This window comes from Quercus lobata, chromosome 2 (assembly GCF_001633185.2).
Source record: "Quercus lobata isolate SW786 chromosome 2, ValleyOak3.0 Primary Assembly, whole genome shotgun sequence".
Classification (NCBI taxonomy): domain Eukaryota; kingdom Viridiplantae; phylum Streptophyta; class Magnoliopsida; order Fagales; family Fagaceae; genus Quercus; species Quercus lobata.
Genome location: NC_044905.1, coordinates 49,106,309 through 49,167,256, shown reverse-complemented (window position 1 = coordinate 49,167,256; position 60,948 = coordinate 49,106,309). Strand labels below are relative to the sequence as shown.

The 60,948-nt window shown below is 37.9% G+C and overlaps 3 protein-coding genes across 5 annotated transcripts; 1 reads left to right on the top strand and 2 right to left on the bottom strand.

Moving 5' to 3' along the window:
• Positions 1-9,215: 9,215 nt before the first annotated feature.
• LOC115965596 lies at positions 9,216-9,785 on the bottom strand. Its single transcript, XM_031084859.1, has one exon. It carries the CDS (start codon positions 9,783-9,785, stop codon positions 9,216-9,218), a length of 570 nt encoding a protein of 189 aa, XP_030940719.1.
• A 23,217-nt stretch (positions 9,786-33,002) lies between these two features.
• Positions 33,003-41,093, bottom strand: LOC115975743. 2 transcript variants are annotated; one of them, XM_031096654.1, is made up of 7 exons: positions 40,863-41,093; positions 38,908-39,015; positions 38,698-38,760; positions 38,545-38,592; positions 38,391-38,444; positions 33,450-33,507; positions 33,003-33,336 (listed from the first exon to the last, which is right to left on the bottom strand). In XM_031096654.1, the coding sequence occupies exons 2-7, from the start codon at positions 38,998-39,000 to the stop codon at positions 33,293-33,295; spliced, it is 360 nt and encodes a 119-aa protein (XP_030952514.1). In that variant the 5' UTR covers positions 39,001-39,015; positions 40,863-41,093; the 3' UTR covers positions 33,003-33,292. The 2 variants fall into 2 exon arrangements, with proteins under 2 accessions (XP_030952514.1, XP_030952515.1); XM_031096655.1 differs by having other exon boundaries at positions 33,009-33,336; positions 38,908-39,006; positions 40,863-41,085.
• Positions 41,094-50,025: 8,932 nt separating this feature from the next.
• LOC115975742 (eukaryotic translation initiation factor 5-like) lies at positions 50,026-54,302 on the top strand. Of its 2 annotated transcripts, XM_031096653.1 has the most exons (3): positions 50,026-50,173; positions 51,221-51,340; positions 52,318-54,302. In XM_031096653.1, the coding sequence occupies exon 3, from the start codon at positions 52,693-52,695 to the stop codon at positions 54,016-54,018; it is 1,326 nt and encodes a 441-aa protein (XP_030952513.1). In that variant the 5' UTR covers positions 50,026-50,173; positions 51,221-51,340; positions 52,318-52,692; the 3' UTR covers positions 54,019-54,302. The 2 variants fall into 2 exon arrangements, with proteins under 2 accessions (XP_030952513.1, XP_030952512.1); XM_031096652.1 differs by lacking the exon at positions 51,221-51,340.
• Positions 54,303-60,948: the final 6,646 nt, after the last annotated feature.

Genomic DNA, 60,948 nt, shown 5'->3' with positions numbered 1-60,948 from the left:
TTAGAAAATACATTCAAGTGTTCCAAAGCACTTCAACATTTTCTCTTGCGAAATACTCTAAGTCCCTGAGTTCCATAGCCGTTCTTGTAAGGATTCCCAGCGGATCCTTTAAAAGCTTGAGAGACTTAGAACTCGTATTTCCCGTAAGTTTTATCTCTCCATATTCCCTTACTCCCCTTCTTTGTTGTTCTCCTTGGCCTTCTTTCATTTATAAACCTTTCTCCGTGCCCTTTAGGGTTAATAGGATGGGTAAGTTTAAGAGCTTAGTAGATTCTCCAGCCGGTATGGAAGGCTTTAGGGCCAAGTACCATATCCCGCAAGGAGTGGGCCTAGAGTATTTCTCCTCAGACCAAATCTTAACCTAGAGAGAGACGAGGCAGGTCGTCATTCATATGATCGCTTTCATAGAAGGGGGGATGAAGATTCCCATGGGTAGGATAACTAGGGATTACTTGTTCGGCCATAGGTTGGCCCCCCACCAGTGTGCTGTTAACATGTTCCGGATTCTAGGGTGCATAGTCGCTTTGAATGAACATATGAACCTCGGCCTCTCTTGGCATGATGTTGTTCACTTGTACGAGTGCCACTGCCTTTCCGAGTCATATTACCTAAAATCCAGGTCCGACGAGGTGAGACTGATATCTTGCCTTCCTAAGTCCAACAAAGGCTTGAAGGACGATTATTTGATTGTCTCCGGAGCATGGCATGACGGTCTTCGCTGCCCAGTTAGGGCGGGAGCACCAGGTGGGACACTTTAGGATCAGGCCCCTCGGCGGGGATCTTAGTCTTTTGAGCTTTCCCTTTACTTGTTTTGGTCTTGGTTTTGGTTGCTTGTTTTCTCGGATTGATGTAACCCTACCTTTGGATGTTTTGTAGGCAAAGTACACACTACCCCGAGGATCAGTCTAGTCAATGTCCAAGCTCTCAACTACCTCTTGAGGTCCGAGAGCTTTGTGAGCGAGGACAGGCAGTTGCGGGCTGCTCACCTCATTTTGGACTACGAGCTTCTTTCTCGTGCCTTCATGTACGTGGGCCAGGCGATAAGGGTTGGGAGTCCCCGATTAGCCTGTATTGATGTTTCTAAACTGGGCTTCTTAGCTTGGAGAGACTTCCCACCAGCCCAACTGCCCACTCATCGCGTTCCCCAGGAGGTAGCCATTCCAGGGGAGGGAATTGATTCCACGCACTTGTCCCTTGAAGCCGAAATCGATCATTTCCACTTTCACGAAAAGGGCGAGGTATCAACAAGGCCCGTAGAGCTTTCAGATTCCGGCTCGGATCTTGATCACTTCTCGGCGGCTCATTCTCCAAAACTAGTAGTTGCTCGGATCGACACGAGCCAAAAATTGAAGAGGAAGGCATGTACCTAAAGCCAAGATTTGGTCTGAGGGGCCTCATGTCCAACAGGAACAAAGAGCAATCCTCCAAAGATGCCCCTAAGGAGTAAGTTCCTGCTAGCCTTCCTCCTCCTCCTCCTCCTCTTCCTCCTTCCACCGACCCCGCACTACAACCCATTCCAAACTTGAGGCGGAAAAGGCCAGTCGAAGAACTGGAGGAAGGGGAGGTCGGCCCTCAAAAGGCCAACCAGCAGAAAAAGGCAAAGAGCCTAAAGACAAGAGGACGAAGCATTGACAGCCGAGATGAGGCTGCACATAGAAGGGGGCAGTGCACCTGGTCTCCCCAGTTAGAATTGGATGGCACTTCCATCCCTTGGGACGTGACCCTTTGGGAGTCCCAGCGGGGGCAGATGTCGTATCTCATAGAGGCCCTGCAGCAGCCTCTTGCCTCACAACATGGACGGGCTCCGAACTACGAGGCAATCGAACCTCTTCATGTCATTGAAGAGGGATCTCGCTATGGTAAAACGAAGATTCTCCCTTGTTCAGGTTCCTTATTCTATGCTCATCTATTTGTCATTTACGTTTTAATGATTCTTCCATTACTTCTATGCAGGTCACCCAGTAAATCTTCGTGGCCGAGGAGTGGGTGAAGAATTCCCGAGAGGAGGTGAACGTTGAGGTTCAGTCCTGTCTCGCCACTGAGAAAGCTGTTGGTGTCCTCAGGCTGGAAAAAGAGAGCCTAAGTGAGAAGATTAAAGAGGCTATTAAGGCCCGGGACAGTACTGAGGCCGGCCTTAAGACCACAACGAGGCAGGCCGAGGACATGTGCCAGCAGCTTCACCAAACAGAAATAAACCTAGCCACTGAGAAGTAAGCGGTCCTGGATCTTAAGGCGCAACTGTAACAGGAGAAGGAGGCGGCTCGGGTGGCTAGGGAGGCGGTTGAGGTTGCGGTGGCAGCCTCTTACGAGCGTGGGGTGAAGGATACCGAGACCAGGCTGACCGAGGAGGTGGCCGTGGTTTGCAGGGACTACTGCACCGAGTCCTGGGGAGTAGCAATGGACTGGGCGGGGGTTCCTGCAGACTCCGAGCTTAGGAGGATCGAGAATATCTTCTTCCCCGAGGATATTCGAGAGATTCCTGATTCAGATCCTCCTGAGAAGCTCCTTTTCGCCCCGACCGCCATTCCTGATCCTGTCGTCCCAAAGGGGAAAGGGGCGGATGAGGAGGCACAGCCACCAGCCAAGGACAAGTCATCTGAGGACGCCCTCACAATCAAAGATGTTGTCTCGTGGGCCAAGGATGCTGAATCTAAATCCAAAGCCGGAGTTGATCATCCCGAGACTGATGGTATCGCGAAAAGCCCAACCAAGGATAAAGCCTAGAATTTTAGCGTAGGGTTTTCTTTTGTAATTGTTTTGTTCTGCCTTTCATTTCCTGGGCTTTTGCCAATGCTTGTAAGATAACTTCTTTTGGGGTTTAATGAATGATATAATTTCTTCTTCTTTGGACTTTATTTTACTGCTTTAACTTTATTGTCATCATGAATGAATTTGGACTGTGTTGCTAGATTTCTAATGGTAATTCATTATAGCTAAGTATGAGCAAGGGAAAAAGATTCTTCCCCAGTGCTTTGTGCTTTTCTGAGTGATTAATTTCCGCCAAACCTGTAAAAGCCACGCGGGACTTGGGTTCTGTTTAATACTTGGATAAAAATGTGAAGTGATTAATTTCCCCTAAGCCTGTGGTTCGAGGAGCCACGTGGGACTTGGGTTCTGTTTAATACTTGGGTAAAAATGCAAAGTGATTAATTTCCCCCAAGCCTATGGTCCGAGGAGTCACGCGGGACTTGGGTTCTGTTTAATACTTGGGTAAAAATGTGAAGTGAGTAATTTCCCCTAAGCCTGAGGTCCGAGGAGCCACGTGGGACTTGGGTTCTGTTTAATACTTGGGTAAAAATGTGAAGTGATTAATTTCCCCCAAACTTGTGATCCGAGGAGTTACGTGGGACTTGGGTTCTGTTTAATACTTGGGTAAAAATGCAAAGTGATTAATTTCCCCCAAGCCTGTGGTCCGAGGAGCCATGCGGGACTTAGGTTCTGTTTAATACTTGGATAAAAATGCGAAGTGATTAATTTCCGCCAAGCCCCTAAGCCTGTGGTCCAAGGAGCCACGCGGGATTTGGGTTCTGTTTAATACTTGGGTAAAAATGCGAAGTGATTAATTTTCCCCAAACTTGTGATCCGAGGAGTTACGTGGGACTTGGGTTCTGTTTAATACTTGGGTAAAAATGCGAAGTGATTAATTTGTTAGGATTAGTGCTCTTAAATCCTATTGTATGATGCTATGTATGATATTATGTGTGACATTATGTATGACATGATGTATGACTTAATATTGTAATTAATAAATTTGTTTTATTATTATCTGAAATAATGGTAACATGAATATTTGGACATTATCATATAGTCCATGAGATGCATAGTATGCGATTTATGTGAAAAGTCACAGAAGATATAAATTATAAGTTCTTTGTAAATTCAGAATTTAGTTCGTAGTCGGTGATGAAATTGGGCGTTTCATCTGCGAAGACTATAACGTATCAACTAAGATGATTTGTCTTGATCATGGAAGTGGTGACTTCTAGTTGATATGTTGATATGTTTAAGAGTTAAAACATATTGAACTGGACCGCTGTGAGATTTATTATTCTTGTAAAGACTGTCAATTGAATAATAAATCTCACGACTTATATTTGCATGAACTCTTAATCCTGAGAGAATAATGGACTTAATCATGAAGTGTAGGTTGTTTTGATATATCAGGAGTGAGATCTAAAGTAACGGTCAAAACCTCATTATATTGGGCAGCCACATTTAGTGTTGATGAAACATATATTCTCAAGATGGAATTCATAGTCTCTTAACGGAGATATAAAATATTCCCTTGAGATAAGTTTAATGGGTTTAGTTATTCAGCGAGTTAGGCCTAACCACTTTAGTAAGAAATTACTAAAGTATATATTTATGAAATTGGATTTCATAAATATATGGTGAATAACTTAAAAGGATTAAACCGGGTACTCAAGGATTAAGATGTAGTAATTTACAAAGTGACAGTCTACATTAATGACTTTGTATTACTACGAATATTTTATGAAGGGATTGCATGTACAATAAAGTCTTGGGATATAATTTATAGATAAGGCCTAGAGTGCAACTATATTTATATAGTGGTATTAACTATAGTTAATGGTAACTTTGGACTTGTCAAGAGTTGACAAAAAAGCCCAAAACCCATTGGAGCTAGTGTCTTATTGGCCCCTTTTGGTCCCACTCCAAGCCACACACTTAAGCCCAATTGGAAAGGCCTAAAAGGTCAGCCCAATTAGATAATTGGTTAGATACAAAGGGAAAAACGTACAGAATTTTGAGAATGAGAAACATCATTGTAAAATGGTGTAGGTGAGTGTATGTCACTCTCAAATTCATCCTTTGTAACCAATTGAGAGTCCACACTTCTTAGGCGTTAGTGGAATTGGAGTGAAGATTAAAAGTATTCCCAAGTGCTTTGATCTTAGTTTTTGAAATTCACCGCTTCAAGGTACGCTCTCTTATACTTGAATTCTTAAATTTACATAGTGCATGTTATAGATTGTGAATGAAGTAGATCCGTTTAACTTTCCGCTGCATATATGCATATTTCCAACATAATTTCCCCCAAGCCTGTGGTCCGAGGAGCCACACTAGACTTGGGTTCTGTTTAATACTTAGGTAAAAATGCAAAGTGATTAATTTCCTCCAAGCCTGTGGTCCGAGGAGTCACGTGGGACTTGGGTTCTTTTTAATACTTGGATAAAAATGTGAAGTGATTAATTTCCCCCAAGCCTGTGGTCTGAGGAGCCACGCGGGACTTGGGTTCTGTTTAATACTTGGGTAAAAATGCAAAGTGATTAATTTCCCCCAAACCTGTGGTCCGAAGAGCCACGCGGGACTTTGGTTCTATTTAATACTTGGGTAAAAATGCGAAGTGATTAATTTCCCCTAAGCTCGTGGTCCGAGGAGCCACGCGGGACTTGGGTTCTGTTTAATACTTGTATAAAAATGCAAGATAAGTAACACAGAGGCTTTTCACAATAGAAGGGTATATCAAGACTAGGAACTTTCATTAATAATAGTACCTTTACATGTTGTTTACATTCCAGGGGTGTGGTACTACACACTCATCCAAATCTTCTAAAAAGTATGCCCTTATGCCGGCCACTGAAGTGATACGATATGGCTCTTCCCAATTTGGTCAGAGTTTTCTCCATGCGGGATTTTTTGCAGTGCCCAGAACTTTTCTTAATACCAAGTCCCCAGATGCTAATAGCCTTAGCTTTACCTTGGCGTCATAACCTTACTTAAGCTTGTGTTGGTAGTAGGCGAGCTAGACCGTTGCCCTTTCCCTTCTTTCCTCGATAAGGTCTAAACTCTTTTCCAGCAATTCATTGTTGCCATTAGGACAGAATGAGCTGGTTTTCAGTGTCGGAAAGTTTGTTTCTAGCGGAATGACAGCCTCGGCCCCATAGGTCATCAAAAAGGGGGTCTCCCTCGTTGATCTGGGGGGTGTGGTTTGATACGTCCACCAGACATGTGGTAGCTCTTCCACCCATCTTCTCTTCCCATCGTCTAACCACTTCTTCAGCCCGTTTACTATGACCTTGTTAATGGCTTCGGCCTGCCCATTCCCTTGGGGGTAAGCCAGTGTGGAGTATCTATTCGCAATTCCCAACTCGTTGTAGTACCTTCTGAAGGCCTTACTATTGAACTGAAGACCGTTGTCCGAGATTAGGGTATGAGGGACTCCGAACCTGGTGACAATGTTTCTCCAGTTTCTTGGCATCCACATCTCTGATATTTGCTACTAGTTCAGCCTCAACCCATTTGGTGAAGTAATCAGTGCCGACGAGCAGATATCTCTTGTTCCCTACAGCTTTAGGAAATGGCCCGACGATATCCAAGCCCCACTGAGCAAACGGCTAAGGGCTGGACAGTGGATTGAGAATCCCCTCCGATTGATGTATATTTGGGGCAAACCTCTAGCATTGGTCGCACTTCTTCACAAATTCGTGTGTCTCTTTCTGCATGTTTGGCCACCAGTATCCTTAGGTTATGACTCTATGGGATAAGGACCTGCCCCCTGTATGGCTTCCGCAAATTCCTTCATGCAACTCTTCCAAGATAAGTTCTGTGGCGTCAGGGTGCACATAGAGCAAGTATGGTCCTGAAAATGAGCGTTTATACAGTTTCAGGTCCTCGGATAGCCAGAATTGAGAAGCCTTTCTTCTAATCTTGTTGGCTTCGCTCTTCTCTTTGGGTAAGGCATCCTCTTTTAGAAATAGTATTAAAGGGTCCATCCAGCTAGGCCCCACTCTGACGCCGTGGACATGGATCACCTCTGTCTTCACCACCGAAGGCCTGTGTAGATCTTCCACAAGTATAACCCGAGGTAAACATTGAGCCAAGGAGGTGGCCAATGTGACCAGAGAATCGGCATGGGTGTTTCTACTTTTGGATATGTGCAGTAGGCTAAAAGGATCAAAACATGACCGTAGGTGTTTAGCTTGGTCTAGTTACTCTTGCATTCTTTCATCCCTTGCCTCTAATTCACCATTTACTTGACCCACAATAAGTCTTGAGTCCAAGAACATGTTTATGGATTTCCCGCCCAATTTCTCGACCATGGCCATTCCTTCCAGCAGGGCTTCATATTCTGCCTCGTTATTCGTGGCCGAGAAGCCTAGTCTCAGCGATTTTTCGATGGTAATCCCCTCGGGGGAAATCAGGACTAGTCCCACCCAGAGCCCTTTTGATTTGCTGCGCCATCGTCGTACGCTTTCCAACAGGTGGGCCCTTGCAGAGAGATTGCTCCAACCAATTTTTCATCCATGCTTCGCATTCCTCCCTCTTCTTCTGGTGAGGGTTTAGCAAATTCAGTTACCAGATTCGCAAGGATTTGGCCTTTTACGGCGGTGCGAGGCATGTACTTGATGTCGAAGGTGCCCAAAATGGTCCCCCATTTAGCAATTCTCCCCGTGTAATCAGCGCTCCGGAGTATAGACCTGAGCGGAAGTTGGGTTAAAACAACGACTGTGTGTGCCTGGAAATAATGGGGGAGCTTTCGTATGGCTTGAATAACCACCAGGATGGCCTTTTCTAGGGGAAGGTAGTGAATCTCAGCCTCGTGCAATGACTTGCTCACGTAATAGACAGACCCGTTGTATGCTATTGTCCATTCGTATCAGCACCAAGCTTACTGCATGAGGGGCCACGGTGATGTAGGCAAACAAAACTTCATCGGCTTCGGGGCTAGACATGATTGGTGGCCGAGACAGATACTCTTTGAGCTGTTGGAAGGCCAAGGTGCATTTTTCAGTCCATTCGAACCCTTTCCACTTGTTTAACAAGAGAAAGAAAGGTCTACACCTATCCACTGAACGAGAAATAAAACGGTTCAAAACGGTAATCATGCCGGTTAGCTTTTGGACCTCCTTGGGATTTTGAGGAGGTTGCATGCTGTGGATAGCTCTAATTTGGTCGGGGCTAACTTCAATACCTCTGTGGGTCACCATATAGTCCAGGAACTTTCCTGATCCCACCCCGAATGAACACTTAGACGCGTTGAGGCGCAGCCTGTGTCTTCTCTGGATTTCAAAGATGCCGCCGAGGTCTCTCACATGTTCGGACACCAATTTACTCTTTACTACCATGTCATCTATGTAGAATTCAATGTTCTTACCCATTTGCAACTCAAACATCCTGGTCATCATCCTCTGGTAGGTGGAATCGGCGTTCTTCAAACCGAAAGGCATCACTTTGTAGTGGTAGTTTCCGATGGGGTTGACAAAAGCTGTCTTTTCTTGGTCGTCTATAGCCAGGGGTATCTGATGGTATCCCTGAAAGGCATCTAAGAAGCTCATTTGAGGATGTCCCACGATTGCGTCCACCAACCGGTCTATCCGAGGCATAGGGAAGGGGTCTTTTGGGCAGGCCTTATTCAGGTCCGTGAAGTCTACACAGACTCGCCATTTTCCGCTCTTCTTCTTCACCACGACAGTATTGGCTAGCCACTTAGGGTAGAAAACTTCTTTGATAGCCCCTGCTTTCTTAAGTTTCATCACCTCTTCCTTGACCGCATCAGCATGCTCTTTCGACGGGCGCCGAGGGGGTTACTTCTTGGGCGCAATGGACGGATTAACGTTAAGGTGGTGGCATATGAAGTCTGGATCGACCCTTAGGGCCTCGTAAGCGTCCCATGCAAACATGTCCACATTTTCACTGAGAAAATCAATTAGCATTTCTTTCTCTTGGGGAGGTAGTTCCAAGCCGACTTGAAAGAATCTTTCTGGATCAATGCCCACAAGAACTTTTTCCAAATCCTCACAATTTTCCTCTTCGGCTGATCCCCCACCAATCATGGCCGAGGTTGTTAATTGCTATAAGCCGTTCTCAGTAGAGGTTGAGGGCTCGGCACTCGGCAGTCGTGAGATGGTGGACACCATGCATTGTCGAGCCATGGCTTAATCTCTTACAACTTTCTTGACCCGACCCTCTGACGGGTACTTCACCTTTTGGTGCAAGGTAGAGGAAACAGCCCCTAGGGCATGAAGCCAAGGTCTAGCTACAATCGTTGTGTAGGGCAAATATGCGTCCACCACTATGAAGTCCACCTCCACTATGTCCAAGTCTGTTTGTATGGGCAGTCTAATATGACCTTTCAGAGTAACGGTTTTCCCTTCGAAGCTTACCAAAGGGGAGTTGTACGCCATCAAGTTTACGGGTTTTAGATTCAGCCCCTTGCATAGGCCGGGGTACATCACTTCTACAGCGCTGCCCTAATCGACTAACACTCTCTTCACATCATATCCCCCAATCCTGAGCGTGACGACTAAAGCATCATCGTGGGGTTGGATAGTTCCGACCTTATCCTCATCCAAGAATCCCAGCATGGGTGAGGCCATCCACTTAGCCTTCTTACAGTTTCGGTTGTCAACCTCAGCGGGAAGTCGGGCTACCGACATTACTCTGGAAGGATGAGAACCGGTCCTTCCTGGAGCGGCGAGAATGACATTTATCGTGCCTATAGGCGGTCTCAAGGTGTCCCACCATGTCTCAACATTCATCTGTTCTTGTTGGCCACTGGAATGATGCAAGAGGTGATTTAATTTTCCCTCTCGGACCAGCTGGTTCAAGTGGTTTTTCAGGTTTCTGCAGTCTTCGGTGGTGTGCCTCGGTTCTTGGTGGTATTGACAGTATAGGTTCTGGTTGCATTTTGTAGGGTCGCCTGCCATCTTATTTGGCCATTTGAAGAATGGTTCGTTCCTGATTTTCTCCAAAATCTGATGTAATGGATCCCGGAACACAGCGTGGACTGTCTGCACACCGATGGATCCAGGTTGCTCCATGTAGTCTCTTCTTAGTCCGTTGTTGTTGCTAAATCGGTCCGACCTGAAGTCCCTCCTCTCCTAAGGGACAATCTTTGCTTTACCCTTACCCACCTATTGGTCCTCTTCGACCCTCTTGTACTTGTCGATTCGGTCCATGAGCTAGCGCAGGCTAGTGACTGGTTTCCCTGTCAGGGATTTCCTTAAACCGTGCTCGGTCGGCATGCCTCTCTTGAAGGTACTGATGGCAACATCATCATAATTTCCCTTTATCTCATTATACATCTCCCAATACCTATCCGAGTAGGCCTTTAGGATCTCCCCGTCTCGCATGAATAAGGACAGAAGGGAATCCAAGGGTCGAGGAACCCTGCTGCTCGTGATGAAGCGAGAGCCAAAGGCCTGGGTTAGCTGCTTAAAGGAATTTATGGAGGCTGGTGTCCGGGCTGGAGGAGGGATGCCTTTGTTGCGCTCGATGCAACTTCCTCTTCAGATCATCAATTTCTTACTGTAGAGCTCTGTTATCGTCCCGCTTTTAGGATGCATGACCTTTCCCCTTTGAACGGCTTCTACTCGTATGGGAGGTATGTACACTACCCTCTCGTCGCTTGTCTTGATCTCTTTCCCGTTCGAGGTTAAGAAAGTTGTCCTGCCATTAGGAATCTGTGAGCTCCGTTCGGCGCGGACCTGATCCTTCCATATTTAACCATTGCACTTGCTGAGACACAAGTTCTTCCCACAGATGGCGCTAATTGTAGGGTCACAATTGGTGGCCCAAGCCCAAAAGATATGTGGTCTTGGTCCAAGGAGCCCAGAAATAATGAATTTGTAAAGAATCGGTTGTGGAACTAGGTCTTAGCGAATTGGACAGTGGTTAATATTGGGCTATATAATAGTTGAACACAAGTAAAACACATTAGTATCCATAGATCCTTAGTCCGAGGAAATAAGATGAATATATGTCAGTCCCTATTCGAAGGTTACGGTTGTTTGTACTGCTCCTCTCTTCTTTCCCTCTTTTTCCGTCCCCTTTCCTCATAGGGACTCCATTTCTTATATAGCCTTCTTGAAGCCATCGTGACCTTACACTTGTTGATCATCTGGATCCTTACTTGAGTGCTTGTCCCATCGGACACCCCCTTTCAGCCTTCTGTGAGTTGTGGTGGCCAATGCAGCACTATTCATAGGTCCTCTCCACATTAATGCGGCCAGAAAAGTAGCTGCAATGCATTTAATGCGGCAGCAACAGCCTCTCCTTGGATATCTTCCGTTTCCTTCTTTCATACAAGTCTGTGGGACGCATCTCTATTGCTAATGTTTGTTGGGGTGGGTCCTTTTGGTAGACAGAGTGCATATTTGAGCCATACTCATCACGTCCGAGGAGGCATTCCTCCTTGGACCGTCCTTCAAACGCCCCCCTATCCATGAGAGCTGGGTTGGAAATCCTTTTGGCATCCACTTCCTCTCCTCGGACATTGCTAATCGTCTTGGATGGGGCCCAAGGCCTATTACATGATTTTGGGCCTTTGTCCTTACACACACACACACACACACACACACACACACACACATATATATGTAATTAACCTTAACAACTTGATTTTTATGGTATTTGATTTTAAATAAATTCCTTCTTCTTTTTGTTTATATCAACTTCTTCAAAACTTTTTTTTTTTTTTTTAAATAGAAGCAGCTTCTTATCAACTTCTTTGTTTTTTGTTTGTTGAATTTTACGGTGGTTGAAATTTTGTTTGTTTGATAGATATAGGAATGATTATGGGTAACAGTTTTATTATACTACGACTCTCATCTTTAGATTTTTTTGGTCACTATAAATAATAAGGTGAGATTCATGACTTCTTTTTGTTTATTTATTTATTTATTATTATTAATATTTTGAATGTCCAAGTATCTATCATTTCTTAGGGTTATTTCTTTTTTTTTTTTTTCTCTCAAATTTAGTCCCTCGTCACTTTAAAAAATAAATTCCCTCCTTTTTTATTTTTATTATTCATTTTGTTTTTTTATTATTTTTCCAAGGAGTTCATGGGCATACACAACCCTTGGGATTTCGAATCACTCGATCAAACAATAATTACGAATTTTTTATTTATTTATTTAAGAATTATTAAATTTGTATACTCATATTTTCTTTCCAATTATTAGATTTAATTAATTTTCTTTTGTAGTAAAATTTTTGTGTTACTATTTGTTATTTCTATTTTTGTTGTTAGAAATATGATTATATGTGTGTGGAAGAGATCTAACCAATTCATACCAGATCGTTCATCAAGACAATTAGTTAGTTTATTATAACCCATACTATGAGCAGGTCATTTTTTTTAATAAAGCAAATGCTTCCTTCTTATTGGTAAGAATTTGGTGCTATTTACTAACTGTAATTAATTTTTGTATTGGTTTTTACAAATATCAATATTCATACAACCTATATAGTAGCATCTACAAGACATTTGAATAATATTCATACAAAAAAAAAACTAAAAGATAGCATATTACGAATATTAATAACATTTTCCTTCACAAGATCACTATAACCAAGTGTACATTACACCAGCCAAGGCACATGAGAGTGCTGACGTGGCTGGATCCGAACCTTACACATGGTGCAACTGTGAGCAAAGGAAAGGGAATGCTAGCTGAAGGAGAGGATCTTTGGTCCGTGCCAATGGCGTGACCATCTTGGGGAAAAGTGAGATTTTCACCTGACATGGACAGCCAGCACTTGTGCAAAAGGGAGATAATGAACCCCCTATGGTCAAATGCTATAGAACACCCCTTATTGGTTGAGCTCATGCTGGACCACTATTAAAGACACGTGTATCACTCCTAGCATCTCTGATGTCCCTTTCCTTGTCCAAGGTTTTCCCCCCACGTAGTAGCAAAGCCGCCCTCAGTTCCATTACCCTGACATTGGCGTGTTGTCTCTCTTCTCCAACCATTACATAGTACAATAGCTGTATTGGGATTCAAACGGAGGAATCATGGTTTAACACCTGTCCTTATGTACCTAGCAACATTTCTCATACTATAAGAGGAACATGTTGCAAAACCATTAGGGCAAGAACCTAGGGAGAAACAAAGAGAAAAAGGCCAAAAAGTTTGAGCAGGAAAGTGAGGTAGAGAAGAAAGGCATTCTTGAGGAAAGAACATCACCATTGTAAAAAAAGGCCTTCATTTTTACATAATAGAAAGCTCAAGAAAGTGAGGGACATTCCCCCTTACTCCCATGGTTTTTAATCCCTTTCAAAGGGTTTTCCACATACTTCCCATGCCTTCTTTACTTTCCATGTTATTCTTTCTATTTCTCTAGACTTTAAAGTGTTAAAGCTTTCATTTTTAGTGTTCTTAGGCTTTTTCACTTAAATGTACATTTAGATCTATTGCCCATCCTCTTATATCTTTTGATAGTCTAACTTGCACATACATTTTTGGCGACTTCACTGGGGATCGAACCCAGAATCTCTAGTTATTTTCCCTTTTAGTTTTATTCCATTTGTTTCCTTTTCACTCCTATATTTGTTCATCTTTCTCCTCAGCCATCCAATGCCTCCAAGAAAGAAAAATTAGGTGCTTAGGCTGGTTCAGGTGAAAACTAGCAAGCAGAGGCAAGCATAGATCATGTTTCCATCCACACTGAGGGTATAGAAATCATCTAAAAAGATCAGACAGCCCAATAACAGGGACCTTGTGGCAACCATTGAGGACCCCCAACATTCTCAGGCCACCGTGTGGGCAAAGTTCTAGTCCTTACTCCAAACGACAGCTACCCCCCAAACCTTACAAGGAGGATAAGGACCTCAGGGATAGACCAAAAGGTCGAATCTTGTCGCACCCCAAAACCAAGATCCACCTCTCAACCAAAAGGCACCTCTATAGCCCGAGAGACCCCAAGCATCTCCCTACTTTACTAGGGAGGATATTGTAGCTACCTTGCTCGAGGATAGAAAGGTAGAGATTTCTCCTTACATTGACACAAGGCCTCCTTACCTAGAAGAGATGGCTAGGAAACCCTATCCTAGCAACTACACTTCTCCTATCTTCCCTAAGTATGACATTATGATTAGAAATGCTAAGGAGTGTATAAGGAGGTATGTGAATGCCTTGATAGCTTACTCCTATGATCATAAGTTGAGACTCAAGGAGTTCTCCAAATCCCTAGAAGGCCAAGCCTCCACTTGGTACACCAACCTTTTGCCAGGGTCGGTTTTGAGTTGGAATGACATGGTTACCCAGTTCATGAAGAAGTTCTTTGCTTTGGATGAAAAACTCACTCTGTCAGATTTGCAACAGGAAAGCAAAGGGTATCTAAGGGGTTACTAGACTGCATCCGTAGGTTCAGAGATCTCTCCTTAATATGCTATGATCCTATAGAAAAGGAAAGGTTGGTGGATATTTGCATTGTTGGCATGTTGTATGAGTACCGCCCCTACTTGTAAAACCTACAGATCTCAAGTTTCATAAGGCTGGTGGAAGCATTTAGGAGAACAGACATGTTAGTGAGGAAACCTTCCAAGGGCTTGACTTCACAAATCACAAGTGCTCCCAGACAACCTTTGAAGCAGGAGAGCAAAAAGGTGGAGATAGCTATGGTAGAAGAGCTAAAGAAAGCCACCAAAGGTAAAAAGAGATAGAGAAATGGTATTCCTCCCCCTTTTTCTATCTCAGCGAAAGAGTTATATGGCATCTTAGAAGCCTGGGTGAAGGATGGCATGGTGGTGTTGCCTGTGTGCAAATGTGAGCCAACATAGGAGGAAAAGTGAGGTGCGCTTTACAATAGGTATCACAGAAGAAGTGACCACCACACCATGGACTATTATGCTCTAAGAAACATATTCTATGAAAAGGTGGCCAAGGGTGACTTGGTCATCAAGAATGGGAAGCGTACAAACCAAAGGATGCACAGACCTAAGGTAGCTATAACCTTTTCCATGGGTTGTGAGGACCTTATGGAAGAAGAGGCTAGGAGTGCAGCTAGCAGTAGAACTGCATCTGCACCATTACGAGATGAAGAGATGAAGTTGAGGATCCAGCAAGATGATAAAGTTCATACATTTCTCAAAGGAATAGGCCTCAAGCCATTTGCTAAAAAGGAGGTAGCTCAGGCCTTGACTCGAGTGGTGGAAACAAGCCAGGGAACAGTTGCTTTCAAGGGAAGCTTATTGTAGTTGGCATATCAAGAGACTAGGAAATCAGTGACCTTCTTTGCCAAGGACGAGCTATGGATGGTGAGAGGCCCTTGTACATCACTGCTTTCCTAGGAGCTTCTTAAATCAAGAGGGCCTTAGTAGATACTAGTGCCTCCACCAACATCTTGCCCCTTCCGAAATTGGATGCCTTGGGCATTCCATGAGAAAGGATCATTTGAGAGCCATTACAAGTGTCAGGGATAGGAGCATTGTAGTAGTGTACTCTGGGGCATGTATCTTAGGACTTAAGGGTAACACCTATTAGGGCACAAACTCTCATGTATGTGATGGATGGTGATACTTCATATCACATTATCTTAGGCCGCCCTTGGCTTAAAGCACACAAGGTCGTGGCTTCAACATATCACCAATGCATAAAGGCAATTTGGAGAGGCAAGCTTGTGACCATTGAGGTCACCAAAATCCCTTATGATAGGGTAGAGCTCCACTATGCAGAAGCAGCTTTATATCAAGAGTTCATACCTGAGGGAGAGAACAAGATCCTTTCAATGCCATTATTCTAGAAAGGAAGGAAGAAGGTGATGGAGAGGTTGTAGAGCCTAAGAGACCTCCTAAGATAAGAAGGATCACCAAGCCTAATGGCAAGGTGGTTTATGAGTTCTAACGGTTAAAGGAAGGGGGTCAGGAGAATGGTAAGCCTAACTCCTTTAGCCTTACTCGACAGCTAGGAGGGGAGCACATAGTTGAAGAACCTGTGAAGGAAGCCCCTGAATGCATGAATGATGTTGTGAAGAACGTTCAAGAAGAGCTCGTTGAGGTCAATCTCAATGAGGAAGGAAATTAAAAAATGGTTAAGATAAGTAAAGGTTTACCGGAAGGAAAAAAGAGAAAGCTAGTAGCTTTGCTGAAGGGTCGCTTGGGAATATGAAGAGATGCCAAGGTTAGATCCAAAGCTAGTCACATTTAGCTGAATGTTGACCTTAAAGCCAAGCCTGTGAAGCAGCCAATAAGGAAATATTGTTTAATTGTTGAAAAAAAGATCAAAGCTGAGGTAAGCAAGCTTTTGAAGTTAGGGTTCATAGAAAAGACCAAATGTCTAGAATTGTTAGCCAACATAGTCCTTGTGAAGAAGAAAGGCAGATAGGTAAGGATTTGTGTAGATTTCAGAGATCTTAACAAGGCTTGTCCTAAAGATGAGTTCCCACTACCCAATGTCAACATTCTGGTGGACACAGCTGTTGGTCACGAGTGTTTTTCTTTCATGAATGGCTACATTAGTTACAACTAGATCATCATGGAGCCAGCAAATGCCCAAAAAACCGCCTTTAGGACACTTTTTGGGAATTACTATTACAAGATGATGCTTTTCATATTGAAGAATGCTGGTGATAACAATCAGAGAACCATGACTTCGATCTTTGGTGATATGTTGCACAAGTAGGTGGTAGACCATGTTGATGACCTCGTAGTAAAAGCAAAGAACCTGGTTGAACACTTGTTACATTTGAGGCAAGTTTTTGAGAGGTGTAGGGAGTACAACCTAAGAATGAACCCTTCCATGTGCTCCTTTGGGGTATCCTCGAGGAAGTTCTTGGGGTTCCTTGTCCATCAAATGGGGATTGATTTGGATCCCACTATAGCTAAGGCAATAGCTACACTTAACCTGGCAGCAACTTTGAAAGAATTAAGAAGTTTTGTGGGAAAAGTTTCCTACTTGAGAAGGTTTATCCTAGGATTGGCTGAGATATTGAAACCTTTGGTCAAGCAAACCAAGAAAGGAGTAGCCTTTGTATGGTGTGATCAATGTGAGAAGGCATTCAAGAAGATACAAGCAATTCTAGCGGATCCTCATACCATGGTCGTTCCATCACCTGGTAAGCCTCTCTTATTGTATATAGCCAATACGGAGCAATCACTGGGGGCTTTATTAGCTCAGAAGCAGGGAGGTGTGGAGAAGCCAATATATTACAAGGGACCAGAGCTGAGGTACTCTACGGCTAAAAAGGTATGTCTATCCTTGGCATTTGCTATGTCAAAATTTAATCATTACTTTCTAGGGAATTGTATATAGTTGGTGACCAAGAGTAATCCTATGAAATAGCTCCTAACCCACCCCCAATTTTCGAGGAGAATGGCTTAATAGGCCATCCTGACATCGTGCCATGATATCGAGTGCATAAGACCATCCACCATTAAGGGGCAAGCAGTGGTCGACTTGCTAGCGAACTTCCCAAGGACAAGTGATTTTTCACTTCCCTAACAGGAAGTCTTGGTGATAGAGGAGCAAGAATAGAATATGCATTTCAATGGCTCATCTACACCTCAGGGAGGGGAATAGGAGTAGTGTTGACAAGGGAAGAACACACGTTTACCTATAAGCTGCGTTTCCCCTGTTCAAACAACAAAGTAGAATATAAAGCCTTAGTAGTGGGACTAAAGGCTACCAAGAGACTTGGCATAAGAATGTTAAAAGTATTTGGGGATTCTGAGTTAGTCATTAAGCAGATTAAGGGAACTTATGGGGTAAAGAATCCTAGCTTGGCCACTTACAAGGCCACAGCCCAGGAACTCATGAAACACTTCACCTCCATAAAAATGCAAATCTGTATTAAAGAAAAAGAAGATGACACTTGTTCTCATTCTACTTAATCACTTTGCATGGTGAGGTACAAGAAGAAGATTGGCAGGATCTATGCCTAAGATACCTTTTAGATGGTGTACTACCTACTAATCGATTAAAAAGGGAGAAGCTAAAGAATTATGCTACAAGATTTAAGATTATGGATGGGAAGTTGTTCAAAAGAAGCTTTTAAGGGAAATGGTTGGTGTGCATTTCCAGCAAAGAGTTAAAGGGCACTCTTTCGGATTTCACGAGTGAGAGCCAGTAGGACACCCTGGTGGCAGAAAGTTATGGAAATGGCTTTGCACCTGGGATATCACTAGCCCACGCTGTAAAGCGATGCCTAGGATTTCACCAAGAAGTGTTAGAATGTCAAAGGCGAGGAGATGAGATACATACCAGCCACTAAAGCCTCCACCCAACTATGGCTCCATACCCTTTCCATAGTTGGGGACTGGACTTTATAGGTCCCATAAACCCCCCTTCTGAATGATGCATTTGGATATTGGTAGCCACTAAGCTGTTTACCAAGTGGGTGGAAGCTTTGGCCATGAAGAAAGCAGGGCACCCTGGTAGCAGAAAGCTATGGCAAATGGCTTTGCACCAAGGATACTACTAGCCCACCATGCAAAGAGATGCCCAGGATTTTGCCAAGAAGTGTCAAGAATGTCAAAGGCGAGGAGATAAGATACATACCATCCACCAGAGCCTCCACCCAACTACGGCTCCATACCCTTTCCACAGTTGGGGACTAGACTTTATAAGTCCCATAAACCCCCCTTCTGAATGATGCGTTTGGATATTGGTAGCCACTGAGCTATTTACCAAGTGGGTGGAAGCTATGGCCATAAAGAAAGTAACAGGTAACTTAGTGGTTGATTTTCTGAGGAAAAATATACTATGTCGTTTTGAGGTACCAAGCAGATTCATTTTTGATAATGACACACCATTCTTGAACAAGGATGTGCACCGTTTAACAGAATGGCACTCCATAACTCACATGATATCGACACCATATTACCCCAAAAGAAATGGCCAGGCTGAGGCCTCCAATAAAAGACTACTAAAGATATTGGGAAAAATAACTAAGGAAAATGAAAAATGATGGAGAAAGGAACTTCCTACAGCTCTGTGGGCTCATAGAACAACCAAATCACAAGCAACAGGAGCCTCACTCTTTTCCCTGGTCTATGGCACAATGGCTGTCATCCCAATAGATTTAGTAAGGCCAGCAATGAAGCTAGTAGAGATAGCAAGAATACCCAAAGAAAACATCTTGGAGATTGTTGAAGAAAAGCGCAACAACATTGCCTCTCATAATCGCCTTTATCAGGCAAGTATAAAGGCGAAGCATGAAGGCCAAGTTAAAGAAATAATGTTTCAAGTGGGAGAGCTTGCTTGGAAAACAGCCCCTCATGTACGAGGAGTGACTGGAGTTGTCAGACACAAGTTTTCACAAAAATAGGATGGACCTTACATTATGGAAGAAACACACTAGACTGGACACTATTGGTTGAAAGATGAAGTAGGTACAAAGGCGTATATCCCCGTTAGCGGAGCTTACCTTAAGAAATACTATACTTCATTTTGTAACCTGATGCTTTTCTGTTCTACGATGTTTATAATACTAAATAAGACCCTTTCCATTCAGTTATTTCACATTTTATTGTTCATGATATGCATGCAAAGTTCAATATCCTAATTGAATAAAAACTTAATAGAGTTTATAAACAAGTGGATCTCTCACGACCATAAAATATTACAAACTTGAAAATTAAACAATGTTTGTAAAAGTACTGATATTTTCAAGAGAAAAATCTGGATGGCTTAGAGTTCCTAACTTGCCTTCAAAATTTTCAATTTCTTTATCCAAAGAACTCTGTTATGCTATGACACCTTCCACTGAGTTTGAAGGGCAAAAATAGCTTCTTGTGCAGATGACAAGTCCTCTTGAATCTTGACAATGGATCCCTAGAGCTGGGTGATTAAAGTGCTGCACGCCTCTATGGTTGACTTTGTTTTCTTTGCTTTGCTGATACAAGAGATTCTTTTATCTCTCAATTGTTAAAGCGAGGAAAAAGAGGCATGAACAGAGGGTCCTGCCTTCTTTAGGTCTCTCAATGCGATGACACGGCTCTTCAGTCACTCGTCATTGAAAACCATGCCCTCAGCATCACCTAGTGCGAAAAGAAGTTCATTGAAGGAAAGAGTCAGACTATCCTTTTTACCTTTAGACTGTAGTTGGGATATGACAAACCCAATTCACCCCAACATAAAGCCCCTAAGAGACAATGTCCATTTGTCAGTATCCCCCATCATCTCAGGATAATTTGAAAGTAGTTTGGAACACACTGCTTTCAAAGAGGGAGAAAGCAATGAGAGTAGTGGATTGGGGTCTGCCTTGGTGCTTTCACTTTCTTGATCTTTGGAAGTAACTTCTATAAAACCTTCCCTCTCTTGGGGATTGTCGATACACACCCAATTAGAATCCCCCCTTTCAGCATCTGACTTTATCCTCCTTAGAAACCACTTCCTATACAGAAGCATCTTGTAACAAAGCAGTGGCTTTCACTTTGGTTTGAATCTAAGGAACAATTTCTTTAACCTGTCAAAGGTCAAAAGAGAGAAACATTACAAAGGAAGGTTACATACGCTATTGATCAAGAAAAACATTATAAAGAAACAAGATAAGGAAGGAAGGTACATACTCTTGGTTTCTTCACAGCAGGGACCTTAACGTTCTTCCCCTTCCTTTTAATGGCTAAAGGTTTGGCTTTGGCAGAGAGTTTTAGAGTCAAATCACCTTGAAAGATAGGTGGAATGTCCACACATTAGGACCCACTCTCTCCAAAGTTCTTGACACACTCCCTAATACCAGACCACCACGCTTTAAACCTGGGTAAAGGTAATCCAACTCTGGATGAGGAGGTAAAGGGGACTTCGGAACCAAACACCAACACCTTAATAAGATTCCCACTTTTAAAAGGCCATGATGCCACTATAGCAAGTAAGGCTGGAGTGGAGAAATGCCCCAGTACGCCTTAGTCAAAACCAAATTGGCGGGCAAATCTCTGAGGATTGTAAGCTTGGGTTTCAAAGTCATCATGAAAACATGCCTGAAGGTGGGAGGTAAAGGCACAAGCAACAAAAGAAAACTCCTCCTCAGACCAAGGAGCATCTCTATAACAAGAAACGGTTTCATTTTTCAAAAAAATGGAACAGTCCACCCTTAAGGGGTGAATAGGGTCTAGCTGTCCAATCAGTAGGGTCATCCAACACCATACAAAGGAAGCTATCAGAAGATACCACGACCTTATTCCAACCACTTAATTGTGGTAATCCTAAGGGTGAAGGTAGACTGGTCTTAAAGGAACTTAAAACTTTGGGGGCAAGAGCATAGTTCCTAAAGTGCTCCCACAACCAGATCTGCAAAAATGCCACAAGTATAAATGTCTCTACTTGGAATCTACCCTAAGAATGTTGCAGGTCAAGAGTGAAATGATCTAGATGATAATATAGAGTTCCTAAGAAATAAGGAGCAAGGGAGAAAGAATGTCCTCTTGCCAACTTGACAGCTAAAGGGAAATGTCTACCTAAAATTTTCTCATGGGGATATCTTTCAAATAAATGGCGAGATAGCAAGAAAGCAATAAAGGCCTCAAGTTCATAAGGGCTAGAATTATCTTCTCCCACAATGAAGTTTGTGCCCTCCTTTAAGGCCTGCTTGCTCACTCCCAAGTGCAAGAGATCGTAGTAATATAATTCTCGAAGTACCAAGGTTGAACCACAAGCAGCAGGGTAAATTCAAAGACAATATAATTAAAAAAATAAAAAATAAAAAAACTTTTGGTGAAGATGAAGAATAATTTTTTCCTGGTAATTGTAAACAAGAATAACAATGATAACTGATTTAAGTCAATAATATAAATGCTAGGGCATCGGGGTGTTTCCCTATATCGATATGAAATTCCTTGTGATTTAAGAAATTATATATTTCATAATTGATTGTTCTTATACAATTACATAATTATGATTTGGTTGAACTCAGACAATTCAAGAACACATGATAACCTAAATTAATAATGCGGTTAGAAAAGTTTTCAAAAAAACCCATTCACTTTAAAACCTGATTTCTATTTGAAACTATTATAAATTCATTTAAACAATAAGAAAAACATGATTGAACTTATTGAAATCATGGAAGAACTAATACATCAAAAGAAATCTAATTGAAAAATCAAATATGTTGATAAAATCTTAGAAAGAATCACATTGAATATTCATACCGTATAAAAGAAACACAACCACTAGCCCTAGCAAAGAGTTAGGCTACTATTAGAGAAAGGAAAATATAAGGTTTTTTTCTCCAAAATTCATTCTACTTAGCCTCCATTCAAAACCCTAATGTCAGAGTGTCCAAAGAAAATAAAACTTTTACTATTTTAATTTTCGTCCAGATTTACAATAGTAACTTATGAGTTAATTTCGGGCTTCAAAAATTGTGAATTTCGAAAAACTCAAAATTGAAAAGTTGTAGATATTTAAGTGACAGTTCCAACCCATCTAGCTTTGTATCAATTGGAGTTTTGAGAGAGAGATACACCCAAAATACTGATCAGTGCTTAAATCTGATTTTTTTTCTTTTCAAATTCTACCTCTTTGATTTCTTTCCTTATTTGAAGCTTCCAAACATGGTAGACGACCCAAGCAGTCCAGCTGCACCTCCTTAGACATTTAAGCATGGTCCTTTAGCTCCACTTTAATTCTAGTTTGGCCTCCATTCTCTCACAAACTCCTGTAAACTCATCTTTTTCACATGATTTCCTGAAAATATAAAATTACAAGCAATGAATGACATCTTATTCAAGTATGTAAAGATAAATAATAGAGACTAATGCAAATCATAGCTTAATTATACAAATTAAGTATAGTAATAAGGAGATAATGCCCATATAAATATATAACAAGTATACATTTTATGGCGTTATCAAGGCCTCCTCATCCATGCCATTAGCATACTCCCTCCAGAATTATCTAATCCATCCCCAAAAGTTAGCCTTGGAGCCTTTGTCACCACCCGCACTAGTGTCTTCTAGCACTTCCTCGTTGGGGGCTTTCCCTTTCCTTGTTGCCTTCAAGACTAGTTTTTTCAAAGTTTTCTTTACCATATCTTCAAGGAACTTCACAGCTTTGGCCTTATTAGGAGACAGGACAATGTTGGCTACCTCCCCATCCCTAAACAGGGGAAGTCTTAGTATCTTATAAAAATCTTCAAGAGAGGGAAAGACTTCTTGACACCCTGTGAAGAAAGTATGGGTGGTAGAATTCCATTAGTACAAGAGAGAGAGGAGGCTTTCACTATCCTTGTTGATGTCCAGGCTAGAAAACACCAACACAGTGTGCACAAGATGCACCTTTTGCAAGATATCCATGAAATGAGGATGTGTTAGCACTCTTCGACACCAACTTCTCTAGTCTTTGGAAATAGAAGTGTGAGATTTAAAGATTACATCAATAGTACAACCAAAATCTCCTCTACAAGTGTCAAGCCGAGGAATGTGATTCAACTCTAAATCCTTAGTCAGAAGATCATCAAGCTCTTCACATGCTTTGTATAGAGGACCTACATAGCAAGGAACAGACTACTAATCAAAACTTTTGTCGAACATGTAGTCTTCAAAGAAACGAGGGATGATCCATTGCTCCTTGTGGAAGGATTTTCTTCTCCCCCTAAGAGTGGCCTATTAATCTTAGGAGTTGAAGGATCCGTGATCTTTAAAAAACTAGATCTCAAACTGTGTTTGACACCCATGGTTTTTTATGCATGTGAAAAATTCTAAGATTTGGGTTTGAAAAAGAACAAGATAAGGAGAAAATGAGAAAAGGGGGGAGAAGGAGGCAGTTCCTTTCCTTTTATACTTTGGACAATTGTTATTTTCCCTCTAAAAAAAGCCGTTCAAAAGTGAGGCACCTTTTCAAAAATAATTGGCACATGTTAGCAAGGGGAAGAGCCAAAATCTCTGACAAAGTCAATAAGCAAAAGCAAAAAGAAAACCGCATTTGCCAAGATGATGAAACAGCCTGATCCCTCATCAACAGGTTCAATTTTACACTTTACTTTGTTTTTTAGTTAACTAACATGATTATATGTTGTCCCTTTGTGCAACAGTGCAATAATAAAAGAGAAAAACATAAAAATAAACATATAATTACACAACAATTTTAGAGCAAACTATTTTCTTTATATAAATATATATATTCAAAAAGAAAAAGGGGATTTACACTTGGTTTGGCCTTTGTGGCCTATTACCCTTTTTCTGTACATTAACCAAAAAAAAAAAAACAAAAACAAAAAAAACAACCACAACTACAAAACAAAATAACCTATAATCTAATGCCAATAATATGGCATGTTTACAAAAAACAACAAAAAAGAAACTTGAACTGTGGGTTTGAAGGCGAGCAGCTTAAGGAGAGCTAGGCTTGTAGGCATCTGAGTCTCTACCCAAATTAAAGTCTTCTTGGGGATAGCCCAAAGTAAGGTCCTCCTCCTCCTCCTCCTCCTCCTTTTCATCCTCTTCCTCACCCTCATCATCTCTAGAATCTAAGCCATCAGAAGAATCTAACTCCTTTGAGTTAAAATCAGAGTCACTGGAGGCTATTGCACTTGAGTCAGAGCTTGTTTGAGAAGCCTTGCGCCTTCTCCTGCCCCTTGGAACATTCCCCATGAAGGCATCCTCTGCATCTTCTTTGGCCTTCAATCGAAGTGCTTCTAAGTCCTTCTCCCTTCCCATGGTTGAACTTCTTGGGGAATGAAAGTTTGAAGGGGAAGGAGAAAGATGGGGAAGGGGAGGGGAGGAGGGGGAATGGTTGGTGGTGCATTGTTAATACTCGAAGAACCCAAATGACCACTAGAAGAGTTCAAACTATTCCTAGGAGAGTTGGAACCGGTAGATGAGAGGTTAACCATTTTGTTAACAATGAAGGGGTTTTTCTCTGAAAAGAAAAGGGAAATGTATGGGTGTAAAAGGAATGAAGAAATAAGGAAGATTTTTCCCCTTTTAATCACCAACCAGAGTCAAGTGAAAAGATACGACATTTATGAAGAGTAATGTCTATCTACCAAGCGCGGGAAACGAGGTGTCACCAAAAACGACTAGAAATGCCCATTGATGCCATGTGTCCCAACTTTGAACGTCACAATGCATGATTATGCAAGCATTAAAATCTGATATGACAATCGGGGGGCTAATGTACATTACACAAACCAAGGCACGTGAGAATGCTGACGTGGCTGGATCCGAACCTTACATGTGGAGCATCTGTGAGTAAAGGAAAGGGAACGTTGGCTGAAGGAGAGAATCTTTGGTCCGTGCCAACATCGTGATCATCTTGGGGAAGAGTGAGATTTGCACCTGACATGGATAACCAGCACTTGCGCAAAAGGGAGATAGCGACCCCCTATGGTTAGATACTATTGAACACCCCTTATTGGCTGAGTTCATGTTGGACCACTGTTAAAGACATGTGTATCAATCCTAGCATCCCTAATGTCCCTTTCCTTGTCAAAAGTTTTCCCCCCACATAGTAGCAAAGTCGCCCTTTGTTCCAGTACCTTGACATTGGCATGCTTTCTCTCTCCTCCAACAATTATGTAGTACAATAGCTGTATTAGGATTCAAATGGAGGAATCATGGTTTAACACCTGTCCTTATGTACCTAGCAACATTCCTCGTACTGTAAGAGGAACATGTTGCTAAACCATTAGGGCAAGAACCTAGGGAGAAACTAAGAGAAAAAGGCCAAAAAGTTTGAGTAGGAAAGTAAAGTAGAGAAGAAAGGCATTCTTTGAGGAAAGAACATCACCATTGTATAAAAGGCCTTCATTTTTACATAATAGAAAACTCAAGAGAGTAAGGGAAATTTCCCTTTGCTCACATGTGGTTTTTCATATCCCTTTCAAAGGGTTTTCCACGTACTTCTCATGCCTCCTTTACTTTTCATGTTAATCTTTCTATTTATCTATACTTTAAAGTGTTAAAGCTTTCATTTTTAGTGTTCTTAGACTTTTTCACTTAAATGTACTATTAGATTTGTTACCCATCCTCTTATATTGTTTGATAGTCTAACTTGCATGTACACCAAGTAATATAAAATCTACATCATGAAGAAAAAAAAAAAAAAACACCCCTCAATATATGTTTGATTGCTTGATACCTTTAAGAACAATACTTTATATGCAATTATATAATTTCGACTCAAGTGGTTGATTTATTATTTCTCAATAAATTATTTTTTAAGTTCATAGTCGAAAACTGTGCAACGCATATGAATAATACTAATTAAAATAAAATAAAATAGAAGATAATCTGATATAAGTGATGGTCAATTTTATCAATAGATGGAAAGATAGGAGAAATTATATGGTTCTCATGGTAGACCACGTCATTTGTCTATCATTTCAGTAAAAGACTCTCATTTATTTAAATTTGTTGAGTCAGTATTTAGTTTTTATTTAAAACTCCACAATTTTAAATAAGTGGAAGTCTTTTATTGGAATGGTGAACCACATCACTTGTCCACCATAAGAACCTTATAATTTCTCGAAAGATAGAGCCACCTTGTGTTCAGAACAGGTGTACGTAAAAATGGACAAAAATCAGATTTCTGTTATAAAAAAAAAAAAAAAAAAAATGAAGCTAGAAAAATTCAATTCAATGATATTAATGACTTCACAGAGTGATAGTAGGACATGTTTTAACTATTCCAATTATGCAGTTTTTAAGTAGATGAGATTGTAAGAGATGAAGGAAGAGCTGCTTCATGTTATTGCCCACAAATTTCTATATCTTAAAAAATGGATAATTGAATTTTCGAAATATTACATTTCCAAGTTTAGAAAACGATTTAGAAAAAGAAAAAGGGAATAATAATAATAATATATAGCTACTAAAAAACTATTCCCCTCTTCAAATAATTCATTTATATATCAAGATTCTGATGATTTATTTCCAATAAACTTCTCAAACCCATTGCCAAAAAACGCCTTTCAAATTATTTTCTCAAATGGAAGATGAGCTTAATTTTCAGCCCGTTAACTCTGAATTGTAAAGCATTAAGAATTGAAAGCTGTTAGTGAAGTGTACGTAGTAGAGCTTTGAAATGTAGATTGGTGAATGTAGAGCTGCTAGTGAAGTGTACGTAAGAGATCTTATGGAATGAAAAATTACTACTGACTTCAAACACTAAAGTTAAAAGGAAATTATGGTTTTAATAATCATTTATTCAATACTAGCTACTACTACTACTACTTTGATATTAACTGTTCTATATATAGTATATGGGATTAACAAAAATGAAAAAGACATTCCGGAGTGCATCATATTTCAGCCACCCCGCCCGTTGACAAGTAAATTTCGTCCTCTTTGAGAACAATAAAATTGACCCTTCCGTGAACCATATCTTTTTGGACACTTTTGGTATTATCTACAAAAATAGAATACATGTCCTCCACCAAATTATTATTATTATTTTTAAAAAGGAGTTAATTGGCTTTAAACAAGTGAACCACTCAGTGGTGGCTCCAGGATTTTCTTTTAAGGAAGTCAATAGTGTCTTGAGCTAGAATTTTGTTGTGGGGAGTAAAAAATAAAATGATTAATATATTTTTTTTGTATATACAATTGTCATATTACATACAATAATCTAACATAGTATTCTAAATAGTATACAATACAACTATATTGTAAAATAGTTTAAAAAAATTATTAATAGTTTAAAGATCGGTAAGAAAACAACGATAGAATGCATATAAATAAATAACTAATAATAATATTTTTCAAATTAATAATAATTTATTATAATCATATGTAATATCAATTAAATAAAAATATATGATAAAGAAGAATAGTAACACACCTAAGAGTAGGTCTAAGAGTAAACGTTAAACTAAGAAAAATAAATAGTAACTTATATAGATTTTGCTTTTGAAGTGTATGGATTTTTAACCACATATGTGGTCATTCTCTTGGAATTTGAGCAAGCACTAAAAAACTTTTTCGACTCGAAAAACTGTAGAACACTTATCAAACTACTTGATTAGATAGAAAGAAAATATAGAAGGGAGAAAAAGAGAATGAGAGAATGAGAAAATAATCATAGATGTAAATATAGATAAGTTGGTTGTACAAGTGTAATTTTTTGTTGATAAAGAAGAAAAACGGAGGAAAAAACAGTTTTGTAGGGACACGTTTTGCAGCCTAAGCCCAAGATGTATGGGATCTTGGTCCAGTGAGCCCAATACAATAAATTTGTAGAGAGTGGATCGAAGAACTAGGCCCTAATGAATTTGACAACGGCTAGTATGGATTTAAAAGATGATCAAGCAAGAACAAGGAAAATAGAGTTGAATGAATTCACTATCCAATGAGGTATTTTCTCATACAAATTAATAACAGTCGGATACATATGCAATTTTGATTGCTACAGTCTTCTTTATCTTCTTTTTTCCGATTCTTTCCTCATGGAAGGTCCCTTACATTATATGATTCCCTTTAGATTATCTTGATCCTACACTTGTTGGTCATCTAAGCCTTTACTTGAGTATCTGTCTCATCAGACACCCTCTTTGGTTTTCTGTGAGTTGTGGTAGCTAAGACAACACTGTTCAGGGGTTTTCTTCACATAAATGCTGTCAGAAAAGTAGCTGCAGTGCATTCAATGCAGTGGTAGTAGCTTTTCCTTAGATATTTCTGTGTTCCCATTACCCTTATACATGTATGATACACGTCCTTATCACTGGAGATTCTTGGAAGGTTACCTTGATTGTTGGAATACAGATTTGAGCTGTATTATCATGTCCGAGGAGATATTACTCCTCAGACCACCCTCCCAATCGTATTTTGCTCATTAAGTCCTAGATCTGAACCATTTATTACCATTCGTTCATCCTCGAACTACTGATGCTCTCAGCCAAGGCCCAATATATGATTTGGGCCCTTGACCCTACAAGTTTCATTCTACCATTAACAGTAAAGTAAGTCAGAATTCAGAGAGAATGTTTATTTATTTTTTGATAAATGAGCAATTTTAAAAGTAGTGCTACTAACAAAACATTTACGCAATAAAATCTAGATGGCAAGTTGTTAAAGGTATGTAAAAAAATTATGTCAGTTATGGGTTTAGATAAAAAGTCAATTACAACCTGTCACTTAACTTTTATTGTAAAAATAGTGAAAATAGCACTAATATGATCATATTTCAAGTTTATTTCAATTGGGTTTAAACAAAATTTAAAATCAAGGTGTTCAAAATTTTATTTTAAGGGTCAAAACAAAACAAAAAATTAAAAATTCTATATATATAATTTTTATTTTATTTTTTTTTTTTGGGCAAAGCCTGGGGGGTTCATAATGAATCCCTGAGCTGGCTATAGAGCCGCCCCTGGAACCACTCGATTTGGAAGTGGTTGTTGTCAAACCACCTATAATTAACACATCCCCATTGTTATACTTATACATGCAGAATGATTAAACTAACAAAAAAATAAAGAAGAATTCTTTGGGCTGTCAACTACAAAACCTTGAAGAGAGAATTGGTTGTCATTTTGTACTCTCAATTCGAATCTGAACTTTAAGGTTCAGTTCATTCAAGACCCAAGAACCGGTAAATTTTGATACATGTGATCTACAAAAACGTCCAAATTATAAGTTTGAATAAGGTGAGACGAAACATCGAATACTATTACGAAGAAATTCCAATCCAACTATGGAGAAAGCTTTGCAAATATTTCATTTTTCAAAGCTATAGAAGGATAATTTTTCTCTAATTATAAAGAGCGCTGCCGATTAGAGAATAAGAATTATGCAAAAATAAAAGCTGTGGGAACGAACTGATTGATAAAATAAGTTGCAGGACTCTTGCATAATTCGAAGCTGTGGTAAAATTTACCCACATATCATAGACTGCTTAGTTTTGAAGATAGACTGAAAACTCACTTCACCACATTGTTTCATACTCTCTGTGGTGTGGGGTTTAAAACATGATTTTTTCAACATGATTTTTCCTTAAATTTTTTTTTCCGTCTGGGTAGAAAATGCCATGGACGTTCCAATATTTCTCTCAAATGTCAACTATTTCTTTAATTAGTAAATCACACAAGCATACAGCGGGTAGCATAACCCTCCATCCATTCATTCATTATGGGAGGAGAAAGTGTCAGTTAAGCTATAGATTATTGTTTTCAAAATCATTAATCTCAAATTAGAGTCTATGGTTTTCTCCCAAAATAATCTCCTTGGTTTTGTTCAAGGCATTTCCACTTAGCTACATACTCATTTATTTGCATCAACCATTTTTAAAATCCCTTTTAATTTTGCTTGTGCCTATTCTTAGTGTCAATTACTTTCTCTATGTATGATGTTTGGTTACAAACTTAGTTGTAACCAATGACTATAACTCCACTCAATATCTTTTTATTGAATGTAAACTTTGATAAATTCATCATTGAATTATATTTTCTTCTTATATCCTTCATGCTTAAAAATTTTCCAGACAATCTAAAATCAATAACTATGTTATCAAACAAATGTTTAAATTTCAAATTTTTGTAGTCTTAAAGTGCATAAAAAATAACTTTATAGATTGAATAGTAACATCTTATTAACAAGAAATTTGACATGCAAATATAAAGTGCATGCAATCCAATAGTTAAATTTACAAAATATATAGACGTTGATTTTTTAGAGGTTGTTGTAGCTAATTGCTACAATCAAGTTTGTACCCAAATTTTGTCCTTTGTTTATAGTAATTTCTAAACCCCGTTAAAAGAGGAAGGTTGTGAAAGAATAATGGACAACATAAAATTTAGTCACACTATTATAAATGGATCCACTTCAAAGACTTGTTGGAGCATCTGCTACTAGCAACATGTTGCATCAAACCTCAGATGTAATAAAAAGTGAGCTAGGGCTAGGGGTGTGCATGGGTCGGGTTGAGGAGATTTTTTGACCCAACCCACCATGGTGGGTAAAAAAAAACCCAACCCAACCCAACCCATCACATAAGTCCAACCCAACCCAACCCAACCCAACCCACATGGGTCGGGTTGGGTCGGGTTGAACCCATGGGTTTGAAATTTTTTTATTATTATTATTAAATTGAGTAGAAAAAAAATATTAAAATATTAAAAAAACCTAAAGATTAGTATCAATGTAACTCCTTAAAGGCAAACAACATTAATGACTAAACAACAATGGTAATTTATTAGGATTTGTGTGAACTAATTGGCTTTTATATAGGATAGGAAGAACTGGTTATTTAAAAAAATTTATTAATTATATAATATATTATATATATATATATATTAAATTAGTATTAGTAGGAGAAACTAAGGAAATGCTGCTCTACAACTGTTTTTTTTAATTATTAAATATATAGTATATATTTATATATATATATATATATATATATAAAAGTGTCCTACAATTGATTTTAAAAAAAAAATTATTAAATATAAAAATATATTTTAAATATATATTAAATATGGGTGGGTCGGGTTGGGTTTGGCGGGTTTGTAATTTTATGACCCAAACCCAACCCAACCCGCCATAATTTTTTTTTTTGTAACCCAACCCAACCCACCAAGCCTTAAAAACCGACCCAACCCGGCGGGTCGGGTCGGGTTTGGCGGGTTGGTGGGTTTTCTGCACACCCCTAGCTAGGGCTAGCTATGGTGTTCCTTGTAAGCAATGTGCTACATCGATGTTTAGGTATAGTGAGAAATGGACAAAAGTTCCAACACTTTGATGGACGTGTTGGTAAAGAAGTTAGTTCAAGAGAATAAGATTTGTATAAGTACTTGAAATATGTTGGTAAAGAAGTTAGTTCAAGAGAATATGATTTGTTTAAGTACCTGAAATATGAGGTCTTTAATCGAAAAACTAATGAAAATAGTAGATACAATGACCAAGAGGAGAATAAACATAACATTTGTCCTTTGATGATATAGTTTTAGTGAATAAAATTAAATGTAGAGTTAATGCCAAATAGAAATTGAAAAGACGCTCTAGAATGTAAAGACTTTTAATTAAGACAGACTAAAACACAATAAATGGAGTGTAAGTTTAATAAATGTAGAAACATAGATGAGCAGGCGATAAGACTCGGTCAAGAAATTATAAAGCAAAAGAGCTTTCAATTATCTTGGATTAATAATTCATAAAAATCAGGAAATTGAAGAGGGTGTGAATCATAGGTTAAGAGCAAGGCAGATGAAATGGAGAAGTGTCAGGATTATTGTATGATTGTAAAATACTAAGTTTAAAGGAAGATTTTATAAAACTTCCATAAAAAGCTAGCCATGCTTTTTGGTACTGAATATTGGGCTCTTAGAAAGTAACGTATTCATAAAATGAACGTGTAGCTAAAATGTGAATTCTAAAATGGATAAATGAAAATACATGGAAAGATAGGATTCATAATGAGAAAATCTGCCTAAAGATGAGTGGCCTTATTAATGAAAAGATAAGAGAGAGTCACTTGATATGTTTTGGTCATGTTCTATAGAGAGCAATTAATGCACTGGCAAAAAAGGTAAAGGATTACCAAAAATAGCATTAGTAGAAGTAGTAAAAAAGAACATGTCAATTAAGAAAATAATAAGTATGATTTCAGTTTACAAATAGAATAGAATGGTGGAAAAGAATACTTGTGACAGATTCTATCAAACTGTTACAGATCTAAAGCCAAACCCAAAAAATTTAGGACTAGGGCTTGGTTGTTGTTGTTGTAATCATTTAGAATTCCAACCATTTCAAGCAGCCCAAGAATGGTTTAGGCAACAAAAGAAATTACCTTGAAAAAAGAAGGGAAAAGAAACTTCAGATTTTAAGCTTGTCCAATACTTTTGGTCTGACTTTCAAAGGTGGAGATGAGAGATTTTATTCATGGGTGTTGAAATTACAGAGTGTTTTGACTGAAAAATGAATTATGGATATTATATTAAAAGTGCATAGCATATTACATACTCAAACAAAGTTAAAATGTAGCCATTTGTACCTAGGATCGGCCACGTTCAAAAGAAAGACTTGGCTCAATTATGAAACCAAACTGAGAGTGAGAGTTAAACAATCTGACTTACAAACAAGGTCGAGAAAAAGGCACCAAAGCTTGAAACTTTTCACGCCAATGACAAACACATCAATGATCTTTAACAATTTTGTCCATATGGAAACAATATGTAAATATATTTGCTATTAAATTTAAAAGAGACGACTGTCAATTCTTTTTTTTATTAGCCAGTAACTCGTGCACCCATGAGTCTCGAACTCACAATCTCATCCTTCACCTTGTTCTTATACCATTTGAGCTAGAGTTAATTGGAGACAATTGTCATTTTCCAAGTAAAATACAAAGGACATGTACAGTTTCAACAGTACAACCAGATACCTATAATAATAAACAACAGAAAAATTATTTTGCTAGTCTTACATAAGCCTTTTTATTTTCATTTATCATAAAATGAGCAGCGATGTCCCACACAGAAAAACATATGGAACAGCAGAAACTGAAGCTTCATAAATCTCAATTGCATTATAATTGTAGTTTGTTCCTTCAGCTAACAACAAAACATTTTCACCAGACTTTATTCTGGAAAACAACAGAAAAGTACTCATTACCTATGTAGGTATCTGAATAACAATCAGCAGTTCTCACAAGAGTAAAGAGCCAACAGCAGCGTCTCATACATTGGTAGTCCCATCCTCAGATGCAGCACTTCCTTCATCTACAAAAAAGAGAATAGGAGTTAATTTTAGTTCCCTTGTGAGAAAATATAATATGGTAAAGAATAGCTGTAAGCAAGTATTCAGCAATAAATGTTTTGACAGTTAGGCACACCTTCACCACCTGCTGGAGCATAGGGAGACTTCCGGTATCTTGTTTGCTGTTGTGTGGGCTAAAAAAATAAAGCACCAGAATAACTTTTCATGAGCATTATAGAGATTTCAGAATAGAAATAAAAGTACACTCAATTTAAATGTTAGTTCTTGTATGTTGATATAATAGGTAAACATGTCCAACTAGTTCTTTTTAAGCCGATCCATAAAGCTAACCATTAGATAGGCATGCTGACAGTAGCCTGCTCAACCCATTTTGGCATTTCAATCATTCATGTTGGACTTACCACTTTGCCCCAATCTTGAATCATATAATCATACTTTTCTTGTATGCAAGATGCACCTTGTGCATACAATTTTGCACAGACTTGCGCGCAAGAATCTATGTATAGATACAACTCATACAAGCTTGCATGTGCATGTGTGTGTGTGTCACACACCTAATGTTGTTAAAAGTGAAAATTGGCCTCAGGGTGCCAAGTCTGTATATGGCCCACAAGGCACTAAAAGGGAGCCTACCCAAGTGAAGACAACACTGTCTAAACATGTGCAAATATTATAAACTCAAATTATAACCTAAAGTAATAAACTGGAATCTTAATGAATGGTTTTCCAGAAATGTAATGTATTCATTTACAACTTGGCAATTTGTTAAAAGGAAAAGAGAGAGAGAGGAAACATTTATGTGTTAAGAGATTTTGACTAAAATAAAGGGGAGTTTTCAACAAAAAAAAAAAAAAAAAACAGAAAACCAAAACAAAGCTAAATAGAATGATAATAATTTCTAATAAGTTACCAACTGTCCCAAAAGTTTAAATTATTAGGAAATTGTGAATTTAATTATTTAACCATAATTCTAACACTTCCCCATGGCCTAAACTCTCCCTTAATAAGTGGGGCCCAACATATGAGATTTTTAACATTTTAAATGGGAGGTAGAGACAAGGATCAAATTTAGAATCTCTTGCTCTAATATTATGATAAGTTACCGATTGTTCTAAAAGCATAAGCTATAAAGAAATAGTGAATTTAATTATTTAACCATAATTCTAACAATTTCAATTCAATAAAAAAATTATAAAAATGGAGCCATTTTATAATTTCTTTACACTTTATAGAGTAAAATGAATAAAATTTGGGGTATAAAATGCATGTTGGGGAAAGAAAAAAAACCATTTAATAGAAAATATAAAAGAAAATGGCTAAGAGAAATCACCATGGAGATCAAGTCAAAGTAGAATTGGACAAAGAAAAGCAAAATGATAAATTACAATAACCTCCCTTGAGGTTTTGGAAAATGTCAAAAACTCTCTCCTATTTTTTAAAAATGACGCTTATTCCCTTGTGGTTATTATTTTTATTTTATATTTTTTTTTTCTAAATTTTCTTATCACATAACCAATCCAGTTACTAAACAATCTTTTAGAAGTCATTGTTTGATGTGGTGCATTTGGTAGGAGAGAAACAACTGGTGTTTTGAGGACTCTGAAAAGACAATAGCCAACTTATAACTTTTCTTCTTTAAAACACTATTAGATTGGATATCTATCATAGGAAGTCATTCTATTTTTCCGGTTTATGATTTGATGGATGCTTGCAATTTGCATATTTGATTGTTTTGGTCTCTTGCAGTATACTTCCTATATATTTGGGTGACTTCTTCTTATGACTTTGAATAAAATTTTCTTTACTTATATATGAGTGTATATATATATATATATATATATATATATATATTGAGGTTATTCTAGAAGAGAATTTAATTTGAAAATTGTATATTTTGACTCAATTTATAATGGTCATAAAGGGTTATTTGTTATACAAACCACAGCCTCAAGGGGTGGAGTGTCATTTATGAAAATAAGAGGGGAAGTTTCTAACATTTCCTCAAACCTCAAGGCAAAAGCTCCATAGACAATGATGCATATCGCCAAAAGGGATTTTTTTTTGGCCCCACTTGTGGAACCTAGAGGGAGAGAGATGAGAAATCAAGACAAAACAAATTTGAGTGCCCCACACCTTCATTTATGATAAACTAAATAAATCGGCCAAGCAGACTTAATCATCTTTCTTTTGAAATGTTTTTTAAAGGGTGTACTTTGTCCACCCATAAAATATAGGGAATTTTACCGAGGCACTCAACTCAAGCACCTGAGACTTTATGTAACAGACTCTTAACCACCAAAGGCAAGCACCTCAATAAAGGAACCTCACCTTGAGGCTTCAGAGGTACCTTAGTGGTGCCTAGCCCAGGCACTAGAACAATGTGAGCGCCTAGCTCACCTTTGACAACACTACACACACGCCATAGGATTTTTCATTTTCTTAATTACAGTTTAGTAGAATTCTAGAATAAGTTTCAAATTAAAACTATAGAATTAGTCATTCAAGAGTCTAGGCAAGGATGTTATGGAGTATGGACACTCTGGAACCATAAACATGGTAGCAAGGTTAGACCACATAAAATGTGAATTGTTCACATTAATTTTGCACACCAACAGGAAATTGTGGGACCTCCGACCTTGAGCCAGGAACAATTTGGAAGTCACTACTGGATAGCATGAATTAGATAAATGGAGATCATACTCTTTAACAAATTTAAATGAAGCAGGTGTCAGGATTGAGCTCATGCAGCAAAGGTGAAATTATGGTAGCCTAATTTAAGAATAAAAAGGGGCTTATGAGTTCAAAGAAAATTACCTACCAAATAAAAAATAGCAAAAAGGACATTGAAGCCACAGCAATCCTAAAGGCCATCCAGTTTTCTGATAATATGAAGAGTGTCTTTGAATATTGCCCAGGCAATACATTCATCTGAGTTAATGTTTTGCTCAGAGGCATCCCACACACAGCGCAACATTATCTCAGGAAGTTCCTGACTTCCTTAAACAATATTTCCATTTTATGGACACGCTTTACTTGAAACAATTGAAGAAAAATAAATCAATAAACAAGATCTCATTTGTTTCTTGATATCCAGTATATGTAAAACTATAGTTCCTATCACCCCCCCCCCCCACCCCCCAAAAAAAAAAAAAAAAAAAACTATAGTTTCTTTTTCATCACCTTTAAGGGCCAAAGCAAGTATATCAACTTTCCTTTCTTCAAATCAAAATATTTTATAATTAGTGAATTCTCCTACTTTTGACCCCTATCTCCTACCAATTAAAGTATGCTTTTAATTTAACTGTTCTGCATCCAAGATTCTGGAAGTGAAATACCTTCTGTAGCTACCAGTTTGACGTTCAGTGGTAATACAATTAGGGTCCATTTGGTTGGAGGAGTGGAAAAGTGGGAGGATGGAAAATTGTGGGAAGATGGAAAATATTTAGTTTTCCCTCTTGTGTGTTTAGTTGGAGGGGGTGGAAAAGTGGGAGGATGGAAAACTCTTTTGTTTGGTTGGAGAGAAAAAGGGAAGGATGGAAAATATAATTTATATAAATTGACTATTATACTCTTATTACATAATATATAAGAAATAAATTTATTTGTACTCATTAAATAATATAAAATTTACCACATCATATACATAAATTTATATTATTAATTTTATTATTATAATGTAAAAATTACAATAGTGTACATATAAATTTAATTGCGCAAAGGATTTTGTAACTAGCAAAAAGGTGGTTAGCAAATTTATACTACATTCAGCCCACGAAACCAAAAAATTGAATGTCAAGAATAAACAATAGATGAATGAGGAGTATAATGAGGACAAGAAACAATAGATCACGTTGAAAAAAAAAAAAAAAAGAAGAAAAAAAGAGAGAGAGAGAAGAGAACCTGGACCATGGTCTGCTGTGAACATAAGATGAGAAGAGACAAAAAAGTGATAAGGATTTGTGGGCAAAAGTCATCAGGTGGGATAGGTGAGAAAGTCATGAATGAGGTTAGTGGGAGAGGGCATTATGGTAAAAGACAATTGAGAGCACTTTTCTCTCATAGCTTTTCCTCCCGGTTTGGGAGGATGAGATTTGTGGGCTCGGAAGAGAAAATTTTCTCCCAAGTTTTCCATCCTCAATATTTCCCTCCCTTTGCCAAACAATGGAAAACACTGTTTTTCACTGTATTTTTCTCCCTATGTTTTCCATCCTCCCTAAATTCACCCCAACCAAACACAGTGTTAGTGAATTCTCCTTCTTATGATCTCTTTCCTCTTCTACTTAAAGTATGCTTTTGAATTATCCATTCTGCATCCAAGAGTCTGGAAATGAAATGCCTTTCATACCTTCTTGAGCAATTTGAAGTTATGTAGGCCACATAAGGTCTAGGTTAATAATGTGGAATTTGGCCACTTCTATCTCCCATCAAATCTGTGTTCCCATCTTGCTACCTAACCCTATACTGCACAAGCAACTTGCTGGGTACTAGCATGCTGACACACAATTCCAACATATAGTTTGGTTTCTATTTCTATATTAAATACTCCAAAACTTGGATGACCATCTACATCCTAAAGAGAAAAATGCTTTCCAGATTCACTAACATTCAAGAAAAATATTATCTGTGGGAGCCAATTTTGTGAGCCTATTGGTAATAACTAAACACCACACTCCCATCCTAAATCCAACCAAAAATTCTGACCCATGACTTGATAAACCCTCCTAATTGATTAGAGGAGCTTGGTGAGTGGTTCTTATTTCAATATAGCTTCCATCTTGCACCACTAGATGCCAATTGACAACTTCAGTATGGTACCTTACACGGTCTTTTAAAAGCAGCAAACATCACAGAATTCAACTTTAAACGCAGAAACTCAGGAAATATATCAATCAGAGCTCTACAACAATCTCATTCAAAAAGGTAAACGTCTATCATGCAATTTAGCAAGTAATAGCAGCAATATGTACAAATCGACCATTGCAATAAAAAAGGAACAGAAATCCTTACAAACTAAGCACAACCATAAATAATAATAAAAGTCAAATTAAACTAATACCTGCAATTTGGGCCGAAGGGCTTCAAGTGGTCCTTTGGGCTTCTCGACACCTTGCTGTTATCATCCAAAGCATAAAATATATTAGTAAGTCAACTTAATGCATGTTTTCCACTTTTGTCGAGGACAAGAAAAATGATTAAGATAATATGCCTACCTTTCCCAAAGCCCAATCAGCAGAATCAAAATAAGCACGTTCATGGTCCTGACATCACAGCCAAAACTTTTAAAGGAAAAACCAACTCAAACGGATAACTCTTCCAAATTCCAATTGACAAAAGCCATAAGTAATTTCAAAATAAAAAATCACCTTAGAAATGAGTGGTGGTTTCTTGGGCACTATTCCACCGTATTTCTTCTTTACTGCTACCTCCTACAAAAATCATAATCTGAGTCAACCATAAGCTTTGAGAAATTGTCTCAATTACAAAATACTATGGAATTGAAGGCTTTCCATGAATGCAATATTCAGTCAATTATAGATCAAGTGTGTAAAGAAATTTAGAATCTGAACACAAACCTCCTCTTGAGATGATGGCATAGATTTTTCAGACTCAATGGGGATATCTCCATCCACTCGTTCTTTCTCTTTGAGATCCTCCACGCCTGACATAATGACCTTGCACCACTTAACCAAACAGCTGCATCAGCAAACCAGTTGTACTCATGAACATTTTGGTAGAATTATTAAATTGTTATATCCTGTCTGACAGATGCTAAAGGCCACAAAGAAAATTTTCTGATATTAAACCAATTGAGGTGATTCACAAGGTATAAAGAAGAGATAGAATCTTAAATCTTGGGAGGTAATTAAAAGGCATAAATAAGAGCTGCCACATATGCTAAAAGCCACTTCCATGGCATATGGCAGTGACATTGCATATCTATTCCAAAAGGAGAAATGAAATAAAAATCAAAAGAGGGGAAAAGACACATTCTTAAATCAGGTAATACCTAATGCACAATAATTCTACTTATGTGGGACTGGGAGAGGTGGTTGGTTGGCAACTCAAACCCATGACACATCCCTTGGGAAAAAGGTACTTGCCATCACACCAAGGTCTGACCTTTATGATGTTGGGCAAAATAGAGACACAGTCTTAAACAAAGGCTTTTTTTGGGCTCAATGTTAGCCAAAACAGAGGTCATCAACAGAAAAAACTACATTGTCTCAGTCCTTATGTCCTTCAGTACATGATTTTGAAAATACGATGGTTCCTCTGAATTGAAATAAAGCAGTAAGAAAATTTAGAAAAAAATATAAAAGAGTTGTGAGGGCCACAAAAGCCACATAACCCTAGGTAACAAAATGAAACTACGTTAGCATCTACATTTTCTTTTTTCTTTTTCTTTTTTTACTTTTAATATTTGAGTTTTGGCTCCAAAAGGGAGGGGGAAGGAGAATTTCATGAGGTTGTCCCCAGGTCAATTGTGGGGTTATGATTTTTTTTTTTTTTTTTTTTTTTTTTGATGATTGGTTCCTTGGGGTTATGATGACATCAACATTATAAAAATGCAGTACCATCTTGAGAAAGAAGAAGAATATGAATCAGTGGATCCAGAATTTTAACGACCACTACAACACATTACAACCCCCTCCCCATAGTCTATTTGTTGATGGAAATCAAAACTTTAACCCAACAGCCAATAATATACCCTAGCATTCACAATATGCTATCAATTTTCAGAAATCCTTTTAAATTCTAAAAACAAGAAAGTTTGACAATAAGAAGCACTTAAATCAATTTTATGAAAAATAACATATCCTAATTATGTAACTCAAAATATTATAAACTTCATAACAACAAATCTAAAAAATCCACGCGTAAAATTTATATAAAAAAAAAATCAACGAAATGTGTACTTCACATAGCACCATCAAGCAAGGACACAATTCATAGATCCTGTAGTTACTAAACCTCACTTAATCAGATATTCGTCTCCCTTATATATATATATATATATATAAAAAAAAATAATTTTGAAATATCAAAATCTTTCGACCTACTTATTGGCAAACGAAAATCCTATACGAAAACTCAGCAATTAAATGACATTTACATATCTTAATTAACTTCTTCTGTTTTTTCTTTTTCTTTTTTTAATTGCCTCAGGTTCATGCTTATAAGGGACCTGAAAATTTAAATTAAAAAAAAAAAAAAAAAAAGACCAGCACTAGCTTCGTAGAGTTTATAATTCAAAAATATATTCCTAATATGGAAATTTGATGAATGATTTTTCTTTTAACAATCATGATTAAGCAGCACAAATAGATAGATAACAAGAAATGAGAGATATGCAAAAGAAGTAATAATGAATTGAAACAAAAGAAGTAAATATTATTGAGATTTAGGCGGATATGCAAATTGCAAAGCAAGCGATCTATTTATAAGACACAGAGATAGAGATTCAGCAGAAGAAACGTACAAAAAAGCACAGGATTTAAATCTCAGAGAGAGAGAGAAATGAAATTACCGAATAGAGAGAGAGAGAGAGAGTGAGATCGACGGTAAGCTCTGGCTTTGGATGCGAATGCAGAGAGAGAGAGAGAGAGAGAGAGAGAGAGAGAGAGATCGATAATGGAAGATCCAATCAAAGAGGTGCGACACTCAGTCGGGCGATGACGTGGTCGGGATATCTTGCTGTGGTCTGGATGTTGTTTTTATTTTTAACAGACCACTGTGTATTATTTTCTTTATTCTTTACCATTTTGATGACTATAATTGTAAAAACCTATAAACTACTACTGGGTTCAAAGCTACGCGGTTTGACTGGACACAAACAGATTTTTTTATTACAAAACAGCTAAGATATAGATAAAAAGAGACGGAAAGAATAAATCAAATAAGTGTAGATATTTGAGCTTAATTGTGTGTCACATTTTGGTGTTTTTGGATATATCTATCATTCATATCTCATTCTTTTATTGTAATTATCAAATTATTAAAAAAAAATTATATATATATATACACATTGCATGAGATTAGCAAGTCAAACTAATTCTTACAAAATCTTTCCTAACAGTTGATGTGTCAAATTATGAATAGTATATGATTAAGGATAATACTAGAAATTTGTCTTTAGGATGCCAAAACTTGTAACAGTGGAGCTAAAAAGCTATAATGCTATTTTAGCTCCACCAATATAGCAAAAAGGGCTTGCAGCAGTGGAGCCAAATGTATAAAATTTAGCTTATTTGCTACAGTGCACATCTATTTATAGATGTGCACTGTAGCACTCATCTAAAAAAAAAAAAAAAATTTAATCCCACTATTGAATAAAATAATAAAACTAATCTTATTTTTTTCATTCTTTTATTCCGTTTCTTTCACCATGCACTCAGATCACTCATCTCCTTCACTCATCTCTCTCACTCCATCAAGCACTCATCACCGTCGCCGTCCCAGCCCCAGCCCACGCCGTCCGTCGCCGTCCCAGCCCCAGCCCACGCCGTCCATCGCCGTCCCAGCCCAGCCCAGCCCACGCCGTCGCAAGCTCTCATCTCCCTCACTCATCTCTCTCACTCCATCAAGCACTCATCACCGTCGTCGTCCCAGCCCCAGCCCACGCCATCGCCGTCGCTCCTTACCACCATTCTTCCTTTGTTCAACCTCACGAAATGCCTGTCCTCCTTCACTAGCCTCTGGTTCACATCCTCGCCTCCGGCGAACGACACCGAAGGGCACCGCAGGAACACGAACCGGCTAAACGGCGTCAGATTGGTGAAGAGAATCCACTCCTCGACATCGGAATCACCTCGATGTCTCAGCCGATCCTTGGAGTGGCGGTGGAGAGCGAAACCTTGATTTGGGTTTTTTTTTTTTTGGATTGAGCCCTGATTTGGGTTGATGTCTCAGCCAATCCTTGGAATCGCTTGAGCCTTGATTTGGTTTTTTTTTTTTTTTTTTTTTTTCTCTACTGTGGACTGGTGGTGGTGGTGGTAGAGGAGGAGGATATGCTGTGTGGTGGTGGTGGAGGATGTTTGTCTTGTGTGGTGATGGTGATATATTATTTTATTAGAGTAGAAATATTATTATTTTATTGTAGTAGAAATATTATTTTATTGTGATGAATATATTATTTTATTGTGTTGAAAGCTAAAATAGATCCACTGTTGTAGCATGTGTGTAGATAAAATAGATAAAGTAACTTTTGGTGGAGCTAAATTGCTAAAAATTTAGCTCCACTGCTGTGGATGCTCTAAAGTAAGACTAAAAATTCAAAACTAAATAAATATATGAAAAATAAAACTAATATCCATTTAGTATTAACAAAATAAAAGACACAAATGATATATATATATATATATATATATATATATTCAACTCAATCATTTATGATATATCAAAATGGAACTCAATATTCTTTAAAATATTAATTATGAATTGAATTTCACACCAATCTCCCTTTTGATGTACAAAATCAAAAAATTTCCTAGAATATCATCTTTCATTTTGTTGTGAAACCTATGTTTGATAATATTCATGATTAAAAATGTGTTCCATAGTTGCAATAGAAATGAGAAAAATAAGTGAATAAGTACATATAGAACCACTAAATAAACAAATTAGTAGGCTATTAAATTCTAGCCCTTGCTAGTCATTGGTGCAATTCAAAAATATTTAACAAAAATTTTGAAATCCAAATGTTGAACTATATCATGGTAGTAATTGTGAAACCTTATTTTTAGTTGTTTTTCATGATTTGTTCTTGCATACTTGTTTACTAATAAATAAATATCACCAATTCTAAAAAGATTCACAAGTTTCTTGAAGATTTAGAGATGAGTTAAGAATAAATAACTCTTCTATATGTTCAATAAAATAATGATTTAAAATTTTTTAATTGAGAATTTATAGCAATGCAAACAAAAATACCTAATCACTTATGATGCTCAATTGTAAAGTCATCGTTCTTATGGTGGAAAATGAATAAAAAATAAAATAAAATAAAATAAAACTCTCAAATAATCCTATAGGTGAAGTTGAACAATATTATAGAAACCAAATCCCTTTGACATCACATAAACGAACTCATCAAAGTCCCTATTGTTCTATGCATAAATGACTAACCATTCCTAAACATATTTAGATCCATTCGTAGTCTTTAAAGTTTGCCTACTTACCCCCGCACACCCTTGGTACGATAGTCACTCAGCAAGTATAAGTGCTTGTAAGGTGTGGGAGGGCAAGGGTTGGTGTTTAAGTCTCCAGAAGGAAGTTTTACACACATATACACTTAGATTAGGCTAGAGTAGAATTTCTATCTTGTATAAAAAATAAATAAATAAATTTTGCCTGCTTGAATTGCATTTATTTATTTTTGAGAAGGAATTGCTTATTTTAATCATTCATCAACTAACCACGTAACATTCATAAGCATACTTAGTATAATTATTAATTTATTTTGTATAAATAACTACTATATTCATAAATCCACTGCATTGTCAAAATTATTTATTTAATTTGTCATATTATTAATCTAGGATTTCATATGCTAACATAATGATTATCACAGGTTGTAAAAAACAAATTTTCTTGAAAAGCACTGAGTGACGATTCAAATGAGCAGTCATGTTTACTTTTATTTACATAATCTACTTAACAATCATGTGATTTATTTAGATGATTTAGTGAGTCATTTTATTAAAATACTATAGGTTAGAATATATTCCTTAAATCCAATTTGGAGGAAAAATATGTCTAATTACAAACCCTAATTTATTGAAAATTAATGAAATTGAAGTTATAACATATTTGTTTGTTAAAAACTTTTACAAGAAATTAATGAAACTGAAGTTATAACATATTTGTTTGTTAAAAACTTTTACAAGTTAAAATATAAGGGGAAAGGATTCATGCAACAAGATTTGCAACATATTGTAATTATCTGAAAAAAAAAAGTTACATTATTATCATGGGATAATTACACTTTACCCACATGTGGTTTGCCTCTAATTTGACTTACCTACCCGTGGTTTCATTTTTAACACTTTACCCACCTGTGGTTCCCTCCATTACTTCTCTGTTACCCATCTCTAGTGCAGACGTTACTCTAACACATAAACTCATCAAAAATAGAACCTAAAGCAGATCAAACACTCCTCACTAAGGAAGAACGAAGAACAGAGTACTCAAATCAATAATAAATCATCTAAATAATCCAAAACAACCAACAAAGCTATAAACTTCACAATCAAAGCCACCTTGTGCATTGAATCACAACTAAAAATGCAAAATGTTACTAACCAATCAGACCAACAAAACCCAACCTCTATGCTTCTATAAATTCCAACCAAAATCATCAAACTACAAATCCTCAACAAACCCTGAAGAAAACCCAATCCAAGTGACCATCTGTGCTTCTCTCTCTTTCAGATTTGGACCGATCAAACCACCCAATCACCACTAGGGCCGGCTCAAGGCCTAGGCAAGTTAGGCCTAGGCCTAAGGCCCCACCAAAAAAAAAAAAATTTCCTTGAAAAAAAAGGCCCCATTTTTCATAGTTAAAAGCCCAAATTTTTATAAAATTATATATATATTCTAAAAATTGTACATTTTTTTATTAGTAATGTCCAAATTTTACTATTGGCTTACAAATTGTCATGTTATTAATCACAAAAAATGTGATATAAACATTCATTAATTAAATTGATGAAGTTCATCAATGAGAGACAATATCACATTATATTTTGAACATTTTATAGTGCTTTTAATTAGTATATTTTTCTTTTTCATTTCTATTAAGACTCTCAAAGTATAAGACTAATAGAACCTTAACTCAATTGAAACCCTAAAATATTTCAAAAAGATGTTGCAAATGTGTTAAATCATCAATTATAGATTAATTTCCCTTAATAGTTTGAGATTTTGATTTTTGTAAATTAATATCCTACAAAACCATACACCAAATAATATCTATCTCTCTCTCTCTCTCTCTCTTAAAATCAAAATATAAAATTAAAAATTCGATTACAACTTTATTTAACTATGCATCATCTTATATCCAAAATAAATCGCAATATATTTTTATTTCTTTTTATTAATATTTATAATTCAACTATGATATTCAATTCACTATATGAAATTAACATTAGTCTAGTTGGTATTATTTATGTATTTAATGTATCAAATTAACCTTAATTTAATTAGTATTAAATAATTTTGTTTAATTAATATTTACATATTAAAGGCCCCACATAAATTTTTCGCCTTGGGCCTCAAATTATGTTGGGCCGCCTCTGATCACCACCGATCTGGGTTTTCAACCATGGGTTCAAAGAGAGAGATAAAGATGATGAGTTAGAGAAAGAGAGGAGAGAGGACCAGACATCAAGAGCTTGAACCGAGAGAGCCTTAAAGATCTAGGTTTTTGGACGGTGGTGGTGATAGTGGTGGTGTAATCAGTGTTCAACCTGTGATTTGGGTTTTCGGCTGTCAGATGCGGTGGCAATGGCTTGAACCAATAGATAAAGCTTGATTGAGAGAGAGAGACATCCAACGGTTTGAGAGTGAGAGAGAGAGAGAGAGAGGGAGAGAGAGATCCAAGGGCTCCAGCGGGTTTGAGAGAGAGAAAACTTGTTTGAAAAAATTAGATGTTTTATTATTGATTTGGTTGGGTTTTGATTTAGTTGAATTTGTGTGTATGAGAAATGTTGGAAAAGAAAATATTTGAGTACTCTGTTCTTCGTTCTTCCTTAGTGAGGAGTGTTTGATTTGCTTTAGGTTATGTTTTTGATGAGTTTATGTGTTAGAGTAACGTCTGCACTGGAGGTGGGTAACAAAGAAGTAACGGAGGGAATCACAGGTAGGTAAAGTGTTAAAAATGAAACCACGGGTAGATAAGTCAAATTAGAGGCAAACCACATATGGGTAAAGTGTAATTATCTCTATTATCATTCATTACATCTATTTTACTTTATAAAATATTTTTCTCTAGTAGCAAGTAAAAAAATTGTTATATTACACATCTTGCCAACACAATTAAAATAATAAGCCTTTTCTTTTTCCTATAATTGAGTTACATTTACTTCTTTGATTGTACAATTTCACGAGAACAATCTTTTTATTATCTGCATACAATAAGAATAGAAGATCTATGGAAAATGTTGAAGATTATTGTATAATTAAAGAAGTATTTCATTTGTTGGGACCAAATTTAGGGGAAAAAAGCAGTGAAAATAACCTTTTGTAATCTTATACTTTGGGGGTGGTTTTAAACTAAACCCTAATGCCCTATAGTTTCGATATAAAGCATGGTGTTAAGATTCTTACAAATTAACCTTTGTTGAGGCCCATTTTGGCAAAAAAGAAAAGGGCCAATGACAATAAAAAGCTCAACAATATAACAAAAAGTGAAGAAAGTAGAATTAGCTAAGCAAAAAAAAAAAAAACACCATTAAGTCCAAATAGCAGGAATAATAGTCCACAGGCATATAAAATAGTAAAAAATGCCCCAAAGAAAACAAACGGGCCCAAGGGAGCCCAGAGAAAGAAGTAGTAAGCCCATGGGAATTATAAGAAATAGAAAGTAAGCAAAAATGGGTTGAAAGAGTCCAAAGAAATGAATTAGTAAATGGGGTTGGTGTAAAGGCCAACAAACCTCGAAAGTAAAGGATATGGTAATTGGGTTGGGAAAGCCTGAAAGATTTAGTAAAAGTCCATGGGAATGTAAGAATGGAATGGGCCAAGGATGCCCAAAGGAATGAAGTTGCTGAAAATGCCCAAAGGAATAAAATGGGCCGAGGAAGCCCAAGATGGTATGAGAATTAACCCAGTAGAAATACTGGGCAATGTGAACTGAATAAAGGAAAAGTACATGGTAGGGCTAAAGGAGGCCCAGCAAGCACAAATCAGGTAATAACATGGCAGAAGTAATGGAATGGCATGGCAGGAATATTAGTCGGCCCACAAACCAACAATAAATGGAAATAGGGGTCAAATTGAAGAAGAAATGGCTCGTGCCCAAGTAAGACCCAACCTAGAGAGGAAACGAAATGCAAAGAATGAAGACCTAGACTTACCCACACCATAAAGGGTTAAAAATAAGCAGTAGAAACGCGCAGCGAGACCAGACAAATCCATAGGCAATGGCAAACACATGAACGACAGACAAACCATGGACTCACATGAGAATGGAGCCCACATAAGGCTCAGACACCACCCAATTGTACCCAGCCAATATAGGTGCAGTGGGCCCTGGGCCAAAGGTAAGAGATGGTATAGTTTGGTGGTGGGGAGAAAGAGGAAGTCTATTCTGGGATTCTCACTCAAGCTCTTTTGGGAGAAATGTTCTGCTGGGATGATATACTACCAAAAAGAGTGAGAGATAAGCTGGAATCACTTGGTGCATGCCGTAGGAATTAGTGAAAGAGAGCACCCAACCCTTATTCGGATGGGAACGCTATGGAAAGTAAGAAAATAAAAGAAAATTATTTTTGTTTGGGAATGGAACATGGCACAGCCAGCACAGGATAGTGGTGGTGGCTGGGCAGCCAACAGACTAATGGGTGGCCAAGGAAGGAAACCCACAACAGGCCAAAAAGTAGTTGAGAGGTAAAATGATAAATTTTATCATGGTAAGCAGTATATAAAAGCCTTGGCTGTGCACAATAAATAACAATGGAGGAAGACAAAAAAACAAGAAAGAATAGAGACGTAGAAAGAAATAGAAAGCTAAAAGGAAAAACAGAGAGGATAAGCAAAAGAAAAAAGGAAAACGAGAGAGTAGGAAGAAAAGTGAGAAAACAGAAGGTGTGATAAGGCATGCACCAATATGCTGCTCCCTTCTCTCCCTCTCAACAACCTACCCTCCAATTAGCTAAGAGATTTAAGAATAAGTCACTTAGGTCCGTTCTTCCAAAGTGGACAATTTTTACGGCAAGATTACCCTAAGAGGTTGCCCACATTGGAGATTGGTTCACTTTTTGGACTTAAATCTACCAAGGAGCTAAGTCTAGCAGACCAATCCCCTTCCTCTCTTTTATCACGATTTCTAAGCATTAGCATTGCTCTTTTCATTATTGCTAAATTATTTCTGCCATACTCATATTATCACATTTTCTTCCTGTTGCAAAGATGTTTTAGTGTTATCTTTGGTTGGCAGTAAGCATTTTAGTTAGAGTATCTTTCTATCTTATTCTATTACGTGTCTCCTACTATAACATTTTTTTGACAGCATTCTCTGTTATGGGCACGTGACCAAGATCTCCACAACGGGATCCTTGCTTGTGCACAAGCTGGCTTGAGGTGAGTTTCTATGATGTCCCAATTTGATTGATTGTGTGATATGTGTGGGTGTGTGATGAGTCCCACATCGGGTATTTACTAAGTTGAACCGGGCTTATTAACAACTGCAAGGAGTATCAATCGTGACTAGTCCTTTTGAGATATAGTGCAGATGTGACTAGTGCTTTTCCTTAGGTCATTACATATGGTATTAGAGCCGGCTCAGTAACCCCGTGTGGGTTCGGAGACACTACTCCACAAAGTGGGCCTTAACGAGGATGTCAGGGATTTAAGTGGGAGAGATTGTGATGCCCCAATTTGATTGATTGTGTGATATGTGTGGGTGTGTGATGAGTCCCATATCATGTATTTATTGGGTTAAGCTGAGCTTTATTAACAACTGCAAGGAGTTTCAATCGTGACTAGTCCTTTTGAGATATAGCGCAGATGTGACTAGTACTTTTCCTTGGGTCTTTACAGTTTCAATCAAATTAGTCTTGACTCTCTTACTCCAGAACTATTGGGCCGTAGTACTATAAGAAACAACCCAGTCCAAAATACAAAAAAGCCCACCACAACCTTATAGTGTCAAATCAAAACTTTTACTTTTAAAACTAAACTCCCAAATCAAATTCAAAAAGTTCGAAGTTTAAGTTAATACAATTTTAGAATTTCATGATTTGATTCAAAAATAACAAAATCATAATACTTGGTTGTTAAAATTAAATATTTAAGTTAAATTTTTTGAAATTATAGTGTAAAAAACAAATTTAAAATTTAAAATTTATTATATTTTAAAATTTAATATTTAATTTAATTTTTTTTAAAATTATAATATTAAAACCAAATTTAAAACATAATCTATTTATTATGAACGTAACAAGTGCTGAAGTACATTAGTTAAAATTGAATTTTTTATTGGATAGGAATCAACTAGCTTTTTTTATTTTTATTTTATTGAGAAACAACTAGCTTTTTTTAGAGTGTGCACATATTTCAGCTAATTAAATATTTATTTATTAATTTTAGTTACTTCTCAATATTTGTGATCGGTTTGATTCCTTGACGGTGCGCATCCGTAAACAAAAGCCAAAAATATTTTAGTTCCAAAAGGGCCTGAAGATTGGAACTTGGAACACCTTGAAGTACATTAATGTTGGAGGGTAGTTTAGGGAAACGACATATGGCCACCTAAAAATCTTATCAAGCATGCCGATCTGTAATTCTTCCAGATCAGAAAAGCAGTCCACAAAATCAGTCTACAAAATAAACGGCCAAGATCAACATCATGGCCCAACTCTTTCAATTGAACGTCATAAAAGTCCAGTACCACTGAAAACAGAAAATCCCATGCACCAGGTGATGATTTCCCCACCTCTTCTCCAACCCTATATAAGAAATCGCTTGGCCGCCTCTGATGCCTTGTCTCTCTCTTCAGCCACAGAGTCCTCTAAACCCTAATTCTTTCGCCATTGCTTTCGCTCTTTCTTTCTCACAATCGCACTCGCACTCGCTCTCGCTCTCGGTTTCGTTTTCGATTTAGATTTTCGTTGATTGCAGGTATTGAGCCCTAGGGTTTCTTTGTTCAGTTTGATAATTTTTCTTTGATATTTGTCGATTATTTATTTATTTTAAATTTTCTTATACATTATATTGGTTCAGTTTCTAGATCTTATTCTATCTCAGCTTAAATCGCTTTAGATTTTGAATATATTGTAAATAAATTAAAAAAAACCAAATAATTTTGTGATGTAGCTGATTGAACGGGATTTTTGTATGAATCTGTATTATTTTTTCGTAGTTGTTTCACAATGGTAATTATACTTGCAAGTTTCAGAATTTGGATGTTTGTATTCTTTGAATGATTTTTTTTTTTTTTAAATTTAAAAATTCCGATTTTTACAGATTTACTTTATGATAATTTTGATTATAAAATTTTAATTAATTAATGTGAAACTGTTGAGGACCTTTTTGGTTTTGATTTTCAGAAACTGCTTTTTATAAGACAGAAAGGAAACTCACAAATAAAGATGGTTTCAATGTTTTTGTTTTCCCTAACTGAACAAAAAAAATTAGTTTTAAGGAAACACCAAACCTGAAAATGTTTGTACTACTGTCATTATTTCTGAGTTCTAAAGGATTTAAATATATGTATAATTTGTATGAACAGATTTTTGAGAGAGAGAGAGAGAGAGCAATGGACAGCTGTAAATGTTGATGGGTATTAACTAGTTTGATTTGAAAGTGTTATGTCATTTAGTCTTAGCTTATATAATTATTACGATGCTATGTATAGGGTTGTACGGGTTTAAAAGGAAGTATGAACAATGTGGGACTGATAAGACTAGTGGTGTTATGTTCTAATTGTTATGAGGTGTGTTATGTTTGTCTAGGCCTGAGCTTAAATGTTCATGTAAAAGTGTACATATTTAGGTTTATTGTAGTTTGGATATGATGCTACAAAATCTTGCTTGAGTTCATAATGCATGTTTTTGCAATGGGATGAAATGTTGACCATCATTCTTGACAGTAAATGTTAAATGGGAAGTGAGGATCTGAAAATGTATTTTGCTTGAAGGGTTCTAATGTTTCTGTTCTGGTTCCTAGATGTTCTTATATGGCATGTCTATGATTCACCTTGTTCTATTCATGGAAGTCAAAGGCGAGCCGGGTGCTCGCCTAAGTGCTTTTACTAAGTTGTTCACCTTTAGAGCCTTGGCAAGTGAGGTGAGCGCCTTAAACCATGCAAATGGTGCTAAGGGGAGAGCCTCAGTTGTTTATTTATTTATTTTATTAATATTAAGTTTCTTTATTATTTATAATTTTTATTTAAAAAGCTTGTTGTAAAACCTATTGTTAGATTAATTTGTTTATAGAATCTTGTTGTAAAACATACTGCATATTGTTAGAATAATTAATAGAGCCTAAACCTTGTTTTGAAATCAATAATAGACCTAATCTCTTCATGCATCACTTGTAAAAAACACTTGACTATAACATTTTAGTATATTACACTCATATGATTTAAGTTCTATATGTATTTAAACACTAGTTATTCTTAATGGCTATACTGGTTTATTTCGAGTTTCTTTTTTGTTTAATTGGAAGAAAGTAAATCATTGTGTTTTTTATGCTTTAAATGTGTTTTTGCGCGGCCTTTTCTGTTTCAATGTCCCCCTTCTCTGGGGTTTCTTCTTTTCTTATTTTCCGGATTTGGTCTTGAATGACCTTTAACTAAAAATGTCACTTAAAACTTGAATTGTGCTATGTTTAATTGAACTTTTTATCTTCATGAGAAGGCAAGTTGATTGCTCAGCTGCTTAAGGAGGTTTATTTTAATGTATTTAACACTTCTGTCAACAAGGAAACTTACTGAAAAATTTGAGCACGATGTTTATTACATTTGCATTCATTTTGATTATGTTTTGGGTTTTACTGGCAATCTTTGTGTACTGCTATGTAGATAGTTGTACAAGTACGAACTCACAATCTTTCTTTTATTCATGACATGTGTTCTGAACCATTGTATTTCTATTCTTGTTACTTGTTGCTTGTGTTGGCAATCTAAATGCTTCACTTCACCTTATGTCCTATTGGACTTCATAACTAATGGAACCTGACATATGAAGAATTTTCTTGTGTTATTAACAGCATATCTATCTCTATATGTTTCTTACTTCTAATTCTGGACATTGTTGACACAGGGAGCTTGTGGGGTTAGCTGCTATTTGCATCTTTTCAAGGTGAAGGTGTCAATATTGAAGTTTCTTTTATGTCCGAACAGGCCACCTTCGATTTGGGATCGATTGGGTTGCTAGGAGAGTATTGTCCTTCATTAAGAAAAAAGAACAGATCCATTTTTCAAAGGACTGGCTGTATGCATCTCGGGCCATTTCTGGAACACCCTGAGTTTGATGGTTGCAATCGGGTGCAACCTTTTTTAACTTCTGAAGACCAGTCTTCTCTTGTCCTGGAATCCTTGGAAGACAATTTTGCCATTGCCCATAGTTCGAATCTCTGCATTTTCTCCCTGTGACATCCAAGTTTATTTGTTCTTCAAATTTTGCACTGTAGTCAAGATGGCTTTACAGAACATAGGTGCTGGAAATAGTGATGATGCCTTCTACAGGTATAAGATGCCCAAAATGATTACCAAAATTGAGGGCCGAGGAAATGGCATCAAGACAAATGTAGTCAACATGGTTGATATTGCAAAGGCTTTGGCAAGACCAGCCTCTTACACCACTAAGTACTTCGGGTGTGAGCTTGGAGCCCAATCTAAATTTGACGAGAAAACTGGGACTTCTCTGGTTAATGGGGCCCATGACACTCCTAAACTTGCTGGCCTTCTTGAGAACTTCATCAAGAAATATGTCCAGTGTTATGGTTGTGGAAACCCGGAGACTGAGATTTTGATTACTAAAACTCAGATGCTCCAACTGAAATGTGCTGCTTGTGGTTTTGTGTCTGATGTGGATATGAGGGACAAGCTCACTACTTTTATTTTGAAGAACCCACCTGAACAAAAGAAGGGATCCAAGGACAAGAAAGCTATGAGGAGGGCTGAGAAAGAGCGTCTGAAGGAAGGTGAAGCTGCTGATGAGGAGATGAAGAAAATTAAGAAAGAGTCCAAGAAGAAGGGTACCACCTCTTCTAAGGATGGCACGACAAAAGCCAGCTCTTCAAAGAAGAAAGCTAGTGGCTCTGATGAGGATCGCACATCACCTACTCACAGTCAAGTTGATGAGAAGGAAGAAGCCGATGAGGATGAGGATGATGACATTCAGTGGCAAACTGATACATCCCTTGAGGCAGCTAAGCAACGAATCCAAGAGCAACTGAGTGCTGTGACGGCTGATATGGTCGTGCTCTCTACAGAAGAGATGGAGAAGAAGCCGAAAGCAGCAAACAGAGCAAATGAAAGTACTGAAAATGGAAACTCAGTCACACACAAAACTCTTGCTGTTGAGGTGAAAGAAAATCTGAAGAGAGGTGTTTCAGCAAAGGAATTGCAGTCTCTTCTCAGATCACTTTCTGGGTCTGCGCAGGAAAAGATGAATGCTCTGATTGATGCAATCTTTGTTGGTGTTGAGAAGGGGTTTGATAAGGAAGTGGTCAAGAAGAAGAGCCTCCTTGCTGCTGCCTCAACTCAGGATGAGGAGTCACAATTGCTCTTGCTTCGTGCCCTTGAGAAGTTCTGGGGGAAGTCAAAGACAAGTGCACTGAAAGAAGTGGCTCTGGTATTGAAAGCTCTTTATGATGCTGATGTCTTGGAGGAAGAGTACACTGTACAGTGGTATCAAGAAGGGCTGAAGGGAGGCAACAAGAACTTGCAGATATGGAAGAATGCTCGGCCTTTCATTGATTGGCTCCAGAGTGCAGAGTCAGAAACTGAGGAGGAATGATGTGTTCTCATTTCACTTAATTTGCTTGCACGTTTACTTCCATGTTTGTTACTACGAATAAATGGGTGTCTTCTGGTCTCTGTGTTTTTTTATTAATCTGGTAGTGTTGTGGACTACAATTTGGTGTCCTGTACCAGAACTATTATTGTTATTTTCGGCGATGTGTTACCTAGTGTTGTGCTTTGTCTGGTTTGATGTAAGAACGTTCAAAGCGTTTGTTTATGTCGCTAAACTTCATTCTCTGTTAAAAAGGTGAATGTATGTTGGTTATGAATTATGATTTATGAATTCATGATGACGTCTCTCTTTTGTCTCTGAATCTACCATTTGGCTCCATAGAATGGTGTCGTGTATTTGCCTCTGATAGCATCTTTTGGGTGCCTACTGATTGCTTTGACAGCATACTTGGGTCCATAGATCTTTGGTGGGAAAGATGTATAAATTTTACCATTTAGGATAAGCAGCTACCGATTATTCCACTAGTCGAAGGCCCTTCAACAATTCATGATTTGTGCATTGGGGCAGAACTTTACTGAAACGGTCTTCTAATGTGGATTGTATCTTTTCCAATTTATGAGTTGTGATTCGAAAAAATGAAATCAGATGGGTTATGATTCGAAACATTCAAAATTACCGGTTGAGGTAGCACAAAGGGTCTACTACTTGGGAAAACAATTGCTCGATCTAATTTATTCTCAATTAGGTCTTTTGCCGTTCGCAACCAAAATTCGGCTTTGATCCAACAATGAACTAAATCTGCAACCCAGTAAAACTCTGATACTAGGTTATTGAATAGCAACTGGATAACATGATGAGATTCACTATACCTGATGTTATGTTATCTATATAAGTTTTTTTTTTCGAGGATTGTTATATATATATATATATAAGTTTGGTTCAACTTATGCGTGTAACTCTAACTATGTTATACCACTTAGTTATGTTATCTACATAAGTTTGGTTCAAGTTACACGTGTAACTCTAAATTATGTTATACCACTTAGTGTTTATTTTTTTGGGGATGCAATTTAAAAAAAAAAAAAAAAATCCCTGTTGTATTAGGTTTTCTTCTTATACTTTACATGCTTAAGATTAATACTATGTTATTGATCAAATGTTTAAATTTTAATTTTTTGTACTCAAAATTGTGCATAAAAGATGAATTTCTAGATCAAATAGTAAATAATACATTGATTAGCACAAAACTTTATATGCGTATTAAGAATATAGAAAACATGTAATCTTCGGAATATATACATGGTAAACTACAAATTTAGCCCCTAACCTTTGCACTAAATATCAATTTGGTCCTTAATGTTTCAAACGTGTTAATTTAATCCCTAATCTTTTAGTATTGTGTCAAATTGGTCCTTACCATTAAGTGATAGGATGAAAAATGCTGACTTGGCTAATAGCCAAAATAAAAAATAAAAAAAAATTGTTTTTTTTGCCAACTCATATGCCATATGTAATGCTGACTAGGATTGAACTTAAAAAGAAAAAAGAAAAAAAAGCACCTAGTTGAATGAAGATCTCACGTGCAAGTGCAAGCACGTGAAACCAAATTGGGATCAAAATCCCTAAATCAATCACGCTGTGCTCTTCCTCATCTCATCAATCACCATGATGATGAAATTTAACTTGGGTTATGTTTATTGTTTTGCTTCCTTTTCCCCCAATTCTATAATATTTCAATGGAAAAGCTTGTGATATATGGATTGGCAGACAATTTTTTTTCGCGTTAGGGACATTGGGCCATTGGCACTTTGAAAGAAGTACAAACCAAAATGCATTCAATTGTCAACTTCCTCATCTGTTGGAGGATGATAGAAAGAGGTTTTTTAGTTCCAATTTGACCTCACGTGCTTGCATGTGAAATCTTCATTCATTTTTTTTTTTTTTTTTTTTAATTCAATCCTAATCAGCTTTACACATGGCATATGAGTTGGCAAAAAAAAAAAATTTTTATTTTGGTCATTAGTCATGTCAGTATTTTCCATTCATCATTTAATGGTAGGGACCAAATTGGCATAATACCAAAAGGTTAAAGACTAAATTGACACATTTGAAACGTTAAGGACCAAATTGACATTCAGTGTAAAGGTTATAGACCAAATTTATAATTTACCCAATATATATATATATATATATATATATGATTGTGTTTAAATTATACCCTAGTATCTGGTATTAATGCAATAAGACAAGAAGGCAATGGTTGTTCGAAGATGCATAAGGATACATGTAAAACTCATGATGGCTAGGGGAAGGGCTACTCTGTATACCCCTCCTGCTTCCTTACTGCAAACATCGGGTGTGGTTGGTGCTTAGGATGAAGGGTGGTGCTCTATTAGGCCTTTTTGCCATTCCACTGCCATACTATATGCGACGTTTGGCTCCATACGGTATAAAACAAAGTAAGGAGTGACTTCAAAAGAATTTTGTGTGAATGCCTAATAACTTGTTATTGTATTTAAAATTTTGAAAATCTCATCGTTAAATTACATGTCATATATGTTTTTAATGTGAATGCCAATAAGATGTTATTTACTATTTGATTCATAAACTCATCTGTAGGGATAAGGGGCCCAAGAATATATGTTGGGCCTTGGGTTTTGTTTGAGGAAGTTTAGTGATCCGAGGATAGATAAACAGTAATAAAGATGTGAGACTCAGAACTCCATGAGCAAGCTTCAAATGAGAAGGCTGCGGAAGGTAGGCCGAGGAGAAGTATCTCCTCGGCTAAACAAAGCAGAGATCTGAAAGTGTGTTCTGTCATCCATAGTGACGTTCCAGGAAATTCTGTTGATAAGGATATGCATTATGAACGTATAAGACAAATGGGAGTTGGGAAGTATTTAAGGAAAAGCTGCTACCACCGCATTGAATGCTCTGCAGCTAACTCTCTGGCTACATTAATGAGGAAGTGATACCTGAACAGTAGTTTTTAGCCTTACAGTTACTCCCCAAAGACTTCAGGAAGGTGTTGATATGACAAGGATCAACATCAATAATCTAATCTACACGTGGAGGGTAGAGATGAAAGGAAAGAGATAGTATAAAATAGAAGGGAGGCCTTGAGAGAGGGGGATCGGAGAATTGAGAGAGAAATACTGTAGCAATAAGAACTGTACTTGTAATCAACTTCAAGAATTATATACAAGAACTGATCTCCTCGGACTGTGCTGAGGACGATTTTCTGTAGATAAAACTAGTCCATTTTTACTTTATTGTCATTTAGATCCACTATAATTGTTACCCAACTCATTAGAGTTTAGTTTTCCAATCTACTCTTTACAAATTCATTGTATTGGGCTCTTTAGGCCTAGAACCTTTTAACATTTGGGCTTAGGACTCAAATCGCGTCCTTACAATTGGCGCCATCTGTGGGGAAATTCTGGTGCTGTAGTGATTTTAACGTTCAATTATGGTAGGTTCAGGTCTGAATCGAAAGGAATCTACAGGGTCCCAACGTCAAGATCATTTTGTCAATCTTGAGTGAAGAAGGGACCATAAGGTTAGTGTGCATACCACCCATGCTAGTAGGAGCCACTCTCGAAGTGGGAGTCACATCTCTCATGAGGAAAGCACTAGAGCCATGCAACTGGAGATTGATTGTTTGAAGAGGAAGTTGCGCCACGAATGGCGAAGGCGAACTCCCTCCAACTCTGATTTTTCTTCTGGTGATGAAGGGTATGGAAGCTACAGAGTCAGGTCAAGAACTCCCCCCAGTGAATCCTTCTTGTGTGAGGAAGATTACCACCGTGAGCGTAGGAATAGGAGCCTGTCTCGCTAAGGCCTGGGAAATGATGCTATAAGCAAGATGTTAAACCAAATTTTCATGTCGCCTTTTACACGTAGAATTGAAGGAGGAAAACTTCCTCGGTGGTTTACTCAACCAACGTTCACCATGTATAATGATTGAACAGACCTTGTGGAGCATGTAAGTCACTTTAACTAGAGAATGGCTGTCCACTCCAAGAACGAGGCCTTGATGTGCAAGGTGTTCCGAACTTACTCGGGCGTTTGGATCTTGCTTTATCACATGCAGTAGGGTTCTTTGGCCTTTAGATTCCTTGTTGTCTATGACCATGCGAGAAGGGGAGACCATGAAAACGTACTCAGATAGATATTGGGAGATGTTCAATGAGATAGATGGTGACTTTGATGATGTGGCCATAAGAACTTTCAAGTTCGGTGTACTTGCCGAGCATGGTTTGAGGAAATCTTTGACTGGGAAACCTGCTAACAGTGTACGTCAACTCATGGACCGAATTGATAAGTATAAGCGAGTTAAGGAAGACCAACAACAAGGGAAAGGGAAGGCTAAGGTTATCTCATGAGAGGAAGAATTTCAGGTTGGACATATACAACAATAATTGGCTCCGAAGAGACTTTGCTGGGCATTTGGGGTCTGCCACTACTCAAATGGTTAATACGGTGTTCTAAGAGCCAGTACACCACGTCTTGGAGAAAATTAAGAATGAGCCATTTTTCAAATGGCCAAATAAGATGGGAGGAGACCCTATGAAGCACAACCAAAGCCTTCATTGCCAGTACCACCAGGACCAAGGGCACACCATAGAAGACTGTAGAACTTTGAGGAGTCATTTAGAGCAGCTGGTCAGAGAGGGGAGGGTAAAACAATTTCTACATTAGCCCAATGGATGAGGAGGTCAGACAGGATTAGGATCTCGAACACTTTTTCCAGAGCCTCTTTGGGCACCATCAATGTCATCTTCGTGGCCCCAGGGAGAATTGGTTCTCCTCCCTCCAAGGTGATGTCTGTAACCCGGCCACTTGCCGAGGACTTTAGACTTGAGTTAAGGAGGGCTAGAGTGGAGAACCAGCCGACGTTGAGTTTCTTCGATGAGGACAAGGTTAGAACCATACAGCTACATGATGATGCCCTGGTGGTCACCCTCAAAATAGGGGGATATGATGTAAAGAAGGTGTTGGTGGATCAGGGTAATGGGGTAGAGATTATGTTCCCTGATTTGTACAACGGACTAGGCCTGATACTTGAGGATTTGGCAGCTTATGATTCACCTTTGGTAAGCTTCGATGGGAAAGTTGTTATTCCAAAGGGCTAGATTCGACTACTCGTACAAGCAGGATCAAAAGTGGTAGAGGTAGATTTCATTGTAGTGGATGCTTATTCTCCCTACACGGCCATTGTAGAAAGACCCTGGCTTCATGCCCTGAAAGCCGTTTCTTCCACTCTGCATCTGAAAGTGAAATATCTGTTTGGGGATTGGATTGAGGAACTGATTGGGAGCCAGTACGTAGCTAGGCAGTGCTTGGTCGCTGCAACAATGCATCAGCTAGGAGTGGAGTCCTTGGCTTCTACTGAGAGGAGTTTATAGCAATTAAGGACTCTAGTGTTGTCTACAGATATGATATTAGAAGGGGCAACATGTGAGGAGTTAGAGAAAATTGTTAATGATGATGACGTGAAGAAGTTCTTTTAGGTTGAAGATCAGTTGTCTCCTTAAGAGAAGGAAGAGCTGATAGTGTTTTCAAAAAGGAATATTGATGTGTTTGCATGGAGTGCTTACGAAGCACCTGGGGTGGATCCAAACTTCATCTGTCATCATTTGAATGTTAGTCCGTCCGCCATCCCCAAAAATCAACCACCTCGGTGCTTATCTAAGGACCATTCTGATGTTGTCAAAGATGAAGTGACCAAACTTGAATAGGTTGGGGCTATTAAAGAGGTGTTTTACACCGAATGGCTAGCCAATACTGTAGTGGTAAAAAAAGAGAGTAGAAAGTGGCGAGTATGTATGGACTTCACAGATTTGAATAAGGCCTGTCCAAAAGACATTTTCCTTATGCCTCGGATAGACCAGCTAGTGGATGCAACTGTAGGTCATCCTTGGATGAGCTTTTTGGATGTCTTCTAGGGATACCATCAAATACCACTGGCCTTAGATGATCAGGAGAAGACAGTTTTTGTCACTCCTATTGGAAATTACCACTACAAGGTGATGCATTTTGGTCTGAAAAATGTAGGGGCTACCTATCAAAGGATGATGACCAGGATGTTCGAGCCACAATTAGGCAAAAATATTGAGATTTATATAGATGATATGGTGGTGAAGAGCAAGGTAGTGACTGAGCACGTGGGAGACCTCGGGAATATTTTCGAAATATTGAGGAAACACAAACTGTGCCTTAATGCTTCCAAGTGCTTTTTTGGCGTGGGATCAGGCAAATTTTTGGGCTATATGGTCACTCATCATGGGATTGAGGTCAACCCTGATCAGGTCAAGGAAATTAACAATTTATAGCCACCTCGGAATCCCAAGGAAGTCTAGAAATTGACGGGAATGACTGTTGCCTTGAACTGATTTATATCTTGGTCAGTGGACAAATGCCGACCTTTCTTCTAGTTGTTGAATAAATGGAAGGGATTTGAATGGACCCAGGAGTGTGCCTTGGCCTTCCAGTAGCTTAAGGAGTACCTGTCTCGGCCTCCCAGTATGTCTAGGCCCGAAGTGAATGAGGTCTTGTTTGCATACATTGTTGTGGCTTCTCATGCCGTGAGCTTGGTGCTGATACGGGTTGACAATGGCGTACAGAGGTCAGTTTATTAAGTGAGCAAATCTTTACATGAAGCAGAAGTTCATTACTTACCACTGGAGAAGGCCATTTTGGCAGTAGTATATGCTACACGTAAACTCCCTCACTACTTCCAATCCACACGATTGTTGTTTTAACCCAACTTCCGCTCTGCTCACTACTTCGGAGTGTTGATTTCACAGGGAGGGTTACCAAATGGGGTACGATCCTAGGGGTTTTTGATATCAAATATATGCCCTGCACCTCTATCAAGGGCCAAATCCTCGCGGACTTAGTAGCCAAGTTTGCTGAATCCCTATTAGAAGAGGAGATAAAGAAGCAGGACATAGATGAAAAATTAGTTGG

Coding starts and splice junctions, on each gene's coding strand:
- LOC115975743 (XM_031096654.1), bottom strand. CDS start 39,000: ATGTCAGGCGTGGAGGATCTCAAAGAGAAAGAACGAGTGGATGGAGAT. Junction 38,593..38,697: donor AACCACCACTCATTTCTAAG/GTGATTTTTTAT, acceptor CTGTGATGTCAG/GACCATGAACGTGCTTATTT. Junction 38,445..38,544: donor CTGATTGGGCTTTGGGAAAG/GTAGGCATATTA, acceptor GGATGATAACAG/CAAGGTGTCGAGAAGCCCAA.
- LOC115975742 (XM_031096652.1), top strand. CDS start 52,693: ATGGCTTTACAGAACATAGGTGCTGGAAATAGTGATGATGCCTTCTAC.
- LOC115965596 (XM_031084859.1), bottom strand. CDS start 9,785: ATGGAGCAACCTGGATCCATCGGTGTGCAGACAGTCCACGCTGTGTTC.